Source organism: Thunnus albacares, chromosome 14, assembly GCF_914725855.1.
Source record: "Thunnus albacares chromosome 14, fThuAlb1.1, whole genome shotgun sequence".
NCBI lineage: Eukaryota > Metazoa > Chordata > Actinopteri > Scombriformes > Scombridae > Thunnus > Thunnus albacares.
Genome location: NC_058119.1, coordinates 7,149,358 through 7,203,637, shown reverse-complemented (window position 1 = coordinate 7,203,637; position 54,280 = coordinate 7,149,358). Strand labels below are relative to the sequence as shown.

The 54,280-nt window shown below is 40.0% G+C and overlaps 2 protein-coding genes across 5 annotated transcripts; one reads left to right on the top strand and one right to left on the bottom strand.

Moving 5' to 3' along the window:
* The first annotated feature begins 5,529 nt into the window (after positions 1-5,529).
* On the top strand, positions 5,530-12,840 carry LOC122997462 (cytochrome P450 1B1). Of its 3 annotated transcripts, XM_044373606.1 has the most exons (4): positions 5,534-5,708; positions 6,529-6,678; positions 8,521-9,525; positions 10,172-12,840. In XM_044373606.1, the coding sequence occupies exons 3-4, from the start codon at positions 8,531-8,533 to the stop codon at positions 10,782-10,784; spliced, it is 1,608 nt and encodes a 535-aa protein (XP_044229541.1). In that variant the 5' UTR covers positions 5,534-5,708; positions 6,529-6,678; positions 8,521-8,530; the 3' UTR covers positions 10,785-12,840. The 3 variants fall into 3 exon arrangements, with proteins under 3 accessions (XP_044229543.1, XP_044229541.1, XP_044229542.1); XM_044373608.1 differs by lacking the exon at positions 6,529-6,678 and having other exon boundaries at positions 5,530-5,708; XM_044373607.1 differs by lacking the exons at positions 5,534-5,708; positions 6,529-6,678 and adding an exon at positions 8,189-8,394.
* Positions 12,841-19,626: 6,786 nt separating this feature from the next.
* LOC122997564 (regulator of microtubule dynamics protein 2) lies at positions 19,627-52,508 on the bottom strand. 2 transcript variants are annotated; one of them, XM_044373784.1, is made up of 11 exons: positions 52,470-52,508; positions 48,273-48,733; positions 35,198-35,375; positions 34,996-35,098; positions 33,347-33,407; positions 23,844-23,919; positions 23,200-23,277; positions 21,495-21,593; positions 20,224-20,277; positions 19,995-20,075; positions 19,627-19,804 (listed from the first exon to the last, which is right to left on the bottom strand). In XM_044373784.1, exons 2-11 carry the CDS (start codon positions 48,722-48,724, stop codon positions 19,751-19,753), a joined length of 1,236 nt encoding a protein of 411 aa, XP_044229719.1. In that variant the 5' UTR covers positions 48,725-48,733; positions 52,470-52,508; the 3' UTR covers positions 19,627-19,750. The 2 variants fall into 2 exon arrangements, with proteins under 2 accessions (XP_044229719.1, XP_044229718.1); XM_044373783.1 differs by lacking the exon at positions 52,470-52,508 and adding an exon at positions 51,468-51,541.
* Positions 52,509-54,280: the final 1,772 nt, after the last annotated feature.

Here is a 54,280-nt window from a genome sequence, read left to right as displayed (position 1 = left end):
CTGGGACATCCATGTACTTATATTGTGATACTGTGTCCCTCCAGCATGTTTGCTGTTTCCGTCCAGTATGTTCATAGTCTGATAACATAAAGAGACTGTACCACTGGATTATAATTATAGTTGTTGTCATTTTAACTCCAGTTTTACTGTTATTCATATTTGGAGTACTACTCAGCCTGTAAAAACACTTATATAGTACCCTCTTCAGAAAGCTTTCCAAAGTCTGAGAAAATAATATAATATAATAATATATGCTACAAACAGGGGGCATGGAGTTTGAAAGATTTGGGCATTTATCAGGCAGGAATGCTCTTACGAAACAAAAATGCTATTTATGTTGCATCATAGGAAATGTAGGATTGAGCTTGACCTATACTTAGGGCTAAAAATCAGGATATCACAGCCTCTGCTGCTTCGATCTGATCAGTCTTTTGTGAGTCCCCCAACTTTATGGAAGTGCAAAAACAAATCACTGGGGAGCCCCTTTAAGTTAAGGGATTGCATGTAATGGTTTGTAAAAAATTATATAACCATTAGGCTTATGAAACCATTTCAAACGCCTGCAGTCAAGCCATAAAGAAGTTTTTAAACCATTCAAAGATCATTTTGAAGTGTTTTCCCTGAGCTGTTGCTCCCTACTTTCTGTTTCTTTGAATGCCACTGCATTGGTTTATACAGCAGATAGGAGTTCTACTTCGGACAAGACGCGGCACCTCGCGTGACTTCCACCTCTGCAGGCCGCAGCCCATCGTGCATGACTGTCCGTCATCATTACTTTCTTGTAAAAACACCAAAGACAGGCCCGAGGGGGTCGCGGAGGAGAGGCTTAGCTTCCCTTTGAGCACTGCTTCACCTCTGACCTCTCACAGGGGGAAAGAGATAAACACAAGGGGGGAGATAACTAAGCTTCAGTGACTTTTAATGACAGACCTGGTTTGTGTTAGAATAGCAACACTGTCATCATGCTGAGACTAGATAAGATTAGGCTTCATCAAGCAAGGGAAGGAGAAGTGGCAGCCTCTGGTGCTCTGTTTCTTTCTGTATTTGTCTGTATGCATAAGTACAGATATGTGTTTTGTACATGGAGGTAGAATTTGCCTTTACATATAACACACTATGCACTTTCATCAGATGTGAGCTGCCCTTCAGAGGTCACTTGGTTCACAATTTCCTGCAGGAAGCAATGATTTACAAGCACAACCACACCGCTACTTGGAACAGTGTACTAGATGCAGTTTGGGAAAAAAACTCACAAAGAGTAAAAAAGTGCCTTCACCAATATTTAAAACCGAAGTCCTGATCAAACTTGTCTTCAACATTTATTTTCACATAATCCTCAATTCATCCCTTTCACACAGTAATCCGCAAAAAACAAAACACCTCCGCCTTCATTAAAAGCTATTCACATTCTATTCACTGGTTATTTTCCATGGGGTTCTTGTCAGTCTCTTCAATTAGGCCAATAAAAACAATGACTGACAACAACAGTTACAAGGGTAAAAGCGGGCAAGGCTTTTTTAGTTGGTGTGGATTTGAAAAGCGCAGTCATGCGGCTGAACACGTAATAAGCCTCCCATTCTTTCCAAAGAAGTACCAACAGTTCAGCTGGACTCCACAGACCCCTGAAAAGGGTTTCCTCCAGTAAGACAAAAAAAAAAATCCGACATGCACGCCGTTTCAGAATTCAAGGGGGAAAATGCCCTTTTAGTGTGAGAATGAAGGGGAGACGCCTTCACGGGCTGCTGACTACGCTTTGGCAAGGGCCTCTGTAGAACTTGGCTGGACAAAAAAAAGACCATACAGATAGAGGTACCTCAATGAGCGCTCAGTTAATCTGCAAGGTCATTAGGATACTTGAAACACTCATTAGCATCATTCACATGAACTTAGACGGCAGGCTGTTTTTTCCGGCATCCGTAAAGAAAAGAAAAACTCAGAATTTGTGGACTTCTGGGAAATATTGTGGAGCGATTTGGGGGCGAGGGGGAGTTGTTGTGGGACAGTTTGACATTTGGAGTCACCGGGGTCATTCAGTCGTAATGAGGCGCTCGCGGTCAGACCAAAGTGAAAGGGTTTGCCCCAGCGCTCAACTCTCCCTGACTCATCGCCAAGCCAGATGACAGTTTGGTTTGGTCGTGGTCAGACCAATCACACGGCGGCAGGTTGATTCATCTGTAATGGAAAGTAATTAACAAGACAGGACCACACGGACAATCCTGACGTGTGTGTCTCTGTGTTTCTGCATGTGTGTCTGTTTTCCTGTCTATTAACTGTTACAGATGGCTCAATTGGACAAGCAGTAGAGAAAATAACATAAACATGTCATGAAAAAGGACTTAATCTTTGAATCACAGATTGCTACAGTTGTGGGTCATATCAGGTTGAATGCCAAACATGTAATCAACTCATTAATGCTCTTGTCAAATTTCAACATGTTGTTTCACTCTTTGTGTTTGCAATTTCTCTGTTTTGGGGAATGGTTGTCATAGTTGTCTGACATATTATAGCAGTATTCATGTTTTTGGCCACACAGGAGCAGCTAAACAAAGTAGTAGTTGTGCCATTGGCTGTAGGACAGTGAAATGCCCCAGTTAGCAAGCTATGCTAACATTTGCTAATTGAGGTTACTTTTACTTTAAAGCAATATTCATTTGTTTTTTGGCCACTTGAGGGCAGCGGAGCAAGCTCGACATATCATCACTATATGGAGTCGTTGCAGCGAACATGCTAGCAAAGAATTGCTGAAAAACACATTGAGCAGATATGGAGCAACATTAGCATTCATTCAGAGTCGTGTTTCTGGCCACTTTAGGTATGTAAGTCATTCTTCTTTTAGCTCAAATTTGGCCTTCTCCAACTCCTCCTCTCCAGCTCTTAAGCTGCTAAAGGCTCCACTATGTTCACCTGCTAATGCTTACTTTATCTGCCATTTTCATACAAATGGGTTTATCAGAGATTAGATTGATGAAAGCAGAGAGAGCGAACCAAAAACAGTAAAGTTACTGGCTGTAAAATTATTATCTGTGGGCTCATCCTTACAAGTTATCACTCTCACATTACACATAGTCATTTGATTCATTGTTAATGTAATAATATTGATTAGTGCAGCTTTAAATAAATGACAGTTGTCTTGTTGCTTTGAAAACTTGCATTTAACAGTGTTGACTGCCAGACTTCATTGTGCCTGACAACTCTACTATACAGTGTGATGACATGACTTTAGAGATTTAGAAAGTCCTTTTCCAAGAAGTCTTGTATTGTGTGTTCTAGTGTCTGTAGTTGTCAAAGTCCCTATCGTGTGATAGGTTACTGGAAAACTAGTGACTGAAATAACACCAGTTTCTGAATTAATTCTATGGTTTGCTGGAAATAAAAACATTAGAGCAACATACCACCTCTGCCTCTCCTGAAGCAATACAATGCAAATTTCTTGCACTGGCATTTTGTGTACTCATAATTAAAAACATTTTTTATTCAGTCAACATAATAAACTGATGGGGGCTCATTATTAGAGTGAGAAAGATGCTGATTTTTTATTTTATTTTATTTTATAAAACTAACGAATGACCTCCATTAGACTGATACAGCAACTTTAGCAAATGTTAATCCATTGGATCTAAATTATGGCAGTGTTTATTTGTTAAATTTGTACTTTTTAATTTTGACTTTTTATCTTCAATGTGCATTTTTGTAAATAACATCTATTTGTCAAATTGCAGTTTTCTCCTAATATCTTTGCCTTACTCATTATAGCCTGTACATCTGAAAATGTTTAAATGCATGCATGATTGATAAAAACTCACTGGCACGTCAGTGTCTCCCCCAGAAAGCGTAACCAATTGTAGGCGAGTTAGCAGCTCTATTCAGTGAAGTTGTCAGACGCTTTCCCTTCACTTGTCACCCCTATGATGAAGCACATGTGCGTGACTGCTCTGCACCTTTAGAATAGCCTTGGGCAGTCCCCTCTGTTCCTCTGTTTTCCCCAGAAGTTCACAGCATTGATTCAGAAAGTAAGATAAGCCCTGTAAGTGCTGTAAAAGGCGTGCAACTCTTCCGAGGTCCTGTGCATGCTTCCACTAATTACAGACATAAATCAAAGTAATGACCTGTTTCATTTGTCATTTTTGTTTGTACATGACGTAACTTCCTGATCAGAGCTTACTCTGATTTCCTCTGTACGAAACTATGCTCTGAATGTGAGAAATGCTGTTGAAATCAGACATGATCGCTGCCCTGCCAGGCAGTAACTTTACAATGTAACTGTACCTTTACTGTCTGAGCAAATCATCACCTGCACACACCTTTCTGAGCTCCTCCCTGACCTCCATGCTCACTCACACGCGATGAGCAATTGTGCTGTCAGTCAAGCAGGAAGGGAAACTGGTGTTGAAACTGAACTTGCTAGCAATGAGGAGCTTTGGTGGCCCAAGGCAAAGGCCACTGTGTGGGCCCATCTACCCTACAGGTTGATCTGCAGCTAAAGTCACCTCACTGCACCTTTGAGCGGATTACCTAAAAGGCTCGGCATCCAAACACTGACAAATGTGGGGTTTAAGGGCTACATTTATGACAGCGCGATTAATTCTAGGCATGAAACTACACTGACACCTATAAATATTAATAACAAATGCATTTTTCTCTGCATGGTAGAGTCCACCTAGTCATCATTAAATTCTTTACTTTTAATTTGATGTGAGAGGTTTTAGGTCTTTAATTTGACTGAATTTGAGGGCAAATGACAGGGCAGCCTCATGCAAATATGTGTGATCCTGCAGCCATAACAAATAGTGGGAAAAAAAATCAAGACAATAGGAAATGTGCAAATGATGAATACTTGAATTTCATTGGGTAGATCTCTGGAAGTAAAAGACTATATATCAAGTTTCAAACAGGAACACAAAATGGAATGAAGACTACAAATGGAGGAAGTTGTATTTTTTTAAGGTTAATCTTTGAATCTTTTGCTGCCTAGGAAAAGAAGGAAGCTGACTCACTTTTATCGGACAAAGCAGCAATACTCATTTACTAATTTTTTCTTTTAAAAAAATATGAACTTTGAGGTCTTGGGAAATAATAAACTTGCAAAGAGAATAAAAAAAGAGATTTTGAGCTGTCATAGATTAATTGACATTCAAGCACAGAGTATGTGTTATCCTTTAAAACAGAGTTAAACTAAAGACCTACTGAGGAACAAAAGTCAGTCATGTGACCATGGGATGTTCAGGATCACTGACCACACACACACACCAGACAGAGACAGAGAGATGTGTGTGTGTGTGTGTGTGTGTGTGTCAGAAACCTTCCTGAGAGCAGCTATTGTATCTTTTTTTTGTGCAGATTTAAAAAAACACATGCACTTAAAAATATTTAATCTTCAATTTTCCACCATTCAGAACATTATCACCTATAGATGATATTATAGTTTCAGTACAATTATCAGTTTACAAACATGCAGTTATTATACTACATGAGAGGAATTGATCAAAACCAGCTTGCTTTTCAATGAAGTGAAAGAAGGCAGGGGAGGACCCGCTCCAGTTTGGTCTAATAACTGAGTCCTACCAGTAAAGGAGGCTGGGACCAGTTGTACATTTACCAGCTTGTCTCCACCCTCATGGATCCATTCACCACTGGACTAAAGAGAGATCACGCACGGTCACCTTGTGAGAGCTTGATCCAGTGGAAGACAGCAGGAGGGTCCTGACTCAGTAAGTGTCTGTGTGCTTTACAGTGATTCAACTGAAATATATAATTAAAAAATTAATGCTGTAAATTATAATTTATGATAATATGGCTATAGCCTCTTTAGATTTTATTATATATTATATATGTATAATATATATTTTCCTTGCCGCTGTGGCTTGCTCCTGGGGGAATGTTAGGTCTCTGTAAATTAAAGAATATGGTCCAGACCTGCTCTATGTGAAAAGTGCCCTGAGATAGCTTATGTTGTGATTTGGCGCTATATACATAAAATTGACTTGACTTGATCATATTATAAGTAATAAGCTGTAATTGAGAATATTCTTTATACTGTAAGGCCAATAATGCTTCGTTTTATAGATGTAATAATGATTTGCCTTTTTTAAAGGCCACAGGACAATCTAACATAAAATTACAAAGCACAAGTCTCATTAAATACCGGTTTTACAAATATATTTAAAAATATAATATATATACATATACATATTATCCCGAATTTGTTCTCGAGACTGACCGCATTATTACAACAAAGGACAATAATATGTTTTAAAAATATCACGTTAAGATTATGGCAAAACTATAAACCACATGGCATCCTATATGTTATGATGATATTATAGAAGTCCAAATATTGTATAAAGTGCAATAAGTTCAGTATTTTATGTTGTGCGTGCTACAGAATATTTGTGTCGACCTCTGCGCAACAATGACCGACAGACTTATATCTAATTTGTTACTTGCGTGGATTTTTTTCTTAACAAAATATAAAATCAGCAGTATTGAAATGTGTCTGTACGTCTCTGTTAAAATGTAAAACTCCCACAGTTGTAGCTCGGTGCAGCAGTTGAGGGTCAGAGGACATCACCGGGTTTATCTGAGCCGCTGTCCGCGGTGCTGAACCAGGATCCCCGAATCACATCCCAACCAGACCAGACCTCCTGAGCAGGAGGGTCCAAGCAGGGGACAGCGAGCCAGGTATCATCTACAGGCTGAAAACAAAGCAGAAACTCACAAACAACAACAACAAGTCCAAAGACATAATCATAAACAAATGTCAGACTAAAATGATGAAGCAGGTCTGAACCCACGACCACTGCTTTAGACTACATACCGAAGCCGGAGTGAACACAGGAGAGAGAGGTGGCCTAACAGTTATTCTTATTGTTCAGAATTGTCAAGGCGCCCCGAAATACATTTAAGAAATGTCGCTTTAATTATGTTTTAGGGTCACATTTCCTGCCGTACTCTTACATTTAGTACTTTTATATGAGTACAAAAGAGAGACAGACAGGGTGTGCAGTGTCCTGCAGGACAGGTCTGATGCTCAGCATGTTAATTAGGGATTATTAATGAGCTGCAACGCGGGGTTCGCCTCCTCCTGGTGGCTTGATGGGAAAGCGCACCCTTAATAACGTGCTCTCATTACAGCAACTTCACACTGTGCCGTCCGAGGCATCAGAAGAAATACAGCGAACAGCGTATCTCATGCAAACAGACTGCAATCCTATTCTCACTCCTATGCAAAAGCCACAGCAGTGAGAGGAAGGAGTGCAGATTCCCGATTGTAATTTGTAACACTATCAATATTAGTAAAGTCTCCTCATCTGTAAGGTTTAATTAAACATACAATTCAGGAATAATTTATTTTTCACAGTCTGTTTCAAAATGTGATGATGAACCATCCCTTCAATAAATAAATACATAAAGAAAAAAGAAAAAAATTAAGACCTAATTGTAAAATGCGACGTCACATTTAATTTAAAGCAACAATAACAAATTGACACTTAAAATGCATTTGTGCAGTACTGTATTTTTGAAAAACGTAGTTTCCTCCCCTCAGACAGCAACACGCTGTTGAAAAGCTCTGAAAAGGAAACCATCAACACAATGACAAGAATCTCAATTTGATTAAGGTGAAGAATAATTATGATCAAATGTAAAACAAAATCTATTATCATTAAATGATTAGAAATATATTATTGTCAATAAAATGTGTGTTATTTTCATTTTCTTTCAGCAACTTTACTACTAACGACATTAATATATATGTATATATTACCACTACTACTACCTCCACTATCTAATAATAATAATAATAATAATAATGACAATCAATTGTTTATACTATCGTAATTATGATAGGGTTTATTGTTAGTATAAAACATTTTGAACTACTTTAAGATGGCTAAATCTACAAGTTTAATGACGTCAATGCTCCATTTATTTATTGCAAAGAATATCCTCTCACCTCAGTTAACTTTACTTTCTCAGCTTTGCACTGAGGTTAAACACTCACATTTGCTTAGTCGGACAATAACGCCTGTAAGCGCGCTGAGAGAGAGAGAGGGAGGGGGGGGGAGAGAGAGAGAGAGAGAGAGAGAGAGAGAGAGAGAGAGAGAGAGAAAGAGAGAGAGAGAGAGAGAAAGAGAGAGAGAGGTGGGTGCAGGAGGTGGTGATGGTGGGTGGGTGGGGAGACACGCTTTGCAACAAATCTGCCCACTGTAACAAAGCAGGGCACAGACGCTGACGGGCCGTGATGCTGCGCCGTTTGGGGATAAATGCTTTCACTTGGTGCTTCAAAGTTTCACAGTCTGTGGATAAACATCTGAAGTGGAAAAGTTTTTGAAACATTAAAAATTTGGATAAATCGTAAAGGCTGGTATATTTTCGATGAGCCAGGGATATAACCAGGTATTTATCACCTAATAATTGAATTTATTTAATTTCACATGCCCATAACTCATGTCGCACCATATATTTTAAATCTTGAATAATATGTGCGTTAATATTGATGTTATTATCATATTCCCCCTGCAGGATCCCCATCATGGATATTAAATTGGAGGGGATTGACCCAGGGACTCCAAGAGCTCTGTTAGTGACATGTGTGACTCTGTTGCTTTCCCTCCAACTGTGGCTGTGGCTCCGGCAGAGGTCGATCCACTGCCCGCCCGGTCCACTCTCCTGGCCGGTCATCGGGAACGCTGCGCAACTTGGCAAGGCACCGCACTTGTATTTTACGCGTATGGCAAAGAAATATGGCAATGTCTTCCAGATTAAACTGGGCTGTCGGACCGTGGTGGTGCTGAACGGGGAGTCCATCAAACAGGCGCTGGTCAAACAGGGACTTCAATTTGCCGGCAGACCGGACTTCACCTCCTTCCAGTACGTCTCCAACGGGAACAGTCTCGCTTTTGGCACCATGACGGACTGGTGGAAGATGCACCGCAAAGTGGCCCAGTCCACTGTACGGATGTTTTCCACCGGGAACCCGCAAACCAAAAAGACATTTGAGCAACACGTCCTCTGCGAGGTCAAAGAACTTCTGCAGCTGTTTGTGGGAAAAACGAAGGAGCACCAATATTTCCAGCCCACGACATATCTTGTGGTGTCCACGGCCAACATCATGAGCGCAGTGTGTTTTGGGAAGCGCTACTCCTATGAGGACGAGGAGTTTCGGCAGGTGGTGGGGAGGAATGACCAGTTCACCCAAACAGTGGGCGCAGGGAGCATAGTGGACGTGATGCCCTGGCTCCAGTATTTCCCCAACCCCATCAAAACCATATTTGACAACTTCAAGAGGCTCAACCTGGAGTTTGGCATGTTCATTCGAGATAAAGTCATTGAACATAGAAAAACAATCCAGTCAGACACAATCAGGGACATGACGGATGCTTTTATAGTGGCGCTGGACCAACTACGCGACAAAACCGGGGTTTCATTGGAGAAGGACTTCGTTACCTCCACTGTTGGGGATATATTTGGAGCAAGTCAAGACACACTGTCAACTGCCATGCAGTGGATCACCATCATACTTGTCAAGTAAGCAACTTTTCCTATGATTTTATAGAGATTATTTTAATGTTCTGACATTTAAAATGCACAAATAGTAAACAATATACGGTGCATTCTAAAGGGAAATAAATGTAACAATTAATGATAAATCAGAGTGGGTCCTCATCCTTCTGACTTAAAGCTGCTCAGACTTGAGGAAGTGCAGTAGCATTTGTGTTATGTAACAGCGGGGGAGCTGAGGCTCAGGCAGGTACTCGCAGCACGATATAAAGAGCTGAAACTGCACACCAGTGAGAGTGAATGAAGCGCCCAGTCAGCATTTTACTGTACACATACTGTAGCAAGACCTTTGTCTGACATCTCATAAATCCATTTTCTAATCTTGCTTGATTGTTTAATCCCATCAAGGCTTAATGTTTTGTTCATTAGGATGGAGTGATAAAATGTCTTGAGCCTCAATTTTAAAAAAGATAAACATGTGTGTCTACATTATATCCTTAAATCAAAAGATAGGTTGCATTTTCTTTGGTTACTAAATTACATTAAATGTCAGATAAAGTTTTCTACAGAGATGTTGTTCCACTTATTTCTTTAAGTGAAGTTAAAAACCTATGAGAGTAACCTCCATCCTCAATATAGTCATCTTAAATGTAGGTCTCACCTGTGCATGTAGGTATCCAGAGATGCAGGTGCGTCTCCAGCAGGAGGTGGACAAGGTGGTGGACCGCAGCCGGCTCCCGTCCATCGAGGACCAGCTGCAGCTGCCTTACGTCATGGCCTTCATCTATGAGGTGATGCGCTTCACGAGCTTTTTGCCGCTCACCATCCCCCACTCCACTACCACTGACACCTCCATCATGGGCTACACCATACCAAAGAACACAGTCATCTTCATCAACCAGTGGTCCATCAACCACGACCCGGCAATGTGGTCCCACCCGGAGACCTTTGACCCTCTGCGTTTCCTGGACCAGAACGGAGCACTGAACAAGGACCTGACCAGCAGTGTGCTCATCTTCTCGCTGGGCAAACGGCGGTGCATTGGTGAGGAGCTGTCCAAGTTGCATCTCTTCCTCTTCACAACCATCATCGTCCACCAGTGCAACATCACTGCAGACCCGGCCAGGCCGCCCACACTGGACTACAACTATGGTCTGACTCTGAAACCCCACTCCTTTTTTATATCAGTGTCTCTGCGGGAAGACATGACACTGCTGGACACGGCAACCAGGCAGGCTGAGGAGGTCAAGGCTGAGCCGTCATCAGACTCCCAAACAAAAGAATAAATTAAATCAAAACTATCATGAGTACAAATGAAGGCTGAAACATAAAAAGACTTATGAACTGTAGCTCATTTTTGTGAGCTGCCTGAAAAATATATTTATAAGCTGAAATCTCAGGCTAAATTCTTATCCTCTACACACTGTTTTTAATGCTTCACATGACAGTGAGTTGAGAATGATTACATAGTTGTGATCACTGATTGCTGACTTATTTTTAAGTATTATAATGCCGGACAGAAACAGATGTGCATCTGTTTTACAGGAGACATGATGAATACTGCACATGCCATGTCTCACAGCAGTTCACCTGGGATGAATCTGCTCAGCTGTAATCCCTTCACATGCCAGACGACCTCAAACACACATCAACTTTGCAATTAGCATCTTCTTTTGATTCATCAAGGACTGCAGTCAGCTGCACATCACCAGTGATCAGCCTCAATCAGACGTCAGTATAGGCAACACTGGCTACAAGCTGTGACAAATCCTTGTGATTTTGGTGCGAATAGCATTACTGCAAGAGTTGAATGAAAAGTAGAAACCTCCAAGCTTGTATACACCCTGTTGTCATCGTTGCTGTCAGATAAAGAGTTATAAACCCTCTGAAATTCATGTCAAATTTCTCAACACATAAAAGAACATTTATTCCATGAAGTTAACTAATCAAAACTGGACTTACAAGATTTCTAGATGATTAAAGTGATGTGCCATCTAAGGTCAGACTCCTGATCTTTGCAGTGATTCTGCATGAACAGGTGAATAAGCTCATGGAGTGCTCCAGCCCCTAAGCGTAATGTCTACTAAAATAAACCGCCCAGTACTAACGTGTAGTTTTTGATATAATAGCATAAAAGCATAGTTACTCAGGAATAAGGGCTATGAAATGCCAAATACTATTTTAAGTAGAATGCTTTTGAAAGTCATCTAATATATCCTGAAACCTACTGTAGATACTGTTTGAAAGGACAAAGCAAAGGAGCTTAAAGAGTACACCAAGCAGACCTACTGCAAGTGTTGCTTGTGTCTGTGAACTACTGTACAACGCACCTATGAAAAAAAAACTAATATTAGATCAGTGTTATTTAGCCATTTATTTCTTTTTTGTGTGTCTTGCAAAAGTTTGTTTAAGTTTGAATGTTTTAGAAAGCTGCTCTATGAAAAACCCCTCATCCTGTCATTTAGGTTCCCTCTTCAAGATGCCAGTAACCAAACGATTTTGTCTTTATGTTACATACAGAAATATTCATGCTGTCAAACTTGGGGTTGGGACACTGGGGTTAACTGTTTTTTGTAGACTCATCTAATTGCAGTCTCAACATGAGAGACTAATGCACTGACTGTAATGTCTTGGATTTGGGCGTTTGTTGGCCTCCTTTTTAGCATAATGAAATTCAGATTCATCTTCAAAATGACATGTGACTTTAAGAAAGTATTTGTTATTTGTATGATGTAGTACAGTAACAATCACAATGTATCCACTGCTGATATACAGCTCCATATACAGAAGGTAGAGTATAAAAAGACATGAAACTTGACAATCCATGATGATTATCTAAAAATAAGAGTAAAATCTGAATGAATGAAATGGAAGCACTGCTGTGATGATCGTTCAGTTTGTAAGATCAGAAAAGCATGTCATAAACTTTCAAGTTCCCTTTTCTTCTGTAAAGGAAATGATAAAATGTTGCATGCTAATTTCGGCATAATTTATATAGAAACAAGAAGGTTTTGTCATCAAATAATAAATTAAAGGTCACCTGCTATTATTCTTTTCATATAATTTGGGACACTAACCAACAGCTAACATCTCATGAAGTCAACATGATGGGGGTCAAGAAATACTTCAAATCCAAAATTTACAGTGTCTTTACCTCATATGCTTCTTTTACAGAACTATACAGATTAGATGAGTGAAACAAAAAATACATTTATTATTTGTCACTGTTGCAATACTTTAAGCTTTTGTCTACACATCACTGCATCTGTGATTTGCTTGCCTGCCTGAACGTTGTTTTGAAAGATATTGTACAGTTATGTAATAAAAGGACACTAACTATTCTTTTGTATTCACTGATGCAGTTTCCTATTATCTAAATGGGTTAAAGGTGAAAAGATAAGGACTTCTTAAATATGTTAAAACTATAAGCTTCCTAAGCACATAGAGTAGGCTCAATTTTTATTTTTTTTTCAATGGTATACACGTTAGTTTGTCCCGATTGTGTTCAGAAGTTTTGACATAAAAGTGACTCCGTACTTGATGCTGATTAGGTAGAGCTGATTAACATAACATTTCAAGCAAGTGTCACTGTGAACTCCTAGAAAAATGCCATGAACTCTTGGCATCTTGCCAGGTCAGGTGGGAACAAAAGGGAAGTGTTTGGGAGATCCCTTTCCCTGCACAGCGTTTTATCTCGCCCTGCCAGAACATCCTGTACTTGATCAGCAAGAGCGTCGCAGCCAGCCAGCCAGACAGCTTTCAGAGTGCGTGACAAATTCAGATAAAACTAAAGTAGATGATTACTGATATGGCTCTCCCCATTCTCTTTCCTCCTTTACTGCCTTTTTTTATAAGCACAAAATTAAATCTGAAGACTAAATAGTGCCAGCGTACTCGTGTGGCAGCTGTCCAAGCATAATCTTTATGAATCAGAAGGAAACACAAAGTTTGCCTTGCACTTCTTTAATGAAATGTGAGCTGACAGGTCATCAAACACAACTGGGCTGAAAAGTAAAGAGAAACTGACGATGTCATGGATAATATGCCAGATTCAGTGGGATGATGGCTGATGACTGATTATAGAAATGAAACAAATATTTAAGGCTAAATTGGTCATACTGAACTAATTAAATAAGAAATGTCAAGTAAAGCAGGTGCCTTGTATGAGTTTGGCAGGCACACATCAGAAGAAGAGCTATGGTGGCATAATGCTGCTGAAGAAAATTAAATATTGCATGAAGTAGTGGTAAGACACATCTTATGTCATTACAGCTTAGACCTGTCAAGACTGCATTAACCAGATTAGCATGAATCTCTCCATTTAATCTGGTATCCTGCACTGGCTGAAGATAACACATGTACACATACAGCACATACACACAAGCTCTTGCTGTTGTGTAACTTAAGACATAGCTGAGCTTAGATTGTGGATGGAGGGATATGTTAGCAAGATTGTACAAATGTGGCAGTCAGAGAGAAGGTCGCTGGTTGTTGAGACTGACAGATAGGAGTTCAGAGAGGAAGACTAGCACTGAAATGTTGTTGAATCCTATACAATGTCAAGATCAGGTCCAGGCTGTCCACAAGGGTTGAGTTCAGGTCAAGATCAGAGCAGACTGAGTCTTAGTAAAGATCAAGACATGAACAGGGTTGTTGTATGTTATTCGTTAACATCTGACTAATCAATGCACACACATGTTTATAGTCAATGCGGGATTTACAACTGGACGAAGTGGGCAACAGTCCGAGGGCCTGAGGGCCCCAAAACTCCAGGTTCCCTGCATGGCAATTTGTTTGTTTTAATTTGATTGATTGCAAAGTTGTTTGGTAATATTGTATGCACTGCTAAAGCAATATAAAAAAATTATAATGAGTAATGATAGAGGTCTTAAGATAACGCCTGCATTATTATATAATGTTGAGGTCTTTTCTTGTAGCGGGGCCGAGAATAAAAATCTAGTTTTAATGCCTTTATCATTTCAGTTTATACTGTGCTTATGTGGTCCATATTCCTCAGTAAATTTGTGCTCAATCGAGTTACTAACAATTTACTAATACATACCTAATGCACAGAAAGTGGGAGAGACTGAGGGTTCAGTAGGGGCCCCCAGGTCATTTCTGCCCTGGGGGCTCTACAGGGTTAATCTGGCCCCATTTGGAACTACATTAAGGAAATATTTAAACATTTTGGGAAATCCACTTTCGCCTTCTTTCTGAGAATTAGATGAGAAGATTGATACCACTCATGGTAAATATGGACATTACAGCAAGTAATCAGTTAGCTTAGCTTAGCATTAAGACTAGAGGCAGGGGGAAACTGCTAGCCTGCCTCTGTCCAAATATAACAAAATTTGACTACTAGCACTTCTGAAGCTCACTAATAAACATGTTATATCTCGTTTGTTTGATCAGGAAAAAAAGTGGGAAAATGACAAGTTTTACAGCAGGTTATGTGCCAGACTATTTCTTGGTTGGCTGCAGTTACTTTCAGGAGTCACCGTGAGGCTGCCAGGCAACCAGCTGAGACTCCAGCAAGAAAGCAAATGGCGTATTTCGGAAAATGTCAAATTCTTGCTATACATGTTCGCAGTGCTGAGGTAAAAAAAAAAACAAACTTCAATCAAGGTGCACATGAGACAAAGTGAATCTGAGACAAAGTGGCCCCATAGGTCCAGAAACTTCCAAAGAAAGCTGAGATGATTCTCAGCTCGTTATGATAGACAGCAGCCATTCATGGGCATCAACTAATCCCTCCTTTGGAATTTCAGGAGACTTCATGAGAAAGAAAACCCGAAAGCTGCAGCCTCTAAATTCTTACGCAACATGGGGTCCTGTCTTTTAGGCCAACATGTACAGACATCAAGATTAGATGCAATCACATCCACAGGCATAATATATGATGCCTATGAATAAATATAAAACATCAAAAGTTTCTTTCACATCTAATAAAAAAAAAAGCTGTAAGTGAATTCTGCAGCTGTCTCAACTGAAGCCTTTGATTGAAGTGCAGAAGAGGCTATTAAAATCAGTCAGGGAAAGCTGAAGTTTTCATGACTGTATAAACAAACACCTGTGCTCATTTGGGAGGTACCTTCTTCCAGTGGTTCTACCATGGAAAAAAAAGCTCAAACATGACTAGACTGGCGGGAAGTTGTCCTGAATCAGATCCAGTAACAAATTCAAAATCGTCCTGGCACAAAATGTAGTCTGGGGAAAAGGGAAGCCTTAAAACTCCACAATAATTTTTACTCATGCAGGAGCCTGCTTTTCTGTTGGACTTGGAGTAAGATCAGTTTAGTTCATAATAAAAACCAATGTGAATTTTAATTATAAGTTACAGATTACATAAATTATTGCAAGAGGGCACTCCTCATAAACAGCAACTAACAGAACTAACAAGCTTATGTTTTCATACATGCAAGACAAATATCAAACTGGCGACACATATCAAGATTGCACATATTTAATTATCGACTCCAGTACCATTAATCATTCAGTGCACACCATCTATGACATTATACAGTATAATCTCTATGTAGTGTATCCATTTTGATATCATTTTGAGGAATATTGTACTTGCTTTGGCATATGAAGAAAATCAAATACATTCGTAGTGCTGGTAGAAAAATCTGAAAAGTGAAAAATGAAAACAATTCTTGTAATTTTTTTTCAATAGATACCCTTAAAAACATAAAATAAAATAAAATCAATGACTCTAAATCCATAGGATCACCCAAAACAAATCTCAAGAGTAAACACAACTCACAATATGCATCACATTTACAAGACTGAGTAAAACCATTAACAAATGTAAAATAATTAGGAATGCATAAAATGAAAGCAAAAGTCAGATATTACTTCAGTCTCATCGGGTCACATTTTAGTGGTATAATCTGATCTGGAATGCAATCACCTCATCATGCCAGGATGGGTCTGCATCCTCTGCAGACGTGGCCGAAATTATCGGTACCCTTGCATTTTATTAAAAATAATTCACTGTTTGCCCTGAACAGTGTTGAAATTAAAAGATATGTTATTATTGATGCATGTCTATGTTTGGTTTGCAGTGGAACAAGACAAAGAAGTTGTGAAAATAACTGAATTCATGTTTATTCTACATTCTAAAATAGCCTGAGCAAATTTATTGGTACCTTTTAGAAGTTTTAAGAAATCAGTGATTTGTAGTAATACTTTAAGCAGACTATTATGTTTTAATTAGTATCACAGGTGTTTTCAGTGTTATAATCACTAATGCATCCAGTTTAACAGAAGAAAATGATTCACTCTGCTGTTTTGTGCCACTGTGTGCATCACATTGAACAACAGAGGAAAAACTTGAGAGTGGTCTGAAGACATTAGGAAAAAGGTAATAGCCAAAGATGGTCAACGTAAAGGTTACAAAACCATCTCCAATAGCTTGATGTTCCTTTGACCACTGTTACCAATATTAAGAAGTTTAAAGCCGAAGGAACTTTAGCCAACATCTCTGGACGTGGTCGCAAGAGGAAAATTGGTCTGAGATTGACAGAAGGATTGCTCAAATGTTTGAGAAAGAACCAAAGAAAACTTCAATACAGATCCAAGCTGATCTTCAAGTTCAAGGTACAATAGTTTCAAGTCGCACCATCCATCGCTGAATGAAATGGGCTCCATGGTAGAAGACACAGGAAGACCCCACTTCTAAGAGGAAGACACAAAAAAGCCAGACTGGACTTTGCCAAAATACATGTTGACAAGCCACAGTCCTTCTGGAAGATTGTGCTTTGGACAGATGAAACAAAAGTAGAGCTTTTTGGTTTGAAAAATTTGGTTTGGCCTTGAATCTGTGAAAGGCACAATGAAATCACAAGACTATCAAGGCATTTTGGAGCGAAACATACAGCCCAATCCCATTGAACAGCTGTGGGAAGAGCTGAAACCTGAAGTTGGGAGACAGCACCCATCAAACCTGAAAGAACTGGAGCAATTTACTCAAGAACAGAGGGCTTAACTACCAGTGGAGAAGTGTAGAAACCTTATTCAGAGTTACACAGAGCAAGCCTGACTGCAGTTATTGCCTCCAAAGGCTGTTCTACAAAATATTAAGTTAAGGGTACCAATATTTTTGGCCCTGCCATTTTCATTTCTTTTATTGTATTAAATAACATGTTAAGCTGTAAATCAAAAGCAAAGTTTCAGTTATGTTCAATGTGAAATAAAGAATGATGGATACCATATACTTCTGCCAGTTTCAACAAAAAGGTGGAAGGGTACCAATATTTTCAGCCACATATTCATTATAGTATTACTGGAGAGCCATAGATCCAACATTTCTGCCACAGAGAGAAAAACACAACTTGCCAACAGTGTCCCCCTCAATGACTCCATTTACACACACACCAGTAAGGTGATTTATAACACCTTAATCTAGCTACATTTGTTCTTCAGTGTAGTGATGAGACCTGATCTCACAGGAAGTTTCCACTTATTTCCAAGAAAATATACATCTTTTGACATTATGTGTATGAAACACTGTAAATCATGTGGACTGTGAACCAGGGTGTTTTTTACATCAACTGAAACATGAGAAAAACCTTAATTTAACTGTTAGCAGTATAATTAGGTGCTGTATATGTGCAGTGTAATAGTAGCCTTCTATAAACATTAAACTGTTTTTTTTTTTACTTGGCATACCAAGTTCGAGTGGTGTGCTTAGGATGCCTCTCCACTTTCTTTGACATTTGTAGAAGTTCATAAAAAACAGATGTCTCAATAAAAGCGACTTTTGATCACACAGATTTAAAAACAATGTAACAGCTATGAAATATGAGCAAGAGTCCGAATGCCAAATAAACTGGGAGAAAAACCTGTGGGAAATAAAAAGCATTTAGATAAAATCTTTCTGAAAGGTTCCAATTGGAAAAAAATAAAGTTCAGATCTGCCTGCACAGGTTTTACATATATCCCCTTAATATGCAGAGATGGTAATCCATGATTTAAAAAAAAGAAATTTGAAACAACTTAATTGTGTGACTGTGAAGAATTGTTGTGACAGTTCTGAAGAGAAAGATGAAGTTAAGGCTGTTGATGGATCTGTAAGCGATGGGACATTTAAAAACGGTTCTGCTACACGGTATAGATCCGACAAAATCTTGTTTCTAAGTGTATTATGTCTTAATTTAAAAACATTACTGTCACAACAGCTGAGTAGCAGGAGGTAGCAGGAGGTAAGAGTATGATGAATGTCATTCGCTTACCTCCTGGACACATGCCAGAGTAAACAACCACAGTTCAAAGATCTCATAAAAGACACCACAAAAGAAAAATGTGTGTTCACTGCATGGTCAAATTATTTTATAAAGTTAGGGAGGTAATCAGCTTGCTGCCTGCATGTAAATGAAGCCAGAGAGCACTAATGTTCGGCAGAGTGAAGAGGGCAGGAGGTTATCCAGTGGTCACAGCATTCCAAGATCTTTGTTTGGGTGCGCTATTGTCTGATGTGTTTTTGTTATTGCCACTCGAACGTGTGGCGGGAGACGCAACAAAAAAACAGGACGCAACAGGAAGGAACAAGAAGTCCTGTGGGTCACTTTCCCAAAAAGTGACATGTCTTTCTTTGTTGTCAAGGAAACTTATACTCGAGACACACTGGACTCCGTATCAGGGCAATCAGACCTCTGAGAGAACGTCTGCGACACGCTGCTGCTGTGCAAATAGATCAGCAGGGTTTACATAACATGTACTAAGAGTGAACACTGAATTCAATATAAATTATGATTCATCCAATTTCTGTAGAATATTTCAAATCAACTAAAATCTCTACCCACTATAAAGACTTCATTGCAATATACTTGATTATTGAGACAGGGAAAATCAATTAATTAGATTATTTGGTACAGTGGTAGTTTGTTTTCCACTATTTAAAAAACTTTTGTCTACCACACCAATTTAAAAAAGCTGTAGGACGGTTCTGACTATATTGTTCCTGATGCTGATACAATGCCACAGCTCACCTCCCTCCACTCACAGAGTGAATTAAAATGATGGCCTCTCAATACAAGCTCTCTCTCTCTCTCACTCTCTTTATATATATATATATTTATACACACACACACACACTCACACACACACACACACACACACACACACACACACACACACACACACACACACACACACACACACACACACACACACACACACACACAGACACATGTGGCCCATAGCACATAGAAAATAAATTCCCAAAAGGTTGTGGTATTGCACGGTGATGTCACACTCCAAGCACTGGGCAGAGTAAGTCCAGTTCCTTCTGTGCCTCTTCATCCTGAGGAAAAAACATTACTTTTAATACAATAAAGTAAAATACAGTAAAGTACAGTATGCACTGATTAGCCAGCTACCTAAACAACTCCAGGATTTGATTTAAGCGTCCTGAAAACATGGGTGAAGGAATAAGCCAGCAAGATTTTTAGACTGTATTTAAAGCATTGTGATAGGACAGTGATGGTTCCTACCTCTTTCGAAACAGCATTCATTGAACAAGCAGCTTCAAACATCTTCCTAGCATTTTCCCTTTGCCCCAGGTCTTTGTAGCACTGCCAAAGAAAAGAACAATAACTGTCAAAGCATTGTTTAGTCCAAGAAGGATCTCACAGAACAGAGCACAGTTTAGTCCAAAAAGCAAGATCTGGCAGTGAAGTCTCAACATTTCTATGTAAATGATAATGACTCTCTGGTACTGACCTTAGCTAGAAACACATAGTTGAGTTTGGAATATCCTGGATGGAGCTCCTCAACCTGAATGAAACAAAGAGACAAAAAAGGGGAAGGCTTTCTTTCAGCTTTCAGAGAGAAACTATATCTCTGCCCATTATGCCCATTATATATATAGAAGCAATACTCCAGTACTGTTTATATTACATATTCAAGAGAATTCACTAGGAAAGCTTTAATGGTAGCTGTCCATTTTAACTGGACTACACATTCTTCTATGGTCTGGATTTAAATGAAGACACTGTTCTTCAAACAGGAATCTGTATCCCTTAAAGGTCTGGAGGAATTACCATTAGCTCATTTCATCCTCTCTTTCTCTGCAGCTCCTACAACCTGAACAACTCTCCTACAGTTTTGTCCAGATAACCACTTGTTATGGGCCGGAGATCCTCTTTAACCTCACAGGACGTATTTGTTGAAGCTCAACAGCCTCTCTGAAGGCTGTCCTTGAGGTCATGAGCAACATGTTACAACAAGGTTTACTTAAATCAAATTGATGGGTGAGATACAAAAGACATGAGGAAGAGGCATGCACAGGAATATTGGCCAGAAGCAAAATTCATTTCTCTACTATATAAACATTCGAAATGTGGGAATGCAGATTAAGCCTTTCTAAATATGGAGGGTTTGGTCTGTGAGAACTGGCAAGTTATGAACATGACGCTGCACATTACATTTCTTTAATCAGGGCAGCTCAGGGAAGAACGTGCCTTAAGAACACAAAAACAAACACAAACTCAATATTAAAATAAAACAGTAATCCATGCAAAATTAGTCTAACTTTGCTTATTTACCAGGAACAAAGGCTAAGTGGAAGTATTTCTAAAGAGGTAAATATACTTCAAATGGGGTACTTTACAATACAACAACAATATTTGTAACTTTCCAAAACTGACGATCCAACCATCACGCCCACTTCTCACGGCGACTGCACCATGGATGCGGAGGTAAGAAAGTAGGCAGGATTTATTACTTCTGTCACTTTTCGTGTGTTCAAACAAGTACAACACCATAATTGCTTTTGAAAAAAACTGCCCGAAAGTGTGCAGTGTTGTCCCCATGTCTCGCGTCTTACCCCTCTCTCTGACAGCAGGCTCTTTGCGCCGCCTTTTTCATGATAGCTATCACTTTTACTAGTTTGTTTTGAGCATACTCCGACCTTAAGGAGTGGTATGTCTGGAGTTCCCCAGACTGATGTAAAAAAGTACAAAGAAAAGTGGTTGCAAAATTATTCACCGAACCTTAAGAAAATTCTTCAGTGCGTCTTCGACTGTGGCGCTTGGAGGTTCTCCAAATAAGGTGGCAGCAACTTTCCTCTCAAGCCAGGATAACTGGGCCACCTGCGAAATAAACACCTCAAGGTAAAAGACAATTCTGCACATTAGTTAAAGAGTAACGTTACACCAGGCTGAAAAGCAGCGGTTCACTGCCCTCTGTGGTTGAAAGTTTCAAGCCTGTTTCACATGCTGGATGTGGTCAGAAACGTGCTCTGTTGCACCAAACAGTGATGTCACAGTGTCATGACACCACTGCAGCAAGTTCAGCAGGTAAACCACTGGAGGTCAGAAAAAACACAATTTTCAGGGGGTGTTAAGTTGTGAATAATAATGGCCATCAACTTCAAACATTTTTTTCCTGCACAACTCCTAAAAACTTTCAGAAAAGGACCACATTCCCTGAGGTTTCTACAATGAAATCCACAACTTGTCAATGACATGAAGTTCAAATTCCACAATCACTATTTGTTATCCTTTGTTTAACTTTTTAAAGATGACTTTTGACTGTCTCTCATCTTGCTTAGACATATTGCTGCTATCTCTTGATATTTCTATGTAATGTGGAGATTTTTCCTTTTTGTCCCTTGAAAGTAATTATCTCTCTGAGCAACCAACAGTGGATTCAAGTGCTTTAACATTTAATGGAAGCAAAGTTGATGAATTTTGTGGGTATTTGTTTTGTTTTTGTTTTTGTTTCCATAACACCCACAGAATTTAATTACAGGTTTGGTTACATATCATTTTCCTTAACTATTCCAGGCCAGAAAAACACAATTTCTTGACTGTGAATTTTCCTGTACATTGATACCTTTCCAGTGACACTTTTCACAGAAGATGATAATGGCCAGGACAAGCCTGGGTCAAACATGTAATGTTCCTGCCTCACACCATTCATCATGGTAACGTCTAATTGCAGGTGTAGCATTGCTTTGGCGTCATCACAGGTTATTTCAAACAGAACCGCTGACTGAATGCAAACAGTAGATCATTGTTGAACATGAACACACCACAGCCCATAAAACTCAATCCCTAAAAAAAAAAAAGTAGTGTAGTAGTGTTACTACTCCAAATTAGCACAGTCCCTCACTACTGCCCTTGTACCAACAGTGAAGGTGAGTATTATTAATTTAATCAGAGCAATTTCTATAATAGCTTCCTTACTTTCTGGCAGTTAATTTGACAACTGGAACCAAGTTATGTGATTAGTAGCTCATGAAACAACAAGAACAGTTACAGGCTGCAAAATGGCTGCAAACTTTTACATCTGAATGATAATAATTCATCACACCATAATCAAATATACGAGTATTGATTAAATGATTGGCAGACAAAACATGGTGTTCATAGAAACCATTATGAGCTGCATCACAAACAACTTCCTGCACTGAAAGAACATGAGCCGAACAGAAACAAGATGAAAATATCTTCCTGGTACAATCTGATTCAAAGCTAACAATGGCTGGTGTTAACCTCCTGTAGCGCTCTCTGTGAATATCGCAGAGGGAAAAACAAACCTCAGGGAAACCTAAACAGTGAGAATGAATGAGGGGAAACGGTGGGTGTGTTAGGCCACGCCGACATGTTGGCCTCCATAAATTCCCTGTTCGTGGATGTGAGGAGAGATGGGAGAGATAGATGTGTAGCGCAGTGTGTCGGAAGGGTCACATACAGCGTAGCACCAGCGGCCCAGCAGGTAGTAAGACATGGGGTCTTGCGGCTTCAGCTCGATAGCTTTATCCAGATGATCCTGCGAGGGGAGGCAGACATACAGACAGACAGGGAGAAGTTTTTCACTGTTGATTCATGACACGGCTGCTATTTCCACTGCCTTCTGTTCTGACCTGATCTGTCCTGCTTCACCAACCCACAAGTATTTCACAAACACCTCTCACACACGCGATCTCGGCGAGCGACCACACACTCCTGCCTGTCACGCACCCTCCCCTCGTTCTTTTCCACTCTCCCTCTCTCCAATTCAGCTTTTTTTTTTTCATATCTTCCCTCTCCAGCTCTCTATCTCTCTCTTTCACCTGTCAAGAGTTTTGCAGGTACACAGTGTTTGGGGGAAAGCCGCTGACAGAAGATAAAATGCTACGTGCCGTTGTTCCACACACTGTCTTATGCAACTGAATGGCTGTAGGAGTGGCCTTCTGTGTAGCCAAGCCCCTCTACTCTAAGTTTATGAGAAATGTAATGGTCAATATATACAGTATTTATGAAAAAATGTATACAAATAATAGTATGTGGCAAGCATTTCACTAAATAATCACAACAAGCTTCAGACTGTACTGTATGTGCTAGAAAACAGCTTACCTTAAAGATGTATCCGTTCTTTATCTTGTTCTGTACTGTGTCATATTCTGCCATAATTCCACACATGATGGCATACCTGTTGAGAGACGATACTATATTGACATTAACTGTCTACATCTTATATTGCCAAAAAATTATGTCCAAGGCTCATTGTTTTCTGCAGATTTTCACTGAAAAAAATGACCACTTTTTTCTTTTTTCAAAGTAGTTTGAACTGATTTGCATAGATTTCGTGTCAGCTGTATCAGATCATTTGTTGTGTTTCTTCATGCAAGAAGGCGCTAACCATCACAGTTCTTCTTTTCATCAGATCATGGCAGACAAACTTTTCAGTGAAAAAATTGAGAGAAACTGCAACTCAGCAACAAAAGCAAGTTGAGAAAAAGGGAGAAATACTGCTATGTATGGATGATAAATTGTAGTTTTAAAATCTCTGTGTTTTTTTTTTGTTTTTTTAATAGTCAGAATAGCCAAGGTAAACTCTCTTTTTTAAATACAAACAGAAATGAACGACTTTCTCTAATACCCTTTTGGGATCCATAAGCTTGGCTTGAACGCAAAAGCATTTTTCCCCTTTATTTATTCTGACAGACAGAAAAGAGCATGCTTGTGCTATTCCAACATCACCTTGCTTCACATTTACACAGATTAATAGATTCACAAGTGTGAGACAGTTTAAAGATGTCAGTATGCTTCAGCTGAAGTGCTTGCTGGGTGGTCAAACCATGTGCGAACCACATGGTTTCGACTGCTAACACAAGCTCTCTTTTATAATTTCACTCCGCCTTTGAGTGTGACTGAACAGCTATAAACACTTCTGCCTTCAGATGTGGTCGGACGACACTTCGTACAAGCTTTTTCATTTGGAGCATACCCCAGCCTTAAGACAGCTGGTGATCGGATGTCTTGCACAAGGTCATCTCAACATCATCAGTTAATCCACCCACCCAGCTGGTCCAGCTATTTGAATCTTTGACCTTGCATCACAAGATCACCTCTGTCCTTACTTTGCCTCTTCTTTATAATGCAGAGTGACTGAATTCGAAACTCTCTGTTGATACTGTACTTGTATGTTGGTTGAGATCCAACTGGAAAAAAAAACATTTTGAGCCTTTCTGACAAGTTAAATGCTTTTTGGGTGCCCAGTCCTGACTCACAACGATAAAGAAGTCAAGTACTGAAGATTTGTGTGATGGGAGGATGGAAGAAGAGGAGCTCCGCAGCACCTTTAAGTCACACCACCTTTTCTATGGGTCACTAACGATGAGCACAGCAAAGGGGCACTGAGAAACCACCGACACTCAACCCTCTTTAGCAAGACTCTTCGTTAGACAACACCATCAGAGATAATCCACTTCACCCTCTTCCCTCACTCACTAATTAATACACTGACTTAGACCAACAGGCAGGTAGGAGGGAAAACAAAGAGCGATTTCAACTTTGGGATCTGTAAGTCAGCATGACGCTGAGGGTTTGAAGAGGAGCGGAGGAGGCTGATCAAAGTCTTTTCACCGCACGGCTGCTTTAATCCTGCTGGTACTCTGTCAAACACCACAGAGCGACATAAACACCTTTTTATATATGAAGGATCAGCGGGTAGAAAGGTCACCCGACAGCATCGTCTGACATGGTGGTGCTGATGGTAGATGGAATCTGCAACTGTGTGTGTGTGTGTGTGTGTGTGTGTGTGTACTGAAGTGTCTGGTATGTGTGTATGGATTTCTAACAGGGCATGATTTGGCGGCAGGCTACTGTTCTCTGTAGTCACTCACACTGTCTGGATCAGGCACAGCATGCCGACATGGATTACAACACCAAAAAAATAAGAGTAATAATGATAAAAAAAAAAAAATGAATGAGCTCTATTGAGCTGTGGCAGAGTGCAAATTGTACTACATGATTAGCAGGTAATTACAAATTACAGTAATGTTGGGTACACTTATCTGTCTCACTGGCATTTAAGAAACTGGATGATTTGACTGCAAGTTGACAATATTCCAGACAGCGATCGATCAAAATGTACAAAAAAAACAAAACACATAATGAAGGTGGTTGTAATCGGTGAAACATCATGAAATCATTAATCTTCATCCTAACCATTATTACTCCCACTTACTGTGGGCGGTGCAGAAAATGAACAGTGATACGACAAGTACTAACCACATCACGTTTAAGGGCCCTAGATATTCACTGCAAAGCAAACAGAGGCAGATGAATTGTGTGTAACTGTAACCAAAAAGATCTGTGTTTATTTTCTTAAGGTAGCTCAGGGTGCGGCCATGCTGTCGCTGGTTGGCGCTCGATGAGTGCAGAGCTCCACTACATCACAGGAGCAGAGATGCTATCTGTCTGCAGTTGTGCTGCCTGGCTTCCAATGAAAACAGATTGCTGGATGTAAAGGCTTTGAGCAAATCCATCACCGGTGACTAAATATCTGCTGTGAGGAAACTGAGCCAGGACACTGTAGGTTTGCGCTTGGTCACCACTACGTTTTAATTCAATTTTGAGCCCCTGTCATACAATAAGAATGCGTTGCTCCGAGAATCTGTGTGGCAACTACCTGGCTGCATGATACCGTTTAAACAAAGTGAGAAAATCAAAGCTGCAGTGAATCAAATATTATCAGTGAGAAGTGTGAACAAATATCCTTTGGAGCTACTGGAGGAGCATTTATCAGAAAAATGAACTATACTCAACAACAATAGGACCTTTTTCTTCATTTACCAAATTTGAAAACTAAACACTGAAGATAAGTTGATTCACTTATTAGTTGACGGAAAATGAATTGATAACAACCTAAAAATCAAAATCGTTTAAGTCATTTTAAAGCAGACATGTCAAAACATATCTGGTAGCAGCCTCTTAAATATGAGGATTCATGTTCTTTCCCTTTTGATATCAATTGAATAACATTGGGTTTTGGATCGTTTGCTGAACAAACAGGCAACTTGCAGATGACATCTTGATGTGTGAGAAATGGGAAATCTATTTCTGGACACTTGGACTAAACGATTAATCAAAATCATAATCGACAATGAAAATAATGATTTGTTGCCGTCCATCTAGCTTCTCTGCACTCCTAGAAGTCAATGCTCTGTGAATCCAAGGAGTCAATTATAAACGAATAAGTTCAGCTCCTTCAGGAGTTACACTAACCAGTTAGACATTCCTCTCTTTCTACGAGCATGCTATAATATGCTGATGTGATTAAATGCAATAAATCTAAGCGATGGTGAGATGAGGATAGTAACCAGAAGAGCATACCAAAGAGGAATAGTAATCATAATTGAGATTGAGCATTGCCCAGGTGAAGGCTGTTGGAGAGATTGCTCAACATCCAGGTTACCGCAAGACACATTTTCACTTCCCTCTGATTGGCTGTCTCTGCCATTATTCAGCATGTAGCAATTCTGGCAATGTTTATTGAGAAGTATTTGGACCAGGAGTGCCAGTGGCAGAGCTGTTCATGATTGGCTCTGCATGTAATAATGTTGGCTCATCACGCCACCTGGACTTTCCCCTGTGGAGTGAGACTGGGGAGTGTTTGTATTTAGCAAAGAACACTTTCAGTGAGTGTGTCAAAGTACATCCTAGTCATGCGTTTCTGTCTTCTATGTGGTAAAAATTTCTTTCGGCACGGCACAGGGGAGTGTGGGATGTTTTTGTTCTCATGCAACCTTTCTATTGTCATTGTGTGAAACAGCAGCAGGCCTTCGGTGGGGCGGAGAGAAGTAAGGGGAGGGAGTGTATAAGTAGAGGGGATGTGAAGGTGTAGAGAGGTGTGTCTCGCCTCAGGGGCCTACCTGCTGTTGTTTATCCTTTCCTTTCTTCTCTGAGCTGAAATACTAGCTCTCCTCAACTGTCTAAGGCAAGAAAAGGGAAATATCAAGAGGAGGAGGAAAGGTGGGCGGTGGCAAAACATGACAGGGGGAAGATGAGAGGAAGACAGAACACTTAATTGCGCATGGTTAGTCCGCGTTTTTTATCGCGGCTCAGTGAAATCCCCCACTCTACTGGGCAAAAACAAAAGGGCCTAAGTGTCAGATGCTTGGCGGAAACAGCAGATTGATTTCAGCCTTCAAATCCAAACATAGAGCTCATTCAAAGACAGAGAGGGCCAGGCAGGACTCCAGGCTAAAACTTGTACAGAAACAGGGGGGAGGAACTTGTGGAATTCAAGGACAACCTGTGAGACAATGTGTGGGAGTGAGTGAGGTGCACTGATATTCTTAGCCCATGACAGCATGAGCTGATAGTGTTTTCTTTGCATGGGAGTATGGGATTTGTGGCTGTGTGTCAAGTGTTCCCACAGTGATGAACTGTAGTACAGTGAGGTCTGAAGTTTACGCACACACAGGGTTTCCACGGCTACTGGAACAGAGCACAATGCTGCCACAGCGACACTAACGATGACTGCAGCAACGGAGGCACGTGTTTGAAATTAAAGTTGTCTTTGTAGAGGTCAAAGTCACCCCATCCTCCCCCTCCTCTGACTGGCACTGCCACAGGCTTCCTGCTTAATCCGCGGGCCTTTGTACCATCAGAGAGGCCCTATAGTCGGGGATTTACATGGGCTGAATTCACACGGTGGGATCACTGAAAACGTACCTATAAACAAAGCCGGCGATACAAGAATGCAATCACATCTCCCAGCCGTCAGCCTGCAGAGATTATACAAATAGGCTTCACACTCGTTGTCACGAAAGCACCCTGCATAACCCAATGCATGCATATGCTCACTCACACACATTCATACACCCACAGACAAAAACACATCCTACACTATATCCCAACACATTAGCTCTCTTTTGTAAAGTGGTTTCCTAGAAAGCGCTTGGGCTGCAGGATTAATCGAAATACAACCCTTGTCTCGGTTCCCTGTGCGATCTCTTTTTTTTTTATGAAAACGATTCTGCTGTGTTTTTATTAGCGGGGACATCCAATGCATCAAAACAAATGCTCCAAATTTCTCCTTAAGCAGCGTAAAAATGACAAACTGTGCACAGAAAGAGGCGGCAGGACACTGACCTAAATAAAGTGTGAATGACACATTTTTGCTGTTCCTGAGAAGATTCTTCTTTTACTGCATTTTACTCCTCTGACAGAGTCATGGAAACTCAGCGATAGTGAGGAAGAGCAAAAAAATGTATCTACCCCCAATTCTGACAAAAACGCTGTGCTTTTACCCTAAAATGTTGTGCTGCTGTGTGCAACAATTCAAAGACGATGACGATGATCATTAAAAGCACCTACATTATTTTGAAACCAAAAGTAACACCGAAAATTAGTTTGAAAATAGTGTGGAAAATTCTTGTGGCCTGATCACTCAAACATTAAAGGATTGCTATGCAAATGCAACTCTATGCCTTCCTACAATGGTTCTTCATGTTGTGCTAACTGCCTAAAGTGTTGACAGTCGAGGCAGATATGTAGATTTACTGTATGATCAAGTCCAACAGTCTGTTTTTATCAATAATAAAATCATCATGCACAGTCTAAAGACTGTGAGGGTCGCTGGGGATCACGCAGGACTGAAGCAGCTCTCACCTGCTGGAGGTTGAAGGTGTATTTTGGGGCACAAGTTACAAGATACTGGAAAACATTTTTCAAAGTGTTCTAGGGAGTAGACAACGCACTTAGCTGATTATTAAGTGTTTCATGTGGTTGCATATGAGCTGTCTGTTAAAAAAAAAAAAGCAGTATCTAATGATCATATTGCTTATGCTGTCTGCATGTAGACAATATGGATTACAAAACAATTTTTGTGTTAAGGAATGTGTGCAAATTGTGTGAATCACGGGGGGAAATTGTGCAGCCCTAGAAAGCACTACAGCCGACAGGACAGTTACACATTACCGGAGTGCTTTTGAGGAATGACACCAGAGGAGGGAGAGGTGGCGGCATGTACTCTGACATGCACAGAGAATTAAAAAAAATAGGAGGTGACAGTGTGTAGAACTGTTGGAGACACTGATCGTATCCATCTCAATGGCACTCTTTGACTAAGCCAACTGCCCTCATACACATCTGACTTCAAAAGAGTCCTCATCCACCTCTCCTGGGAAAAGTACAGAGGTTTTGTACTTGACAGAGTGGGAAAGTATGTGTAATCTCTTGTGAAGTGATGACTGTTACACGGGCATCACATTCATTCATCACTCCGGGTCTTCAAACGGCCAGTCAGAGAGGATGTTGCATGTTTTGTGACTGCGTGAGGTTCACAAACGTCTTGCAACTTGTAGCTGCACATAGACAATGTTTAATGTGTAAAAGCGTCGGGTTAGTGTAAATCCTGGTTCTATGATAACAATCTGAGATCTTTCACTATGGGCATCGCCTTGGTGTTATGCAAATAAATACAAACCTGCAGAATGAGCTTCAACTTTTTCAACTTACAGTTCAATGTCAACTTTTGTGAAACTGGATTTATGAGGCTGATACCAATACCAATATCAAAGAGTTAAAAAATCTGATAAACAGTATCAACTTACTTATTGGCAAACATTTGTGCTGATACTTATATATTAGTAATAAGCTAATATTGACCAAAAATATCAGGCAGCAAGTTATTGGTCTTGCTCTAATGGCCACTCTGCACAGCTGACAGTCACTCCAGATATTACTGTGTTTCAGAGTCGTTTAGACCTGAAGAGCTAAACTGGGACGTTGCTGCAGCAGCAGAACACCTTTCATGGAAACACAGTGTATATATTAACATCAGTGACTTGCCATGCAAGCTACAGCTACAATAAATCAGGTTTGTTAAGACTGTCTCCTCACCACACCTGCTAAACTGTCACTCAGAGATGTCTCAGTGAATATGCATTAGGTGTTTGGGCCTGTGTGTGCTTGTGCTCTACAGGCCATAATGTCTGATAATATCTCAAAGCTATGCATTTTCACAATTACAAAATACTTTACATGAATTTAAAAATCATTTGTAATTGTCTTGGGAATCGCATAATTTGTTCCAAACTTATTTATAGGTCATAAACAGTAATCTGATAATTTGTACTTGGAGATGTGTAAAACTGGTTTGACTCAATAGGGTTTGTGTGTGTCATCAAACTTGTAATACTGAATGAAGTTTCAAAACAAATGTTTTGGAGAGCATCCAACTGCAGCTGGCTTGCTAGGATTTTAGCCAGCTTTGAGGTACTGTACCATGAAGAGTAAAAATGAGTCCGCGGGCCTTGTTTTGGATGTCATGACACAATGATAACAAATTTGGTGTACAGAGTAAAACTGACATGTTAAAGCAATAACTGTGTAAATTGGGGTGCATCCAGTATTTCATCCCTTCATGCAGGGGCAGAAGCCACTGTGGGCTCATCTTTCATTTTCTCATTACAGTACACTAACAAAATATATGCTTTTGCACCAATTATTTGCCAAAATGTTATAATTTTCATCAGTGTGTTGCATGCAAAGTTTCAGCTGTGTCTGCATCATTTATATCTGTGCATGTATTATTACACATTTAAAAAAGGGAATTCAATGCAAGTTGCAAATTATTTGTGGTTCTTTTTTATAAAAGTAGTTTCAGTGGCAGAAGAGGACCTGACATTCAGGAAAACAGGTGACAAGTTTTCTCACGGCATCGGTTCACTAAGTAAACAGTTACCTCAGACATAAACTTCCTTGCAACACTGCCTGGCACCGTCCCCAGTCCCTGCCTCCTCCCTTCTCCAAAGTGCGGCTTTACCTACTTTCTCCTGTCCATTCAACTTAGACAGCATTTCTGCTCGGTTTAAGAATCTTACAAATTCCATTAGTGGATATAGGATTAAGCATTAAGCTTTTTTAAAGCTGTTGCTCTTAATTAACTAAACAAACACGGCCTTCTATTTCACTTGACGTCTCGAGTGCTGCGGTATGTGCATGAGCTAATGCTAATTATTTCCTAACGAACAGAGCAAACAGGACTGCTGGCACGAGCAAGCAGACTGGGACTATTTTCCATGAGAAAACTTCACACGCGTGTATACAGAAAGTAACCACATGATCTCAATTACATAGGACACTAATTTAGGGAATGTAATTAACAGTAACAAATACCTACACTGGGGAAACTATTAGTATGATATAAACAAGCTAACACAGTACACTGTTTACTCTATGTAATTATATATGATCTATGCCCGTTTCTGAACCTGTGTTAAACAAGTCAAAATAAAAAGGGGTCTGATGCAATTTTATTGAGGCTGTGTCTGAAGCAGGGCACACTTGTTTTCAAACCCCAGCAGTTGCAAGCTGATGGCAGAGCTGCATCTGGTGCAATCTTCATCTCTCTGTTGCAGCCATGGATTCCGTGTATGATCAGCAGTCAAGTTTTGACACGAGCAGTGTTTCAGATGAGGAATGCACCACTGGGGCCTTCACAAATATAAACGGGATTCATGCCATCAGGCCCACTCTGCACAACTAATTAAAAGCAAGGGGATTTTTTCCCTGAGTCATGAGCGACCAGGGAGGTATACAAGGAGAGAAGAGGTTCTCCTGATTTTCTTTCCTTTAATTTGTCTTAACCTACGGCTGCAAAATTCCCCTCAACTCTTTATTATATAGTGAGGACCACCTAAATGTCCAGCAGTGTTTGATGGAACAAATCAGACAAGAGACGACAGCAACATCAAAACATAAAATGCAAAGAAAAGTTACGTGTGGCATTTAAACCCACAATGCCTCAGTGCCACAGACTGATTTATCACCAGGATAATCCCAAGCATTAAAAATGTAAATATGTGAGAATGTACAGCTCATGCTGTGAAGCAACCACCAACATAGATGAACTGCAATAACAGTAAACTGATCACGTTATTTATTCCAGTGTAGCCGTCAGTCTATGTGAGCAATGTAGTCCGTGTTTACATTCCTGAAACTGGATGTGATGCTATCAGGTGGATGAGGGGGTGACCTGCAAGAGGGGATGTTTACGAGGTAAGCTACTATTATCTTACAAACATGCATGCCTGCAAAGCATGCAGCCATGCTCTGCTGAAAACCACTATTTCACTCCTTCATTTGACAAAATGTATTGACTTATCTATTCAACAGTATATATTTATTTATTTGCATCGCCAAAACACTGCAGATCCCCACCTATTTTGGTTTGATACAAAGAGCAAACAAACATACTGTCACTTTGTCTTCTACGTCTCTGGGCTTAATTCGAGTTAAACATCCAGGCAGACATCGAGGAACAGCTGCTCCAGGCTGACACGCCACTCAAAAACCACAAGCCCCTTAACATCTCATCTGGGGAAAGTACCTGTGTTATGTTTTCATCCTGTCTCATCACATTCACTGAAAAGTTTACCTGAATTACAATTCAACCATGAGTGATTCACACTATGGGGCTCAATGACAGCAACTAACATGACATCAAACTGCACCTTCCTTGATTGTGTCAAATAAGGTTTGTTTTTGAAATGGCAGCTCCAAAGACTTTATTGAACAGAATACACAGGATATAAAGAAGTTGGGAAACAACTTGAACCTACCACTGATGACTTTCAGCACATGTAGGGTTCAGCCTCACTGCCTCCTCTCCAACTTTCTTCCCTAAGAGGAAAGAAAAGATAGAAAACAGATGATGATGATGTTTCACTGAAACACAAATTCAACACAAGCAATTTACCCCGGACATTCTTTTTCACATGACAAGAGAACATAGCACGGATTAATAGAGTCAAGGAGTGTGTTGACTGAGAAAACACAACAGGATATACATGAATCAAGAAATGTCACTCGGTGCTGGATTAGAGCAATAAAAACAGAAGTGATATGAAATGCAATCTAGGATGGGAGCTCACTTTTAAATCCTTCATCACTCAGTGGAAAGTGTCACATTCTTTCTGATCTATTAATATCTAAATGAATGTTAAATATGATGCCCCACTGCTTTAAATATCCATGTCTCTAACACTGTCAAATGCTTTGACACAGGTGTCTTTGCAGGAAGCACCTGCTCTGCTCTGATCAGAGGTGCATTGATGACGAGGGATTACAAAGAAACAGGTCAATCCAGTCTGAACTTCAGTTTAATCACAAAACAGCCTCTGTTTGAGGAAAAAAAAAAGCATTACACAAGACAAGCACGGAAAGTCATTGCTTGCTTTTAAAGGGCTGGTGGGAGCTCACTGAGAAAAATGTTTTGTCATCATGAAGTTGACTTTAAGACTGTCAGATGTTCTCTTTGTTGAGTGCAATTCTGTTTACAGTATGTGAAATAGATGTTCTGTAGCATGAAAAGACTGAAGTAAATCTAAAAAAAAAGGTTAAAAAAAATAAAATTAATATGTTTAAAAAAAGCATTTTTGACTATATTTATCAAAATTCATGTCTTTTTTCTTCCTGTAAAATATTTTTTATGACTCATTCTGCACTTGAGGACATACGTGATTTGGATCAACCAGCTAAACCTGCAAATCATATAAAACCGCTCTGGATCATTAGCTTCCAGGTCATATGAAACAGAGTCATATCCTGGTAGGAGGTGTGTGTTTGGATGTCAGCTTGCAAAAACGTACAAAAACTAAAGATGCTTTATCTCCCCTTACATTGTAACTTTAAAGGCCCAGTCCAGTTTGATGCACAGTGGTGCCTCAAGAACATTGATGTAAGTTGGAACAGTAGATATTGAGAATTGGGCCTTTTTGACTAGAATTTGACTAGAAATGTCTTTAACAGAGAACCAATATAATCAGTTTATTATAAAGGGGATACGTAATGTAATCAGACTAGTAAGACAATTAATACTCAGACCTAATAACTGCTTTCCTTCTGAAATGGATGACTTAATTACAAGTAAGCTTGCTCTTTGATTAATTTCGACTGTGCAACACTTGAAAGATTATTCAAGCAGTAAATCCTACCTGGCCCATTGTAGACTGTTACACAGACAATTTAGAAATTTAGTCAAAGCTGCCAGACATTGTTTTTGCCAATTTTCCGAGGGCCAACAATTCAAACCAGCTGACTGAGGTCAATCAGAGTCTTGAATGGATTTGGGTTTTCCTCATGAGATACTGAAATTTGAGGTTTGGCCAATAAAACAGTTGTGGTTATGACATTTTAGCAGCTCACTTCCAGAGTGGAAAGCTCAGCAAATGAGCTATAAAACAAGGTAAAATAGACAATGTTAGATTACCAGTTTCTGCATGGATCTTCTTTTCCTCCAGAGCAGGGCTGATGTCATGAACATCACAGTAAGCTCTGGTTAGTCGCCAAAGAAATGTTGAGTTCTGCCCAAACTAGAAAAGTACATCAAAGTGTTAAGACACAGATTTGAGCTACAAGGGGTTGCATACATTCATAAATTCATTATACTGTATAACAGTGATTTACCACACCTCTTCTCTCTGCTCTAATAGGATGTCGAGACTTTCCCTTTTGTCAGATTCAGTGCCCTGACGTAAACGGTCGATCTTCTCAACGAGGACAGATAACTTGTCCGCAGGCTGTTCTTCAACCCCCGGTTCTGCATCACTTAGCTCCTCTTCCTCAGAGTCTGTCAGTGCAGTCATATACCTGAAAGCACAAACACACACAGGGCACGACGTGTTAGTAAAAGGAAAGGTGTGGTTTCACTTTGCTGTCAGCAAGTCCACTTTGCTGATGTGGATTAGAAGCTGTACTGAATAGGTAGGTGGTTCCAATCACCAGACCAGACTGTTTCCATCCTGCCATCAGCAAGATGTGCAACTTGGCCTCATGAAGCATCAATAAACAGCCTAAACGTTGCCAGTTTCCCTGAATTACAAGAAGATGGCCCGTGTCCCGGTAACTCAATCAAAAACCATCTTCTGCCTGTGAGGTGGAATGAAAACACCTCAGCTGAGGAATTTTTCAGATCAATCAACATCCAGTCTTAACGAGCACTTTTACTGGCTGTTTTCTGCCAGGTGCTGATTTAAAGGATCAATCTTCACAACCTGTTTACACACAAATGGCACTGAGTTTGTTTACATAAGTGGGTCAATTAATTGTTTATAAATACTGGCTGTTAAGAAACTCTTGACGTCTGAACGTGGATACCTGAAGGCTTTTCTATGAACACAGTCAGACTTGTTTGTCAGGGTGAGGCACGCAACACTCGCATTAGACGTTTTATGGTGCCCTTTCAACTACTGTAAGTATGTACTAACACCCTAAGCTAACACTTAAAAAGCAGTAGTAAAAAAAATTGCTATATTAACAGTAAAGGTAGAAATGAAAGACATAGGCAAGGGTGAAAATATGAGAAGCCTTATGAGCAGTGTTGGCACCCGCTGGATGTGCGTCATTGGTGGTTAAGGGAATATTTTGGGCTGCGAGCCACGGTTCTGGAGGGATGTGTCAGAGCGGGCCGCAGACAGAAACACCAAGGACCCAACAGGTGCCTCGCGCCGCAGGCTGCTTCCTGACTCCACCCCACAACACACACCTTCAACCATGAGTGCTGTGATCACAGGAGTGATATGAGGGCATTTGAGCTGCGGAGAATTTTCTTCAGTCAAGAGTGGAACTGTCAAAAATAATGCACCACAGCTGACAAAATCAACAAAAAGGACCTGCATTGGTGCTCTGAGATCAAGGAATTCTGTCCTCTTTTTCTAAGTTTAACGTTTACTTGTCTGTTACCACCAAATGTATTCTACATTAAATGAAAATACATTTGCTTTAAAGTGGGCCTCTGACATTTTTTCTTGGCAACTGTGACCAGAAGTGACAATTATGGGATAATGCAACGCTAAAAGATGGTGTAAAAGTAGCACAAGCAGAGAAGAGTCATATTGTTAGTGATTTGACTTGGTAATGTCATACAGAAATATCTAATAAATATCTATAAAACAGGATTTATTCCAACAGACAAAGGTCTTTTCCTTTTAAGTCAATATAAACATGTATAATCAAAGATGATGAAGGGCTCCTTCCTCGTTCAGTGAGGTGCTGCAGAGTAGTGGAGCACTCAGGTGGCCATAACATGTACAAATAAGACCTTTAAGGCCAATTCATGCTTCAGCTTTCCACTTTCCGAGTTCCACGTCCATGGACAGCTGTGGACTTGCACCACTTACACGGTTCAATTCATACTTTTCGGGGGTCTACGGACACAAATGCGCTTCACATGTGTGCACTAGTAAACAGGGTTGCAGCGTGATAACTTACCAGAGTTGTAAAATCTGTGAGTATTACAAACTGCTGTGCAGCGTTTTTCTGATCAGCCTTTAAACACAATAATCTGTTACTCCAACCAGACTTGCTGGATCATATTTCATTGTTTCACTAACACTTTAAACAACACGCCCACACCAACACAGCTCCTGTATTGTTTTACACAGGACTGTTTTTAATCTGAACGCAGCTGAGGAGTTTCTGTATGTTACTGAATAACAAGAAATGGTCAAAAAAAGAAAAGCGACAGCTTAATGAGAACAGGAACAGGCATTCCTGTTTGCTTTTCTGGCACATGCACATTTGGCGCGCTTCAAATGTGTTCAGTCCATGCAGTCACAAATTTTGGGCTGTGTGCGGACGTCCACAAAAGGATCCATGCGGAAATGGGCGGATGACGACATTACGTCTCGTGGACCAACGTGGACCCTCGCAGACATGGAAAATATGAATTGACCTTTATGGTCACTAGTTTTGCATAGCTTCCGGCTACAATCTTTGTTTATTAATGGCCTGTATAGATTTAACAGGAAACCTTTCTCTGTCAGAATAAATCATGATTTTTGTTACTTTACACTCACTTTCTCCCAGTTTAGCAATATATTCCCCACCCTGCAGTGAGTTCATATTTTCAACATTCTATCCTTAAAAAGCTTTCTCAGCGGATCTTTGCCTGAAATGTCCAAATCATGGGAGACAAGCATGCAGCACCGTTTTACATAGTTATACAGTAGTTCTGTAACAAGGCCAGCAGGTCTCGGAGACTTCCCCTGCATGACTCCTTGAAAGATTCCTAAACCGCCAAAAACAGATGACATTTAGTCATATAAAGTGAGAACTCTGTGACCCATTGGATTTCATTCACACCCAGTGGCTTGGTAGGAAACAGAGAATCACTATAACTGTAAGAGACTTTACAGTATCTTTACTTTAATCTTCATCTGTTTTTATACTATAATTTTGGGATATAATGCCAAAGCCTGTCTACAATCCTCCTCTCTACACTAACCCCTGAGTAAACCCTGAAACCTGCAGGCAAGGCTCAAACCATTTATTGGCCAATGCACCTCGGCTTAAAGAATCTGAATGGTTGTGCTTTTATGTTTACTCTGACTGTTGTGGTCTTCCTCTTTGTCTGCTTACACCATAATACAGAGAAATACCTGCAAAAAAAATAGGCCTGCCCTTCAGCTATGGTAAGACAGTCATTTCTTAAGACTTGTGTCATCATTCATTCTCTAATTCATTCATCCTTTTGTACTTTTATTCATTCAGCAGTCTGTTTTACCTCCCTCCCTGCAGTTATTTACTCAGTGGAGCTGGAGAGACAGGCAGCAGAGTACTAAGTGATCAGCGCATTCCTGTCACGCCATTCCACGGCTCATGAATCATTTGAGTTGAAAGAGAAAAGACGCTAAGGTTCTATTTGTATTACGGTGCGTGTTTACGTAATGTACGTATGTTTGTGCAGGAACCATTATTATCCTTGTAATGTTACTAGCGGTGCACGGCTCTGAAAGAACATGTCTAAATATTGTCATTGCCATTTCAACACTGACCAGGTACAGAATATACCAGCAGGTCCTTTTATGTCTCACACAGGACAAGAAGTGAGATTATTTTCTGCAGGCAAGTTCAGTTTGCAAGGGCAGAAAAAACAACATACTTATTCATACATGCAAAAAAAAAAATGAAAAGAAAAACACGTACAATCTAACAAGTTTTAAAGATCAATAAATCACTGAAGTCATTAAAAAATATAAATGCAGCACATTTGATAGTTACGGTTTCACAATTTTCACATTTTATACATCATCTTTTATGTGTAAAACTCATTATAACAAGTCAGTACCAGTACCAGTCCTTTATAGTCCACTTTTTTATAAAGAAACAGTAAACTACATCTACCCTTGCTGTGTCAACCTCAAGCACTTAACAAACAACGTTAAGTTATCCAAGACTCGAAGGCTTTAACCTCCGTTTCAAGCAGGATGTCTGCTCACAAGGGGAGATCAGTCATTCAGTATAAATAACCCAAGGGGCAATGAAGGGAGCTCTCAATAGAGCTTAGCATAGGCAGTCTCTGTGGTTACACTATTCAAAACAAACCTGAGTTACCATCCCAACATCACCGGGCCTTGGAACATGCAACCCAGCTTATTCAGAGTGTATCTCTGGTGACAGGACCAAAGAACACCTTCTCTCTACAACAGTGGCTGAATGGAGAGTCCACTGATTTATTCTCTACCCCCCTCAAAGACTCAGCAGACTCTTTCGATGTTAACTCCCACTTTCCCACTACTGGGCTGTATAATAACCATGTAGTTGATAGGGCTGAACGAGTAATTGATTTCAAATCAAAATCGAAACTTGAAATCAAAATTTGAAACAATGCCATTGGCAAATTGCAAAGGCTACAATTTAGGATATATGATACGTAGTGCGTCTAACCCAGGGTTTAAACTGCCGTGTCTATGGTTTCACAAATCCATGCCATCCTCCTTGTGCACCAGTCATGCTCACCAATCAGAAGTGGCCAAAGGCGACTGCATATACGCTCACCGACAAACATGTGAAACCCACCGAAAATGTTACATTCGTGGTGCAGAAAAATGGCCTCCATTGAGCCAGAAGCAGCGTTGGACAATTTAGTCCCGAAGAAAAGCAGCACTTCGGTGGTATGGGAGTATTTCCTGTTTGAGACAACAGATGTGAAAGAAGGTACTGTGCAAGGGCTGTCGTGGAACAGTCACCACATCATGAGCCAAAACCACAAACCTATATCAGCACTTGAAAAAGCGCCACCGGCAGCTATATGACAAGTGTACAGCCAAAAAGCCAAGTGAAAGTAGTGATGCTCTAGCCCAGTCTAGTAAACAGACTACTATTTCAGAGTTGTTTGTGACTGTTACTCCGTATGAAAAGGGCTCATGAAAGGTGGTAACAAACACCATAATGCACTACCTCGCTAAAGACATGGTGTCGATTAACACCGTGACCAAAGAAGACGCTGGATAAAAGATATGCAATTCCCTCCTGTCCATACTTCACTCAAGTTGCCCTCCCAGTGCTGTACATAGAATGTAGGAAAAAAGTTGAGACAGGGCTGAAAAATGTACAGTATTACCCCACAACAATCTTGTGGTCAAGCAGGACGACTGAGCCATACCTAAGTCTCACCGTACACTTCATAAATGATGACTTTTATTTGAAGAATCGCTGCCTGTGAACGGCATACTTTCCTATTGACCACATGGGAGAGAATACTGGTCATGGACCAAAAGAGCGTTTGTCCAGCTGCTGTCTGAAAGAAGAGGGCCAGACGTGCATCACCACTGATAATGGATCAAACGTTATCAAACTAATCAATCAATGGACCAGGCTTCAGTGTTTTGGCCGCAGGCTGCATCTTGCGAATGTTAAGTATAGGCCTCTCTCTCTCCCTGTGTGTTTGTGTGTATGTTTTTGTGTGTCTTATTCTTGTTGATTGTATTGCTTTCTGTGAAGAACTTTGTGCTCTTGCTAGAAAAGTGCTATACAGGTAAAGTTAATATCATTATTATTGTTGTTGTTGTTACATTTTCATTTCATTGTTTTTTTTTCTTTTTCAGAAAATGCTGTGAAAGATGACGTAAGAGTAAATCGGGCAACAGGACTCTGTAAACAGCCTTTTCTCACACAGTTGGAAAAAGAAGACTGCACTGAGTGAGGCACAGCGAGAGTTAAATCTGTTGGAGCACTTGTTGATTACAGTGTCCAACAAGATGGGACTAAAGGCAGAGGATGATTGGAAGGGTGTTGGAGCAGAGCAAGATTATTCATTCAAGACTAACTACATAAGTGCAGAGAATGTCCCAAACATCAAAGCAAGAGTGAAGACTGAAACATAACAGGTGGCACGAAGGGTAACGTCTTGTTTTTATGTGCAGTTTAGTGAATACCAGATGTAACTTACCAATGTAAGTTACTGTATTTTGATTCCACTGATTGGCATTTTTTTTTCAAACATTTACATAAAATGCCCAATTGTTCAAAATTACGTCACATTGCAAAACTTAACAGCTCTCATCTCTGTGTTTTGCAGGAGAAGAGAGCTTGTGTCAGCACGACAGACGCCGTTCTTCAAAGTGCAGCAGAGGCAGAGCCATCAGCTCTCAAGAAGAGAAAGCAATCATTGGGCAGCTTCTTTAAGAGCAGGGCTGTGCCCCCTGCTTCATCCACTGTTCAGTTGGAGGAGGCTATGGAAGCTGAGCTGAACAGTTACCTGATGACTTCTTCCATTAATGGAGATGAAGATCCCCTGGCCTGGTGAAAGGTACACAATGTTAACTTGCTGAACCAATGCTGAGCAAACTGGCCCGCAAATTCCTGTGCATACCAGCCACGAGTTTGCCATCAGAGAGAGTGTTTGGTGCTGGGGGCAATGTAGTCACGTGTCAGCGTTCATATCTGAAACCAGCAGAGGTTGACATGCTGGTTATCTTGAGAAAAGAGTGAGTGCTGAGAAGAAGTAGAGAGGTCAGGGAAGAAAGTATTATGTAAGGCTTCTGTTGTTTGGAGTCATTTTAAGATTTTATTTGTTCTGCACTTTATCCTATAGTGGCAGCCTTTGTGGAAAAAATGTTCAAAAGTTAAATGCTGGTTATCAACAAATAAATGTTTTATCTGAATGTGCAATATTTAAATATTTTGTGTAACATTTATATTCCTATTTCTATTATTATATTTAGTCTTCACTTTTTTGATAATTAATCTTTGGTTTTAAAAATGTGTAAGTTAAATGCTGGATATCAGTACATAGTATTCTATTGATTACAGATGCAATATTTAGATGCTGCTCCTAAGCCTTCCTATTTCAATGTCAGAGACTGTTTACAGGAAGGTCCTATTATTTTCTTATTGGAATTGTTATATTTTTTATTATTATTACTTTATTTATTTAACTTAACACAGTCACAGCTTTTGTGATAATTGTTCTACGTTCGATTGTTCTATGCCAAAAAATGCAATAAATACATGTTGGAAGCAATTCATATCTTTAAGTTCTCATCCTTGCATTAGAATATAGAGCAGTTAATATTTTGATGGCATCTCATGTGGTAATGCTCCATCACATGTTTTAAATATATTACACAATGAAGAACTGAAGCTTGACTTTAAAAACTGTATCGCAAATTTCAATTGTAATATCTGTCAGAAAAATCACAATTAGATATTTTCCCCAAATCATTCAGGCTTAGTCACTGATCACATCATTGGGTTTCTACCTATGCCTCTGTGAACAATAACCTGTGATTCATTTGTCACAGACAGATGATGACATCACATGTCAATTATGAATGCAATAATTCATCTGGTATGTTCATGTCATCACACTGGTTCCATTTACACTAGGCAGCCATAAATAGCTCTTATGTTAGGATGCCATAACACTTTGTTCCCAAAATAGCAGATGGAAGAAACACATTTGGAAATTTGAGGTTTGTACACAACTGTATACATATGACGCTTTGGCTTGTAATCTTGCCAAAAGGCAAACAGACAAGAAAGACATCTGAAGCAGCAGGTGCAGGTGGGATGACACCAGCACTTAACAGAGACTGAAACTCAGGGAATGACTAAGCAACAGAAAAGAAATATGAGAGATAAAGAGTCATAGTTGGTGAGAGTGACTTAAAAAAAGTTTACCTCTCTAATACTGGTAATAACATATATCAGGACAGCTAAGCATCCAGCGGAACTCAACAGTTCATATTATTTATGCATAGAACTGCTAAAAGGTGAAATATTCTTTTCTACCTTGAAGATGTAAAATATTAAAAATATATTGAATGCTTTGCCTACTGTTGTGCTGAGGAATAGTGCAGAGCTCAACTACTACAAGTGTGGAACGGTCGGCTGCACAAAAGTTAGAAAAACGCTTGATTATGTTATCCTAGATTCCACTATACAGTCATTTCAAATACAGAACACATATTAGTATGGCGTATTATCTCCTTTTAAGTTGTAACAGCAAACTTGTTCCCAAACAGTTGTCTATTTACACTTCCAGGTGCCACCTTGCAACATCAGTTTTCAAATGGAGTTGTGTTTCTGGCCACCTGGTGAATAGAAGTCCAATATTGAGTCTCCTTTTTGCTCTGTTTTTGTCTCCACCACCTTCTGAAGGAAACATGTCAATCTTTAGCTGCTAAATGCTCCACTAGGTTCAGCAGTTAGTCGCGAACTTTGTTTATCTGCTGTTTGGTGCTGGACAGGTAAAACAGCTGCCTGCTACAGGTGAAAACGACACTATGATAGTAGTGAGAGCAAACCAAAACATTAAAGTTGCAGGCCAAAAAATAAAAACAATGAGTTGAAAGATGCTAAAACGCTCCATAGAACTGACAAACAGCAGAGTCCAATTAAAAATCTCCGTGGGGTCATGACTAAACGTGACCCATTTCCCGTACAGGTAGTCATGTGATCCATTGTTAACATAACAATATTTAGTATAGCACCCTTAATGCATCACAGAAAATAGGAGAAAAACTATTCAGGGAGCTTAATCAACATTTCATTGATCCCAAAATTTACATGAAAGAGCCTTTTGCAGTCGAGGTTGTCGAATCATAGAAACAGAGAGACATTAAAGGGGAAATGATAGGGAGATGTTGGTGGTCAGGGTCAAACTCGACAGATGTGGATCACAGACCGGCCAGGGTGACAGTGGACACATCAGACAGCTGAAAGTGTCTGCTCTGTGTACATATCTGTATACACTGTACTCTAAAAACTCAAGTCAATAAATGCGTTTGTTTGGCTAAATACCACTCACTGAAGAATAAATTCAAGGATATAGATGGGAACGTCTTGAATACTGACAGCTGTGGAGCAAAACTTCCCATGACGTCACAGCGAAGTTAGACTAAAGCTTTTACGCACAAAGCAGACAATGTGCTCCTTTTTACTTTCTAAACATTACTGTGTGTTGATCAGGCTTGCCCGTCACTAAACAAAACCGCTTGAATCTGCTTAAATCAACAACTATCCGATGTCATAAATGCAAATTTTTTGGACAAGGAAAAAAGAAGTGGTAATGTCCTTGAGCTACAGCGACGACGTGATATGAATAAACTCAGTGGGAACTGTTCAAGGAATTACAAGTTCCTACAAGACACGTTTAAATGAGGCCTCTGACAGCTTGGCACACAGACAGAGTGATTGATGAGTATCCTTACCTGCAGAGAGGTAGCTCTGAGGAAGCCGCTGTGACACATGAGGAGTGAATGGAGTAAACAGCTCAAACTTTCAACATTTCGGTGGCTATGTCTACATCTCAACTGTTTTGACCAGCACTACCCTCCTCCATAATTTTGACATTATGTCCCACTAACTGCTCTGTTGTTTGTGAACGTTTCTGCAGAAGCAATTTGCTTTGTTAAACAGACTCAGGTTGGAACATATTTGCCAACACTGGACACAGCTGAGATATCTCTGTAAACATACAAGACTAAGTTGGTTTAGAAAAATAATAGTTTATATATTTTTATTAATCAAATGCAATTAGGAAACTAGAAAAACACTTTAGCACAAATATTAGAAAACCATTAAGCTTAAAAGCAATAAACTTCAGAGAGGCATAGAAACAGAACTTTGTTATGTTCTGCAGCACAGCTTGCTGCAGGATTTGCTGAAGGCCCTGTCCACACTTGAATGATGTCCCCTGTTGGAAATCTGTCGCCCCACTACTAGTTGTTTACACACATTTAGTAGATGTTGTTTCTATGATCTATTTAATCAGGCATTGATTCTATACCATTTTAGAGGACCTAATGATGGGTTCCACTTGTTTTGTTGCAATAAAATGTCACTGCCATGTTTACAAACTTACATTTTGCACAAAGCAATAAATACACTAACCTTGCTAATCTCAAAAATATTCTTAAGCCTTTAGATCTCAACTAACGTGCAACAAACATTGAGCAAAAACTATTACCCAACCCATAGCATCACAGCTCTTATGTTGTGTGGAGATATTGTGCTCAAACACTTCCAAGCCAGCCGAACAGACATGAAGAGCCCTTTAAATGAATGTGAGGATTAGGGCTGTAACCGGCTCCTCGGGGGGGAACACTATACATTCCCTAAGGAGCTGGAATTTCTTCACTACACCATTCCCACTAACCCCCCCCCCAAACACACACACACACACACACCCTCAGCTCATCCAAATAACAGAGCGGCAGGAAAGGCTCTTTAATTATGGGGGGTGTGTGCGTGATGTGATTTCTTTTAAAGCATAATAACCCCAGCTGTAATTAAGAGCATTTGATGCGGCCGACGGCTGTCACTCAAGACCTATGAATCACATCTGCTAGAGGGCAGCCTTACACTTCATAACACTTTCATACCTAACGTAAGTAGAGACGGGGTGACCTGAAATGTTTATCCATCATCAACGACTCATATGATATGGTGATAATACCTGTCCACTAGCCATCTTATGTCCAATGCCAACAAATGTGCTATGATCTGGAATATTTTAAGGTGATACCAGCACCAGCAGAACAGTTCTGTGTCACTCTTGATTTGAGAAATATAAGTCGCAACACATTTTTCCACATAAATAGTATTGAAAAAAGTTTGTAATTGACTTTTATCTGAGTATGTGTGTTGATGGGCATGTGTATCTGGTTGCATCTTAAGTAGAAGAAGTATCTGAAACATTATATAAACATTATATAACAACTGATGTTGGCTTCTTTCTTGGAAAAAAATATTAACCTACTTAACCCAACCTTTGTGTGGAATATGATTCTTGGAAAACACACACTGTGATTAAAACTGATCAATTATCCATGGCGCAATGGATGTTCAGTTGGACTATTTTGTGTTGTTGTGGTTGTAAAAAACTGCTTGAAGGCGATTGATTGATTGCGAGGACAGTTACAGAGATGGGGAGGAGCTGAGCAGCTCTGATCTAAGGCTCACTGCACACCTAAAACTGTGTGGTTAGGATGTAAAAGCAGCTGCGCTCAATGTTATGATGTCTTCTTGGCACTGCGCATACACCACTTCCTACACAAAGGAAGCTTAGGTCAATCCAGGCTAAGTATTCCAATGGCAGACAAAATGTCCCTCCAGGTCTCTGTGTGCAGAAAAAAAAAAAAATCCGATCTCATCTTTCTTTGATTTGATCACCAGGTTTGCTACAGTTTCTGAGTCGCGTGTAGAGAATGCATTCAGTCATGTCCAAGAAAAACTTTGCCTCACTGCTGAAAACATTAAAGCCTTGACTTAATCATCATCATTTAACTGGTGATATTTGTTTTTTTAAGATGAGTTTTTAAGTGGTAGTCCATTCAAAAGAAACTCATCTGTTGTTTATGTTATCTTAGATTGGCATGAGTTCAAGGTAGGCTATTTGGCTGTGGATAGAGGTGGATGACTGGGCATGTGGTCCTTGATTAGTCTACTGTTCTCAGCAGCACCTGAGGCAAATGTACGCACTGTCATAACTATAATTTAGCACATAAAACGAGCGAGTGCATATAACTGGTGAGGTAGGGTATGCACGACATGTTTGCTTCACATACTGATTGACAGGTGAGTCTATTTGATTAAAGTGGAAATTAGTTTGAAATCAAGTTACAATGTCATGTCAGTTGGCCACCTGTTGAATAAAAGTATTTCTTTCTTGTTTGTCTGCTGCGGTTATTTTCATTAAAGCTGGACTGGGGCCTGCTTAAATTTGGGGCTATTGATGATATAAATAATTAGGAACAACAACAAGATCCTGATACTAATATAGCACAGAAATGCACATATATGCAAGGATGACTTAGATGTTTGTTATCAGATAGATGTGACAAATATGCATACTGTATCAGAGTCAAATACTTTACAGTTGAACAATAAACTCCTGAACAGCGTCCACACCGATGTCTGCTCAGCTCAACAGACCTGCCAGCTCATGAGCTGCTGATAAGTATTGTAAACAGTGGAGTCTGCTGGACAAACTATGTAATGATGACACTGATTCACAATCAATACAAGCACTGTCTCTGCACTATGACAAACTGAAAAACTTGATTTATTTAATATCAGTCTTCATATAATTTTATACTGGACTGAATTTTTTTTAAAAAATGATTTTATTAGTACACCAGCAATTTAGTATTGTGCCTTCATATATTTGGGGGACTGATAAGAGTCATAAAAAAAAAAAAAACAATGCTCAAAATCACAACAGCAGAGGCCAAAATAAACTGACTTTTGCTTCCAATGAATGGTCAAGCTCTATAAATACACTCTCCTACACTTCTCAGAATGCAACCAGTAAGATTATTTCATTAAACCCTTCCTACTAAGTCAGCTCCACACCTCCAGTTTTTCCGAGACTTGACAAATCTCCAGAAGAGAAAGAGAGGACATTATGCAACTGTCTCCTCAGGCTGAGTAGTCAACATGATACGCAAACTGACCTTTAAGTGTGAAATCTGTGGAGTTCCCCTTTAAATTTTGATTTAATTAGGTGGACTACCAACATGTTGTCATGCAGCACAAACCTGTTTTTGTCCGTGACAACTTTATACCTAGTGCCCTGTTGGTGCCTAATGGAAAATAGAGCAAGACGCTCAATTCTGTGTCCTTATTATACAAGTGTTTAATTATTATCCATTAGATTAAAGCATCAAGTCCTGTGATAAGGAGCCACTGCTGCTTTCCAACAGTTACATACAGCCTTTTGATATTATATCATGCCATGAGAACTACAATTTAGCAGCTACAGTCAAAATTTCAAGTCATGTGACACTTTCAAAATAAACTGCTGTACAGCTGAAAATAAAAATTTCCTGAGCATTTCACACAATCAAAGGTTACTTGGAAAAATCAAAATTTAAACCACTAGATCAAATATATTTTTAAAAACCACCAGCCTTGCTAATGTATTATTTTCTTGCCATTCATGTGTGTGGGAATGAACATAACTTCTGTAAATATTTGAATCCTGTATACTTGAATTCAACTGGTGTGTTCAAATAAAGCATTTAAAATGTATGTGTGTGCGTCATTGTGAGCGGTTCGGAAAAAGGGAAGCAGTATGACGTTTGTGAGGAGAAAACTGGAAAAACTCACTACTGTCAATATTGAATCTGGCAAAATTTGGTTTGCTTAATATTAAGAAAGCTGATGAGATCATGGTGGAGAAAATGGATGTCAGGATTAATTTCTGAGAACGGTATAATTATTGATATGATGTATTACAAATGCTTTTAAAGTACTCACCCTCCCTCACTCTCTGCCTCCTCTGAGCTCCGACCTCCAGCTCTGGCCCCGGTGATGGTGCCTGCAGCCCTTTTCCTTCGTGTTGGTGTGGTCCTGTGGTTAGGGCTAGCTCGACGTGCCTCTGCCCCATCATGTCCCCTCAGCTCTTCCCTGACTTGGTCCTGCAGTGTCGGCAGAGCGCTCTTCAGCGCCTTCATCTCATCTTTCAGCTCGGACACACACTGGATCAGGGCCTCGAGGCGTTCCAGCACCACAGCCTGACCGCTGGGCAGACCTGGACCATCCACCAACATGAGGCTGGTCTCCTGTTCATTATTGCGGTTGAGGTAGAAGCCTGACCATGAGCTTCTTCGTCTAGACCTGAAGCCTTGGTAACACACCACAGCCAAGCCAATACCAGCCATTCCAGCCAACGCTCCCAGAACCAGCACCTTGCTGTCTGCCTGGGCCATCCTACGGGCCTGCAGAGAGAAGACAGCAGTTTCAGCTACTGAAAACATTTAGCTGAATTTGCATAATGGAAATATGAAGAGAACACATATATCTGACTTGTAGTTACACTTTTTTTTATAAGTTATTAAGCAGAGACCTGCAAAAATATCACAAACAAAACACATTACATCTAAGCCTAAATAAACAGCATTTGCAATTAACTTTGGTTTCCTGTTTGTTAAACAGATTAAAGATAGCAATTACCAACTTGCTGCTATTTGTAACTATCAGAAGTAAAAAATGTAGGGCTGCAACTAACAATTATTAATATAACTGCAACAATTAGTCGATTAATCGATTAGTTGTCAACTAATAGGTGCAATCCCGGACATGTAAATGTGAAGGAACGTTTCTGTGGCCCAGACATTGAACTGCCAGCTGTGGGGATGTGTCCATATTACTTGTCAAGGGAGTTCTTGTCCACCATTGTTATTGCTGTCTACATTCTTCCATCAGCTGACGCTGAGGTTGCATGAAACACAATTCACTCCACTATTGCAAGACTAAACTCAGCCCAATGCTTTTATAGCCATTACTGGGGACTTTAATCATATCACACTGAGTAAACCATTAGCAACATTTTATCAGTATGTTAACTGCCCCACTAAAACACTGGACCTCCTGTATGCAAATGCTATGGATTGCTGCCAATGCCACATCAAACTCTGTGAAAACACCACCTTGCCAGCCCGGACTGTACACTGCTTCCCTAACAACAAGCTCTGTATCACCAGTGACCTGAAAGTACTTCTTAATAAGAAGAAGAAGGCCTTCAGATCTGGAGACAAGGAAGAACTGGGGAATGTACAGCATGAGCTGAGAGTGAAGCTGAAGAAGTGCAAGGACTCCTACAGGAGGAAGCTGGAGGCCAAACTCCAGCAAAACAACATGAGAGATGTGTGGACTGAAATGAAGGAAGTCACTGGGTTCAAGGTGTGAGACAGACAACCAGTTGGCAGCCTGATGAGGGCAAATGAGCTAAACTGTTTCGTCAACAGGTTTAGTTCACAGCCCTCAGCTGTCTCCTCCACCACACACCCAGACCTCCACACACCCCCACTGCCCACAATGCTTTCGCCCTTCCCCCCTCAATCCCCCCTGGTGAGCTCCTTGTTCCCAAACCCCCCACCATTGAAGTTCCTTTCCTCCACTGAGGTGATGAGCACCCTCCCCCGCCTGACTGTGACCACTGGCCAGGTTAGTAGACAGCTGGAGAGACTCCACCAAGGCAAGGCTGCAAGCCCTGGCGGTTGTGGCCAGTGCACTGTACTTCTCTGTAGTCTGTTTGGGGAGCAGCATTGGAGCCAGTGACACCAACAGACTCAATGAACTGATTAAGAAGGCCGGCTCTGTAACTGGCTGCAACCCAGACACCTCTGAAGTTGTGGTGGAGAGGAGGACACTGAACAAACTGTTATACACTATGGATAATCCTGACCACCCTCTCCACCACCTACTGGACAGACAGCGGAGCACTTTCTCTAACAGACTGTTCGCTGTCACAAGGATCCAAACAGGAAATATTTCCTGCCCAAAGCAATGACTCTCTTACACCTAACCTCTGTCTAACAGTGAACTCTCAGAACTCTCAGTTTTATAGTTTCTGTCTCAACCAAACTCCATCTTTCTCCCTGTGTGTCCTCATAATGTGCCTCTTGTCAAGTGTTTTCTCCAAAAGGTTGTAATTACACATGGCCAAACCCTTTTCCTTCGCATTTTGTGTCCCTGTTGCTTGACTCAGCATGGAGAGAACACTCATGGTGAAAGTTTAATATTAAACAAACGAATGTCTGTCTGCAAAAAATGTTAAATATGTGAGACAGCCAGTATGGACTTAACGGAATATGCATGTTTAAAAAAAAACAAGTGTTAGGACAGAATTGTTAAGGGGGTTCATTTATGGAATAACTGTGACAAGGAATTAAAACTGTGTAACACACTTTGTGAATTTAAAAAAGGTTCAAAAATAACATAGTAAACAAGCATAAAACTGAGGTGTGAGCATAATGGTGAATGAAATGTTTGATTTTGTATTTTGGGACTATTGTTTTGTATTGCTTGTTTTTTGTATGAGGTAAAAAGGGGAGGCGTAATAAGCTAAAGCTTCAGCCTGCACCTTTTCGGTCAATAATGTTTCTTTCTTCGTTTGTTTAATATTATTTGTTATGATTTATCCAGGTATATGTGCATTCTTTCGTAACACTGTTAAAATAAGGACCGATTAAACTAAATTACATTACATTATAAGCGAGTGAGTAGTAGACTGTTAGTCAACTGAAACATATGTTTACAGGGAGCTACGCTAAAGCATGTCTGGCAAGCTAGCTGTTTAACTAGATAATTGGATCAACACACTAATCATCAAACAGCGTGTTAGCCAGCAGTCAACAGCTCCATAAAGACATTGAGTAATTCAGTGTCTGTCTGTGTCAAGCATGGGTTATCCTTATTAACCCCAACCCACTGTTTTAATTGTAGACTGTAGACACACATATGACAAATTGTCCTGCTGCTAGCTAAGTTAGGTCGCCAGTCCAACTAACGCAGCGTTAGCGAAAGATCAAAACAAAGTTACTCGCAAAGGTTGTATACCGTTAAAACGCATTAAGTTAATCACTTTCAGTAATACAGCATCACGACAAGTCATTACATGAACACTTTATGTCGAAATAAATGCGAAATTGACAGTACTAGAGATCTTACTGCAGATGTCTGGAGGTACTTGGTTGGAGGTGGTTTGACAGCTCTGTGGTGTAACGGTCAAAATATTCCGTGTGGGTTCAGGCGAGGCAAAGAAACGTTCCGTGCATCCACTGAAACAAAATGACTACCTCAGAGACAGCCAGTCTGTCATTAAGATCTAAATATTTAATATCAGCACATAAAAATATAGCAAATATCTTGTCTTCACTACTGCTGTCATCTCAGGTCCTCTCTTTTTAGATTTTACATGTTTTTTCTTGGTGTCAGTTACCCTCCCTAAATCCAAACATACATGTTGGGTTTGGCCTCAGGACTTTGAAGATGACTGTTATATGCGGATATGGAAAATAAATGAATTAACATTCATTTTTCATAAAATCTGAAAAGATGTCATTATATTTTGAGGACTTTTAGTTTAGACCATTTCTGGCAACATTTGTGTCTAATTCGAAAAGTGAAACGGTGAACAGGCAGTGCAGATATTTAAAGTCGTACACTTTGTAATAAAATACAAGGAAAAGAGCATAATCAACTGCAGTTGTCTCCATTTGCCCCTCTCCACGTATAGTATAATAAGCAGTAATAAAACATTTTTTTTATTGCACAAGATAAGGTTTGTTTTACACTGGTTGTAAATAACCTTGTTATCTGACATTTAGTGACTTTATGTATATGTATTTTTAAGTTTTATTTTAAAAGATGTGGATGAAATCTAGTGGCAGGCTAAAGCTTTTTTTTTTTATCTTTGTAGTAGATTTGTATTCCTTGAGTTCTCTCTCATCAACCTTATTGTCACAACACGTGAGTGAATAATCAGTGAAGTTTACAACAAGTTACAATGTCCGAATTGTATGGACTTTAGTTATATAGACTAGTAATAATAACTGTCCTTAAAGGAAGTGATCAATCATCATAAATTAAGTGCATAAATTATGACAAATAGTTTCTCATTTATGCCTCTGATACTCATTATTCTAAAATAAGACATGCAAACTCACTCACCTCTATGATTCGCTTCTCTCACAAGTGTGTCCCTGCAGTGAACTTGGACAGAATGAGCACCAGGATTTAAAAAGTTACTAAACTCATCTATTATCACATTAACCTTGGACCTGTAGTCAGTGAACCTGAAGCTGTCCTTACTGGGTTAAGTGTTACAAATGGCATTTACTGAGGAGCTAGAAGAGTTGTGTTATTTCATAATTTACATCTGTTTCATCATTTACTTCTTTTTACATTTTAGTAAGATTCTTGTGTGAGCGTGTGTGTGTGTTTGTGTGTGTGTGTGTTTGCCTTTCCCAGATTATCTTATTCATCTGCACATAGAGAGTTACAATTTTTGATTAACAGTTTGTTAAACTTTCCATCAGAAAAAAAGCAAACAACAACAATGACCTTGATGACCTTGACGAGTTGATTCATTATACAAATGGCCTTATTCTGGGATGATGATGTTTATTTGACTTGGCAGTGGTACGTGAACTCCCTAAGTAGTTATTTCTTTGAGCCTATAGAGAGGTAGACAGGCATACTTGCTTGGATGCAGAGGTAACAGGGAGTTCCCTTGCATAACATGATGTGAGGATCGCTACGTGCAGTTTCTTCCCTGCTCTCTGAACACAGTATTGTTCCTTAGCCCACAGCCTGCATTCTGCCAGCACAGGGAACAAAAAACCCACCTGAAACCCGGAGGCATGGCGGTGCAAAAAACCTTGGCCAGCGGCTCTGGGTTCGCCCCGCAGACGTAGATATGACGATAAGAGAGGCGCATCCAGCCATGGACTTGCTCCCATCGGGTCAAAGCTGGCAGATAAGCAGATATTGTCAACACTGTCGTTTTATCCACCCACCACACATCTGCCCAAACTCTCATACCACAGGGGAGGAAATAAAAGCAGCCTTAGATTTGCCTTTGTGCACAGAAATAAGCCCATTACAGTTGTCAAACAATACACAAGAGAAGAATCAGGGTGAAATAAGGCATCACTATCAGCATTGTACTGACAGACCACAGTGTGAAGCCCAATTGTTCCCTGTCAGTATTGTACAAGTGTGTTCTACTCATGTGCATGAGGAGCCTACCTAAGTGGGAGGAAAACTAACTTCTGTATCAGTTGCGTGCCCATGTTTACAGATACTTTAAAGAGTCATTCAGCCATAAAGATGTGGCAAGTGTTGTGTAACAGAAGGCACAATATCACTCAGCTATAGCATTCATGAGGACTTGGGGAAGTCCAGCTCATAGGCCTACACTTGCTCTGCTGATGTCTATCTCAGCTGCAAGCACTCAGTGTTCCGAACCATAGGCCTACCAAGACACTCAGCTAGTTACTGTATTAGGGTGTGTCACCAAGGAAACAAAAACTGCAACATCAAGTCAACATAAAATCATGAAAACTGTCACATTTGAGCTCTGTGTCTACAAGCAACTCTGATTTGTCTATTTGTAGAATACCGCAGTTAGTCCTCTGGTATGACATTGATGATTCTTAAATGTCCTTTTAAAATGGTAATTAACAATTGAAAATGGTTTGTTTACTTGAATTGGTTGCTCAGTCGCCCAGAGGTTATTCCAGGAAGGAGCAAGTTAAACAGATGTGTTCAAATGAAATTCAGGAAATGCTGGTTTTTAAAAACAGGGCTTTTTTCTCTTCTCAAAACCGGTATCACTAAAATTCTGGATCTGTTTCTTGATTTGCAACCAATACCCTGAAACCAACTTGCTGTATGGCAAGTTAACTCGATCTCAACCCCTGGGCTCAGGCTAGTTTTTCAGGCTTCAACTCTCAAACACGGAACATAACTGGTGTTAT

What these genes read in the sequence shown, in the direction of transcription:
- LOC122997462 (XM_044373608.1), top strand. Translation starts at nt 8,531, where the DNA reads ATGGATATTAAATTGGAGGGGATTGACCCAGGGACTCCAAGAGCTCTG. An exon ending in ATCACCATCATACTTGTCAA is followed by an intron (nt 9,526 to 10,171) that starts GTAAGCAACTTT and finishes CTGTGCATGTAG; the next exon opens with GTATCCAGAGATGCAGGTGC.
- LOC122997564 (XM_044373784.1), bottom strand. Translation starts at nt 48,724, where the DNA reads ATGGCCCAGGCAGACAGCAAGGTGCTGGTTCTGGGAGCGTTGGCTGGA. An exon ending in AGAACGGATACATCTTTAAG is followed by an intron (nt 23,278 to 23,843) that starts GTAAGCTGTTTT and finishes CTCCCCTCGCAG; the next exon opens with GATCATCTGGATAAAGCTAT. An exon ending in CACTGAAGAATTTTCTTAAG is followed by an intron (nt 20,278 to 21,494) that starts GTTCGGTGAATA and finishes TGTTTCATTCAG; the next exon opens with GTTGAGGAGCTCCATCCAGG.